Here is a 72,089-nt window from a genome sequence, read left to right as displayed (position 1 = left end):
TTGATCTCCTGACCTCGTGATCCGCCCGTATGGGCCTCCCAAAGTGCAGGGATTACAGGCTTGAGCCACTATGTACTACATTTTATTTATCCATGTGTCTGTTGATAAACACTTAGGTTGCTTCCACATCTTGGATATTGTGAATAGTGCTACAGTAAACATGAGAGTACAGATAACTCTTCAATATAAGAATTTCCTTTCTTTTGGTTAGATGGCTAACAGTGGATTTGCTGGATCATATAGTAGTTCTATTTTTAGTCTTCTGAGGATTCTGCAACCTGTCCTCTATAGTGGTTGTAATAATTTACATTTCCACCAAGTGTACAAGGTTTCTCTGTTCTCCACATCCTCTCTAGCATTTGTAATTGCCTATCTTTTGCATATAAGCCATTTTGACTGAGGCAAGAAGATAGCTCATTGTAGTTTTGATATGCATTTTTCTGATGATCAATGACATTGAATACCTTTTCATACATCTGTTTGCCAATTTGTATGTTTTCTGTTGAGAAATGTCTTTTCAGATCTTTTGCCCAATTTTATTTGGATTATTACATTTTTTTTCCTATAGAGTTGTTTCAGTTATTTACATATTCTGCTTGTTAATTCCCTGTCAGATGGATAGTTTGAGAATGTTTTCTCTCATTCTGTGGATTGCCTCTTCACTTTTAAGAGTGTGACCTTTGCAGTGCAGAAGCTTTCTAACTTGATGTGATCCCATTTGTCTATTTTTGCTTTGGTTGCCTGTGCTGTGGGGGCATTATTCAACAAATCTTTTACCAGACCAATGTGCTAGAGAATTTTCTCAATGTGTTCTTGTAGTAGTTTCATAGGTTGAGGTCTTAGATTTAAGTCTTTAATCCACTTTAATGTGATTTTTGTATATAGTGAGAGACAGGGTTGTAGTCTTATCCTTCTGAATTAGATATCCAGTTTTCCCAGCACCATTTATTGAAAACACTACCTTTCCCCAATGTGTGCTCTTGACAACTTTGTTGAAAATTAGTTCACTGTAGATGTATAAATTTATTTTGGGGTTTTCAGTTCTGTTCCATTGGTCTATGTGACTGTTTTTATGACAGTACCATGCTATTTTGGCATAGCTTTGTAGCATAATTGGAAGTCAGGTAATGTGGTTTCTCCAGTTTTCTTCTTTTTGGTCAGGATAGCTTTGGCTATTCTGGGTCTTTTGTAGTTCCATATACATTTTAGGTACATTTTTTCTATATATTGCGCTTAGCCCAGGGCCCATGATTTTTTATTTTATTTTTATATCATAAGTGAAAGGATTAATTATAAATTTTTGAAGGTAAGCTTTGTCATGTGCACCTTATTAGTGCATGACACAGCCAACAACAACAACAAAAAAGATTTCTTTAAGCTTATTGAAACAAATAAAAATTTTAAAGAATGTACTTATCATTAACAACAACTTTGGAAAGAACATTATATTCATATGGGTCCACAGAAAGAACAGCATAATGATAGCTAACATTTTCTAAATACCTAATATGAACCAGAATGTCCATGGATTGTCTCATGTAATTATTATAATAACTCTCAGAAGCCATTGCTACAATGATTCCCAATATCATAGTTGGTAAATTGCTTTTAGAGTTGTTAGGTATCTTCCTAGTTTAGAAAGCTTTCAGGTAGTAGAGGCAGGGATGAACCTAAACAGTGTATTGCCAGAGTTTGTGTTCTTCATTACTTACCATGAAACAATGCTGAGAAATGCCCTCCATCTCTTACGTTGAATAATTTATATTTTTCATGACCTATGATTTGTTTTCTATACTCTATGAATTAGATAAATTCTTATAGATCTGGTTCATAAAGGCAGGATTCTGGCCCTTCCTTGGCACTCAATGTGCACATTCTCTGTCAACCGCAAGAGGGCGACCGTCATATTTTTAGGGTAGACTAATTCCAACTAGAAAGGCTGATAGCAAAATAAAGTCAGGTAAACACTTTTAATTTTGAAAGAAAATATAAATTAGTTATGAATTCAACGTATATTTGTGTGCCACGTTGAGAACAAAGATAGAGAAACTTTACTTCAGAAGTTTATATTTGGGAAGAGCTATGAATGTGTAACAAATCTAAATAAGTAGTGTGGACAATAAGATTTATACATTTAGAAGAAAACCTTATAAGCTAAAAAAAAAAATATTGCATGATTACAGAGCACTTTAAAATTTTCAAATTCGTTATTTCTGCTTACAGAATTCTTATAACTTTATATGGGAGTGTGTAATTATCTCTATCTCATAGATTAGAAACTTGAGACTTGAAATTTAAGGACTTGCCTCAGTCATTGGTTTGCTATTAACATTGGTGAGACTTTCACGTGCACTGCCAAACCTATTTCTAAACAATTGTTTTTTTCACTCTCACAGGAACTTAATGTGTTACTAATAAAACTTGAGCATCTCCACCAACTTAGTGATTTGGTTAATTGTTATTTTCCCCAATTATTTTCATATGTCTACATATAGCTGGTGCATTTTTTTGTTGTTTGTAGAGTTAAAGTATAAAATGGCTGAACAGATCAAACATGTATGTGTATTTTTAATTTCAGTAAAATAATAAAAAAAAAAAAGCCCTACAACAACTCAGTTATATGCCTCAGACACTGTTTGCCAAGTTTCTACAAGGAGAGAATTTTTATGGTCAAATTATAAAACCCTGAAAATAGGACTTTATAATGGAAATGCTGATACAACCGTAACTATGGTATTGCAATTGCATCACTATAAGAAAATTGGTTTAGATAATATACCCTTCTGGAATGAATGCCATTCTAAATGATTGTGCATCTCCATAAATCTAAGCTAACTCAGTAATTCAAAATTACTAAGATTTAAGTTTAGTACCAATAAGCAATAAACTTATGGCTACTGCTATAATAACTGTTGGTCGCTACCCCCTTATTTCACAGCAGGTGGTCTGCTCCATGCTGGTAGCTGACTGAATGAAAGCAGACAACACTTTGAAACTAATTCTTGAAGTTGATGGAAGACTCCAGAGCCATTTCCACTGGTGAAATAGTGTTGTTGTGTTTTGTGGATTTTTTTTTCTTTTTAAATTAAATGCTCTGAGACACTTGACCTTTCTGACAAAGGGCGGGCATACACAGCTTTACTCTCATTTCGTGTAACAATTATGAGTCTCTAGATACTTAAACTTGTCTGGAACAGATTGTTTTTAGTTCATACGCCATTATTAGCATATTAACCCTATTAATAAGGGAAAATAACTCATTTGTCAGTGGATGGATTTCTTTGAGACTAAAATGTTAGAGAGAGCTTTATTTAGTCCATCTGTGTTTGACTTTAGATGAGCAGTCCAAGAAGTCTTTCCCTCTTATTTCTGATATCTTTATGAAACTGTATAATTTGTTTAAAATATATGATCAGGGTCTCACAAATTAAAATGTCAGGTTTTCAATGAGAAGTAACATTGGGAAAAGTCTTTCTTCACAGTTTTTTAAATATGGGAAATAAGAAGTAGTTCCATGCAACAACTGATAGGATTCAGCCCTACTGTTTTTAGAATCTGGGGCTTTTCCTTGAATATTAATTAAGTGTTATTCTCAATTATTTTAAAGTTCTTTGACATTTCATAAGATCAACAGATTAGACGTAGAGTTTGGTCTAGGTTTCTTTGATTTGAATTTCAACGTCCTTCCTCTTATTTTCTGTACTTCCTTACCTAGAATAGTCACTAAATATATCTTTTCCTCATTTCCTTACTTGGAAGAAAATGGGGGTATACTGAAAAGAGAAAGTTGCATTAAAGATAAAAGAGAGAAGACTGGTGAAACCAAAATATGATGGCAATTATTGGAAATAGCAAAGAACATAGGTTAAAACACTGAAAGAAAAAACAATATCGAGTATGAAATAAAAATAAATTATTTAAGCATCATGAATTCTCAAAAAATGGTATAATATGAAATAATTTTGCTGAAATTTCAATTGAAAATGGTATTCTCTTTAGGTAGAATTTTTCACTTTAACTACAAACAATTAAATATTTTAATTAATTTTAATATTAAAAATAAAATAAATTATATAATGCCTATATTCTTGGACAAAGAATCATATTTTTATTTTTGGAAATTTGTTACCAATATTTTGAATATAATAATCATAGTACGCTCTAACATGTGGAAACCCAAAGATTTTTAGGCGATTTTTGATAGCAAGGCACTTTTTCATAAGGTTTACAAGTTTCTGAGCTTTAACAGTTCACTGATATGCCTTTGTTATTGTCTTATAAAGTCAGGCATTAGCTCACATTGCACTAAGATGTACAAATAATTATATTTTCTTTGTATTTCATATAGCATATGTTAAAAGTCACATTCTACTTGATAAGGGGAACTCCATTCTCTATCAATCCTTTTGGGTAACTCAGCCCTAGATCATAATTTAGAATATCTCAGTAGGAAAATGCTTAGTCTTTCAGAGTGGGACTCTTTTCTTCTGCTCCACACAGAGACTGGAGAAAGAGGGCTCATCTGATCATACACTAGAAAAGGAGTGACCCTGAGATTCACAGTAGCATCTTCTTGTCCCTCTGGTCTCCATAGTGATGTTCTACACCTACCTGGTCTATTTTCCCTCCTGGACTTTGCGTCTTAATTCTATGACTGTTGTATTAGTGGTTTATTTTTCTCATTTGAAGCTGAGTGGTCCTTCCCACTCCCTAGGACCCACCTCAGGTCTCATTGGCACTATAGATCTTTGGAAATATAACTGCAACTCTCTTTAACCTCAGACACTGACAGTCTGTGAATTCAGGATCAATTTGTTCCTACAAGTGTCACATTTTTCTGGCAGCATCGCATTCAGACTGTTAGCTAACTTCTATGTCGCTCTCCACATTCCCAAGTGCATATGGAAAATTCTGGGTCTCATCCCAGCTGAGACTGGCATGGCAGCTGCAGTGCCTGGTAAAGCTGTGTCTGCATCCCCACTGCCTAACCAGCCTATGTGGCAGTTTTTTTTTTCCCCCTCTGTTTACAGTTGACCCCATGTTGGTACAAAGATATCCTGAGTGGGATCTCTTCCTTAAGTATTGAAGTGGGGGTAAAACTTCCAAGCTGTTGATCATCTATCTTATCATTCGGTCTTGCCCATGTTCTCTCTGATCATATTGGAGGCTCTGGAGGGAAGTTCATGATACAGGCATCTCTCTTCTACTGCCCCTTTTGTCGCTTTTCCACATTTTGGGGGGAAAGTAGCGGGAACTGGATTTCTGTTCTTCTTGCCAGGTTGAGATACTTCTGTATATCATATTTCCCCCCTCCTTTGGTGGAAAACACTGTACTTATTCCCAGGAGTTACAATAGTGAATTGCAAGGAAGGAGAATGTGAGTTACTCTTAAGGGAACAGAATAAAAATTATTTTCTTCCCTTCTTTATTTTCAGCTTCTTACCGGTAACTTCTTTTATTATCAAAATGCCTAGTGGTTATATTCCACAGGTACACATGCATGTAACCATTTCAGTTGTTAAAATATTGAAACCCTCTATTATTGTTGATAAATAACCACGGTGCTAATTCTCCAAATACACTTACTGTCACCCACAGGATTATCATCCTTCTCCTGAAATGTCCAGACTTTCCCAGGAACTAGTAACAAAAGGGGTTAACGCCTGGCATATCGGGAACCTCAAGTACCCTCCTTCAGCATCAGAGATAGAATTCATTCTGCCTGGTCACAGCTTGGCTGTGCCATCCGTGCAAATTATGGTGAATATCATCCTCAAATATTCCTGTAAATAATTATTCTACTGCCTCTGAAATACTCTGGGTTCAAGTGGCAATCGGTATGCCCCACAAATTCTTCAGAATTTACTTGTCCAGCCATGATCTGATTAAAATCAGCCTGAACTCTGCCTCCATAGTCTTGTGAGAGTCAAGAACCTTTCTACAACTGGCATCCCATTCATCTTTTTGTCTTTGTACTCACCCATCAACATCTCTGCATTTAACTGAGGTTTAAAATTCACTCCCTGCTCTGGTTACTCAAAATTTTCTACTTGCATTTAAACACTATTTAGACATAGTAAAGTTAATTACGATTCAGTGGTCATAGGGTAGTTTCACACTGTGGCACATGTAGACTGCTACTCACATTCTAGCTGTTTATACCTCAGCTCCTTGGAGCAATACATTTTTTTGTCTTTCTTGTGAAGACATTTCGATTTACATTTGTGCTAAGAGAATCAGTTTATACTCAGAATGAAATTTTCAGAGAAGGTAATCAGTAAAGACAGGATATTTCTTCTAGAGAGAAGTAATACCAGTTCCTGAGAAAGTATTATTGTATTCATATTGTTACAGAAATGTTCTAAAATTATATATAGTCACATGCATTATCTTTCTCTGATTTGTCTATATTTTTGGGTGTAGCTGGAGTTAATTCATTCTTATCATGAATTTACCATTATTTGAATGAACTACAATTTATTCATCCTCCTCTGTGAATTTTCGTTTTCAGTGATATGCTACTACAAACAATATTGTTATGATAATTCTTATACTTGTCTCCTGAAATATTACATGTTTTAATACATCACATCATGATGTGAGAGAAAGAACTGCACAAAACCAGAAGATCCTGGACTCTTAAATGTATGTTTCATTGAAATGAGTTTTTAGTTGTCTCCTTTGAGGAGGAAAGGAGGTTGTTCTACATGTGAGACAAAAATATAAATATATATTGATTGAATAGAAAAAATGTATTGTACTTCAGACTGGCTAGCTATTTAATGATGTATTTTTTCTCTTTTTCCTGAGAGCACGGAGTATAGAAACTAGACTACATTTTCCAGCCTACCTTATAGTTAAGAGTGGCCATATAACCGAATCCAGTTCACACTGGTGAATAAAATAAATCCTGGTAGAAATGATGTGCACCACTTTCAGACCCAGTTCATAAAATACTTCGATGCAAGATTTTGCTTTGCTTGCCCTTTCTTCAGTGACATTGAAAATTACATGTTGAAGATGATAGAATGCTAAGATGGAACAACACCTGGGGCCCTGAATAAATGCTTGAAAGAGAGATTCATAGAGATCAGTGTTACCCATTTTGACATATGAGCAATAAAGAAACCTATTACATGTTTGAGACATTATACATGCTTTGGTTGCTATATTATAGCATTTATTATCAAACAATATGACCTCTCTGAATCTAAATTATCCCTTCTTTAAAATAAATATAGCATCAACCACCCAGTAAGGTTATTGTGAGAAATAAATAGACCAAATGAAAAGTGTCTAGTATAATACTGAGGAAATCAGTATTCAATAAATGCTTTTAAAAAAATTTTTAGAAAGCTTTTGACCATAGAAGAGACATTAGAACTCTTTCTAGCCAACTTTCCCTCTTTCAATGAGAACATCAAGATGTATAAAGGATTACTACATTTTTTAACAGATTGTGTTCTGGGGGCCACAATTATTGAGTAGATTTGTGAACATTTATTGTGATATAACTAAGAAAAATATAATTGTAATCAAGGCTTTTCATTAACCTCCTGAGAGCAGTCTATATTAGGTGAAAAGAGAAAGGACTTTGTTGCACATCTTCTTACAAGGATGAAGAAGTAACCACTTCCCGAGCCGTAGTAATACAGTTTAAGTGAAAGAGAAAACTGTTGATCTTTGCTATGGTTCTTCTGCTTCTACCTTGACATTCTGGGGCTTCATACTGGTGAACAATTTTACTCCCACATGTGTTTGTGACTGTGAGCTAAGAGGAGTTGCAGTGGTGACTGAGGAGAGCAAAGAAGTTTCTCAGATAAATATTAGCTACACACAAAAACTTTCAACACTGTTCCCTACCTTACTCTAGAACCAAATTCCTTTGACTCCTCACATAAATAGTGGAATGTGTAAGTAGGAAAATGTTTCATGACCTTTTCATGTCAATTTTCACATTTTCTATTTTCCTCTATTCCTTTGTGAACTAGTGGCTTTTACTTTTTTTTTCCTTTTTGTCTCATAGACAGACAAAGCTTTCATCATTCCCATTATGTAATAAAATTTTATCACTAATCTAATGACTAACACTACTTAGAGTATCAGTGGAGCATAGATTTGGATCAAAGGGAGTGCAGCGTTTTAATGGACAATTTATTCTCTTTCAGAATAAATTGTTCTATTTCAACTTACTGAAATAGAACACGCTGTTGGGTTGAACTGTTAGGTTCTGTTCAGCAAGAACTTCCATCTTTAATTAATTTAATCATCTGTTCTTGATCTTACAGGATGTTCTTGGGTCCTCAACCTTACAAATTTCACTTTATACTCTGTGTGAGCAGTTTCCAGTTTGAGGATCACAAGAAAACATTATTAATTCAATGTTGCTTAAATTATACCTCTTTCTGCTGCATCAATTCTAGGCAAGGTTTCCTTCACCTTGAACTTAATTCTCATTTGGTTTCCTTTTCTCTGAATTATCTTACTATTTCAATCTTTTTCTTTTCTCCAAATGACATCATAACTATCCCAGCCTCTTCCTAAGTAAAGTTCCTTTTCCTACATTTGCAGATTTTGTGAAGTTACATGAAATGACAAGTATCTTCTTTTCATTTGAAATTTGTACTTGCCACCACCTTATACATACATCTTGTTCTTTGTTGTCTATTTCCTCGAAAATACTATCTTCTCTATTTGAATCACCAAATCTGGGTCATATTTATTTTTACACTTTCGCATGCCATTGGATTTAAAAGGCTAGCAAACTCTGGCTATCATCTGTTCCTGGAGAATATCCTTGAGAAAGACGTTCTTGGCTTGCAAAACTGACAGTTGCCTGGGAAAAGATTTACATCTCAAAGAGGTAGAGAGGAAATTTGTAATCACACAGTTTGAAAGAAAATGATCTAAGAATAGGGAAGTTGGGGGTCTAGAGTCAAAAAGAAACTTCTATAAAGTTTAGTCAAGATGAGAAGAAATGCTAAACCATCTTAATCAAGAGTCTTTATGCGGGAAAACATGACCTTTCTCTCTGCTAGGTCAAGTGCGAATAAGATATGCTTTTTTGTCTCTGAGGTGACCTTAGTCATGTCCTCAAATAAGGAGTCTTTATAGTCTCTGACCTGTGTAGTCAGTTACTAGGATAGAAATGACCCTTAGTCTCTACTTTCTCCCCAGCCACCCAATGGTATTTATAAAATTCTTCACTAGATTTACAAGTTTCTTTGATGAAAACAGGTTTTAAATGAGAAATGTCAAGAGATCTTGTAGGATGGGTATGGATAGGTCTCCCAAAAGATACTAGTATAGTAGTTCTCAAAATGAGTTTTCCAAAGGAGCTAAAATTATTACTAAATTGTTTTCGGTTTACTACAGGGATAAGGGGATTTAGAGACCTACAACTTCTTCTACTGCAGCTTTATTTTTATAATCAATTTCATTACAAAAAATAATCCATAAGTTACAAAGTTTGAAAATTGCCAAAAGTTTCCAATTCCATATCTTACAGATGAGAAAAGAGAAAAAAAGGAAATAATAAGACTTGAGGAAACTTTAGTGACTATGATTACATAGTTAAGATTACTCATGCGAGGGTAAGAATTCTAGATTTTTAATTGCTATGTGATATTGGGAAGTTATTTACTCTCTTTAAGAAGGAGAAAACAATATCCATCTTATAAAGTTGTTGTGGATAGTAGATAAAATAACATTTCTAAAGCAAAGTCTCTAATTCATACTTTGAAGAAATGAGAGAAATAATGATAATTTTACAGTAATTACTATTTTTGCATTAAAATGTGAATTAAAGGTTGTGTTTATCATCTTGAGAGAAAAAGAAAAGGCTGGTTATTGCAGAGTTAAAAATTACAACATCAAATTTTAATTATAGTCCTAGTTTTGTACTCACGTTCAGTTTGGAAAATAATTTCCATGTATTTTATGAATTTAGGCCTAGTTCACGAAACATCCTAGTGAATCAGCACTAACATGGTTTTTGTTTGTTTGTTTGTTTTGTTTTGTTTTTGCCATTTTCCCATTTCCAGTTTGAAAAATGTTGGTTCAAAGCACATATTCCAATGGCTGCAGCCCTCCAGTAAATGAATAATCTCATTTTTTTTAAATCTCTTTGAAAGGAATAGGGGGAAAAAATCAATGAATTTGTTTTCATTTCTGCTCTTCTTGTCCATAGGAGTTCTGGTGGCAAAAGTACATTTTAATGAATTTACCTGTGGGCTTGGTGATCCAAGTTGATAATCATTCTTATTCATAACAAAATTCAATTTTCTGTGTTGATTACTGTGAACACTGAACAGGCCCAGGTACATTAATTTTACCTAGAGACAGGCTGAAATTGTCTCCCTCATGTCAACTGATGAGAAAATTCTCAGTCCTTTCTTCCAGCAAGGGCACATGTCATAATCAAGCTGCTAGCCTCACTTTAAGTAGTATAATAGTATAATTTTCATCTTAGATTATACAGGGAAAAAAGATATAGAAGGAAAGCAATTCCCAGATAATTACTTAATCACTCTAGTTATCATGAGGTCTTCCTGGAATCTTTATACATTCTAAAATTATTATGATTGTGTGATTAATAATCTTGTTACTCTGCATGTAAACATGAGTTCAGATCTTACTTTTCCACACTTTCCAGGCATGCTTGAAGTGTTGTGAAAAAGAACTAATCAATTTCTGTCTTCACAACCAGTATCTGAGGAATAAAGATAAATATGCAATAGCTTATGCAAATTTTACACACTAAATTAGAAATAACAGTAATTTAGGAAAACAAAGTCATGGATTCTAGTTTTAAAAAAGTGAAATATTTCTGAATTGTGATAAGTCCTACTTTAGGAACTTTTATCAAAATATTCTAAGGTTAGCAAGGCAGAGTTATCACTGTTGGTGAGTCTATTTTTAATAAATTATAAATAATACATAATATAGAACCTAACCTCTTTGGATTTCAGTGTCTTCATCTATAAACCTTAGTATACTTTACAATACTTCAAATTAATTTGTTATGACGCAGATATCTCTGCACATCAAGATTCAGCATTGACAGGTTTATTTTAAAAAATCTCAAGGATCAAATTGCTGTAGCATAATTTTAAAACTAAGGTTTTAAGAATTTAAATATACATCCTTGTAACTGTAAAGTTTCTCCTCAAGAAGATTTCTTTGAGTTTATAAAAAATAGATGATATTATTCTACCCAATACAGACTCAATAATCAATACTACTAAGGAAATTCTATAAATGAGGGGGTTCTTTTGTTTCCTTGCTTAAACAACACCTCAACCACAGAAATCATCAATGGGCTCTTTACAACTGCTAAATAAATTATTTACAGTGAAAATTCTTTTCATTTTTTCTGTTTTATAGTTATTCAATGCAAATACTCTATCCCAAAAGTATATTTTTCATTTTATTCTTATTTCTCATGAAAATATTAAATCTTATGTAACAAAAAAATTAAATGTTATTTTTAAAAAATAATCTCCAAAAGTGAATGCCTTTGCAGTGATAAAGGTGCTATATATATTCATTACTAAAACATAAAATTAGAAAATGGGATAACAGATTTGATCGATCTCTAAATTATGAACCTACACAGTAACCAATTTATATTTAATATATACATAAAAATTAAGCTATACAGATGTCAGGGATGTCATTGATATCTGCATGTTGAGGCTTAATTAACATACAGGTTTACTAAATTTCACTCCAGTCCTGGTTTCAGTCAATGAATGAGCAAAACAAACAGAGAGAAAAGAGGACTTGGTGAGTCATGAATTTGTATTCTATGGAGCTGATGCTCCTCACAGTGACCACTAAAATTACATTAAAAATGAAAAAGGAGGCCGGGTGCGGTGGCTCACGCCTGTTAATGCCAGCACTTTGGGAGGCCGAGGCGGGCGGATCAGGAGGTCAGGAGATCGAGACCATCCTGGCTAACACGGTGAAACCCCGTCTCTACTAAAAAAATACAAAAAAACTAGCCGGGCGAGGTGGCAGGCGCCTGTAGTCCCAGCTACTCGGGAGGCTGAGGCAGGAGAAGGGCGTAAACCCGGGAGGCGGAGCTTACAGTGAGCTGAGATCCGGCGACTGCACTCCAGCCTGGGCGACAGAGCCAGACTCCGTCTCAAAAAAAAAAAAAAAAAAAAAAAAAAAAAAAAAAATACAAGAAAAGTAGCCGGGCGAGGTGGCGGGCGCCTGTAGTCCCAGCTACTCGGAAGCCTGAGGCAGGAGAATGGCGTAAACCCGGGAGGCGGAGCTTGCAGTGAGCCGAGATCCCGCCACTGCACTCCAGCCTGGGCGACAGAGCAAGACTCCATCTCAAAAAAAAATTTAAAAAAATTTTTAAAAAAAGGATGTTTGATGATTGTCTAGATACATCTTTTCAAGCAGAGTTATCTTACTGATATTTAGGTGATAAATGACAAGGAAGCAAAGTGGCTATGTAGTTAATGAAGAAGACATTTGAATATGAGCATAAGCATAAATGCACTCAACCTCTCTCTCTGTTTTCCTCCAAAATATTTAGGAAAATTGAAAGTTTTTTTCTTAGGCAGTGAAAAATAACAATTTCTTAGGGAAAAAAACAACTTAACTGGGGACATTTTGTTCATGCAGGGGCACCCTTAGTGGTCCAACGGGAGTTACTCTTATTGTTTGACCAGCAGAGGGTAAGTACATTTTGTATGTCTTTATCATCCAGGGTGATGAGGTTTTTGATAAACCTAAATACTGTAGAACCTAAGTCACTCACTAATTGTGTAACTAAATGTAGAATTAGAGAATAAAGGAACAATAAAGAAGGATAAAATATTTTCTTCAGCATACTAGTGTTAGCTTTAATTTCCTCAGGACAAGGTTTCTTATTAGATCCACAAAATTTCTGGTCCAGAAACCTTATAATATGCAAGCTTCAAATGAATTGAGATTTATCTGTGGTTCAGTTAAAAAAATACTATACTCAGAAAACACATGAGAACTATTTGTCATGAAACATTCATAGCATTTATTTTATTCATTTGGCATATATTTATTTGCATGTCTTTTCAAAAATAAGTTGAGTTTCTTAAGGCAGTGAAAATGTTTTATTTATCTGTTTTCTAGACATCTACAGTGACTAGGAGGTGGCCATGAGATCAGTGAATCCAAGTATTCCTGCATAATTCTATTGTTTATGATTTAAAATTCTTAATATATTCAAAAAAAGCAATTTAAATTGTATGTATTCTCACATCCAAATACAAAATGTTGAAAGGCATACTCTATTTCTGTTTTGTGGTGTAGATCCTGTAGAATGTGTTTAATATGTGGGACATTTATCATACAGGATTTATATTTACCTGTTCAAAAAAAGGAGCAGTTTCCACGTTCTCCATGGGATTAGACCTGGGTCACAAAGTCCCCTAAGTGAATCAGCTGTAATGCTGTCATGTTGCTGTTTGAATTTTCCACCCTTTGGATTTGACAAATAAGATATTCAAAATAAAATTTCTAAATGACTTTAGTCCTTGCAGCAATATTGCACTCTTGTCATGTCTTTGGAAACAGCTAAAATTAAAAATCAATGAGACATTTATCTTCTTTGTTCTTCTTTCTTTGTGTTTATTCACAGAAGTTCTGAAAACAGAGAAAGCATAATAATATATAAATTATTTTTAATGAAATTTGGGTTTTGGTTTCAGTGTCCAATTAGAACTTTGTCTCATCTACAACAATCAAATGCCCTATCCTCGTCACAGTTGTACCACAGCAACTAGAAAAGTAACAGGCACATGGTAGGTGTTTGAGTAATATCTGTTCAATTAATCTCACATAGGGATGGGTTTAAATAATCTTATACTATGTCAAATGATAGTTAAATCCTCTATTCATCGAACCCCAGTAAGTTCTTAGCTTGTAGTATAAATTCTTATCTTTTTATTTATTTTTTTTTCGAGACAGTGTTTCACTTTGTCACCCAGGCTGGAGTACAGTGGCATGATCATCTCTCACTGCAGCCTCCACCTCCCAGGGCTCAGGTGATCTTCCCACCGCAGCGTCCCAGTGTAACTGAGACTACAGGCATGTGTCACCACTCCTGGCTAATTTTTGTATTTCTGTAGAGATGGGGTTTCACCGTGTTGCCCAGGCTGGTCTTGAACTCTGGAGCTCAAGAGTTCTGTCTGTCTCGGTCCCCAAAAGCACTGAGACTACAGGCATGAGCCACTGCACCTAGTCGAGTCCTTCACTTTTAATTCATATTTTATCAGTGAAGAATTTGGTTGTAGAAGGGAAAAATTACTGATCATGTGTCCTTATTACTTTGTCCAGGAAGCTTTGCCACAATTCTGATTATTTGTACATGTTTCAGTTGCAACACCTTTGCAAATAACATTCTCATAAATGTAAAATAAGGATGACTAGTATTAACTGGGGCTTCTTTACACCCAGATTCTTAGTGCTTTTTATGAGTGTAGTAAGAGAGAGTCAATGGATCATTATTCCTTATTGGGTCTGGGGAACAATATCAGTTCTTTATCATATATCTGCTGTAGCAGACTTTGGAAAACTTACAGATTAACTCAGAAATACCTTCTCACTATGTAGACAATAACAACAAACAGAGAAATGCATTCTAATTTTATAACATTGAATGTTTTTGCACTGATATTCACAAATCCTACTTGAGGGGATGGACCTTTCTTCATGGTATAGCTAAGCTCGACAGGATAATATCCATAAACATCAGAATACTGTCATGATTTATGTTCATACATAGTTTAAATAAAGAAGGTGTGGATTATAAAATTACCTGACAAATCTGGATCTCAACATTTTATATGTAAAATTAAATATTCTGTATGATAATTTCAGCCTAAAGTTATATGGTTTGGATTTTTTGCTACATTGAGATTCATTGTTAATACTGGGACCATTAAAATAGTGAATGGAATTATATAAAACTAGTACTTCTGGGGTGTCAAGTGAATTGCTGCAGGACTATTTCTGATCTTGGTCACCTAGCAATTTATACCCATATTCTTGTAACTGTTAAAGTTTCTTAAAGAAACTGACTGCAAGAGAAATCAGCAGATGTAACTTTTGTGTGACAAAGCAGATTTTTCTAGTCACTATCTCTTTGAATATGGCACTATTCACCAAGCATGGAAATGTTCTTGCTCTTAATAAGCTTCAGTAGTCAAAACTATGCAGAAGAATTCTTTAAATGTAAGGGTTTTTTTTTCCTTGTTTCAACAACAGCTGAGTCAGACAGATGATCTGTACACTGTTTTAAAGCAAGAAATCATTTACAATGAAGATTCTTCTCTTTTTCTGTATTTTGCTTTTCTTTGCTGTCCTTATTCCACCAGGTAATATGAATGTTATTGCTAGAGGGATCAAGGGGCCAGCATTAAAGTGGGGGAACTGAGATATTTAAAGTAGAATTTACATTATAAAATCATTTTATTAATACCATCACCATGTTACATTACATTTATTCACAGTTCTCAGGTAAAAATATTTGAATAATTTTTCAAACACAACATCCTAGAAAAGGCTGTAATTCACCTTAATTACATAAAAATATATATTCATATATATGCATATATGTAAATGATTAGAAGAAAATAATGCTACATTGATTTCATAGATTCATGAAATGCGCATTTATTCAACACTCAAATTTAACTGAATTTGATCTATTAATAGAGTAGAAAAAACTGGGAAAGTTATGAATTATGCTGGGAAATCATTGATCCCCACATTGATATTATTTATAGCAGAGGTTAATCAGATAAAATGCCTTCCTAAAAGTTTCAAATTGTATTATGTTAACAATTGAGAAAAGCTGCACTTGTCTACTGCTCACTTCCAGTTAAATTCTCCTTTTTCTTTATCTTGCTGCTTTCTCTGATTACCAAGCTATCTGTCAGTATTGAGATCATAGGAGGTAACCTTAAAATAAATCTGTAGTAATTCATTCGTTTAGTACTACTCTGCCCTAACATTTAAACATAAATAGCTTTTTAGCTGATAATTTCTCACCAAAAGGCAACAAGTAGATGAACTTCAATTAATAATGTAAACCAACAAGGCAGTTTATTTATATTAGAGAATAATTTTTCTTCTTCATAAAAGTTAGTTAAAGCATGCTTATTAGAATTCCCTCTGTATTTAGAACTTTTCTGAGATACAAAGAATTATACAGATTTCAGTAAACACTGATAAGTTTTCTTCTAAATAATGATTTTAATAGCTAGCATTTGTTCTGCATTTTGCCTGTATTGATTTATTTTTCCTAACAATAGCCATGCAAGGTGAACTTATTAATAGTCATTTATTCATTTAACTGGATTTTTAAACATGTGTACCATATGTTTATCATTTTGTGAAACCTTTTATAATCTATAGGACCATTAAATAGAGGCAAATACATTTGTGTCTTTATTTCTGAAAATATTTTTTTTCTTCTACTTTTAAAGTAATTTTTTTTTTATTTTGCAGTGAGCTCTTACCAACCTGTTAGCACTCCTATGAAATTATTGACAACCATATGGAGACTGAAGCTTGAAAAAATGTACTCAAAGACAAATACATCTTCCACAATATTTGAAAAAGCATGACATGGGACAGAGAAAATCAGCACAGGTAAAATAAAATAAGTAGAATTGTGTCTTGCACATTTTAATCAATACTTTTCGACTGAAATGAAGTAAATATTCTGAGTATATTCTCTACCCCAGTCCCTGTTTACCTATATGTTCTTGTCTTTCACCTCATAGGTTTATGAAGGCTGAATTTCATGTTTAAAGCAAGAAAGAAATCTTATTTTAAGGTTGTAGAGGCTGAATTTTTTTTTGGATGAAGTGCTGGCTAGGCAAATGCCCTTATCATTTCCGTGAAGAAAGTTTCTCTAATCATTGTTTTCAGCAGCATTGTTACTTTTTTTAAATGTTTTAATGCAATTGTACTTAGGAGTTACACTGTTGTCTCAGTTTCCCTCCTACCCAAGCGCTGGCAATTTGTTCTTTTTTTTTTTTTTTTTTTTTTTTTTTTGAGACAGAGTTTCACTCTTGTTGCCCAGGCTGGAGTGCAATGGCACGATCTCGGCTCACTGCAACCTCTGTCTCCCAGGTTCAAGCAATCCTCCTGCCTCAGCCTCCAGAGTAGCTGGGATTAAAGGCTCCCGCCACCATGCCTGGCTAATTTTTTGTATTTTTAGTAGAGACAGAGTTTCACCATGTTGGCAAGGCTGGTTGCGAACTCCTGACCTCAGGTGATCTATCCGCCTCAGCCTCCCAAAACGCTGGGATTACAGGTGTGAGCCACTGCGCCCGGCCAAGGCAAAACTATTTTTTATCAATCACCACTGTTCAAAATACTGACATTTTTGGATATAAAAAGTATATTGTTATATGAAAAGAATGATGAAGGTGTTCTGTTTATCTTAAAGCACAGTTTAATTAAGACAACTCAAAAAGGCAATTGAGCCAACAAAAGTCTAGACAAGGGACTGGGAACTTAGTTTTAAAATAATTCTTTTTGACTAAATTTCACTGGATATCAGCATGATGTTGGAATCGGACTTTTAAGTGCTCCATCCTTTACAGAATCATTAATTTGAACAATTATCCAAGCACGAAAATGCCTTCACAAGAGCTAAGGAAACCACGTGAGAGATCACAGCGCTTAGGTAGATTACAGAAATAAGAAAAGATACATTAAAGAGGATAGGAAGGACAGTGTCACATTGCTCATGCCACCTCTCTCCCAAGCCTAGATAGCACAGCCTGGAGACAGATACCCTCCCTGTGGAGGCCAGAGAGGGAAATGACCATAGAACTTAGCCTTGGACCCCAACACTGGATGGCCTTTCTAAGTAGAACCCAGCACCCAGCAGGCCCCCATGGCCTCAGACTTCAGACCAGTACCTGAAGACTGAGCTTCCAAGTCTGCTGTGGCACAAGGCCAGATCTGACAGCCTCTGGCTCTAGGTCAGCCCATCAAGTCTCGGCTCACGGCCCCTCCAGGCCTGCCCAGTAGCCCTAGTGCTAGTTCAACACCCACAGATTCAGGCTAGGCCCAATAATCACACTCATTTTCCAGAGTTTCTCTAGAGCTAGGCTGGCCCCAGTGTTCCTGGGCTCTGGATTTCCCCCCCAGCACCACGCTGAACCCCAGGCTTCAGGCTTGTCCAAGAACAAGGTGAGCTCCACAGCCATAGTCGTCAGGTAAGGACCTGTGGACTCAGCCCCGAGGCCGGCCTCTGTGGATACAGGCTCCAGGTTCACTCAGTACCTGACCAGCTCATGTAACCGCAGGTTCATCTTTATCCCAAATCTATGTTTTAGGATCCACAACCTTTAAAGGTTCTTCCCTCTTGTCCATTACATCACTTCAATGGCAAAATTCCCCTCAGTTCTTGTATATCGATTTAGTAGAGTCATAGAGTAGAATAAAAAAATTGCTACATATATAACTAGCGAAGGGCTGAAATCTAGAATATATTTTAAAATTCTAATAAATAAATAAGAAAGTGATAGGTAATTCAGAAGAAATAGAAAAAAAGACCTAAGCCACTTGAAAGAGCGGATAAACAACATCCTTAAAATGCTCATCATCACTTGCAATCAAGAAAATGCTAATTTAAACCATGATAAACTACCACCATACATTCAACCGAATATTTAAAATTTGAAATCTACCCAACAGAAGATTATTAAATATGCTTCAAGAAATAGTACAAGAATGTTAAGAGCAGCCATATTCTCCCTGTATCAAATAATCTAAAGATGATCATATATTAGCTAAAGATATTAGATATTAGATAAAGAAAGTGAATGCTATATATTAATGAAAATCAGTGCTGCAAAACTACATCCAACCACAAAGCTGAATTATATGAATATAAATTTAAAAATCCAGAAACAAACAAACTGTATGATTCTCTGTCTCTCTAAGACACACACACACACACACACACACACACACACACACAGTGCTCCTCAATTTATAATGGGATTATGTCTTGTTAAAGACATTTTGAGTTGAAAATATCATCAGTTGAAAGTGAATTCGATACACCCTAACTGGCAGAACATCATAGCTTAGCTTACACTGGCTTAAACATGCTCAGAATACTTACATTAGCCTACAACTGGGCAAAATCATCTAACATAAAGAGAGTTTTATAATAAATTATTGAATATCTCATGGAATGTATTTGATAATGTACTGAAAGCAAAAAACATCATTGTTGTATGTGTACTTATACTTTGATCTCCACTGAATGTATATGTTTTTTGCCCCATTCTGAGGATGAAAAATTGAGTCAAATTATTGTAATTCTGGAACTATCAGTATAAACAGTCATGTGCTGCAAAACAGTATTTCAGTCAATGTCAGACTGCATATAGGACAGCGGTCCCATACTTATAATACCATACTTTTACTGTAGCTTTTCTATGTTTAGATTCATAAATACCATTATGTTACAGTTGCCTGAAGAATTCAGTCCAGTAACATGTACCGGTTTGTATTCCAGGAGCAATAGGCTATATCTTATATCCTAGGTATGTGATAGGCTGTACCATCTAGGTTTGTGTAAGTACAGTTTATGGTGTTTGCTCAAGGACAGAATCACCTAATGGCATATTTGTCAAAACCTATCCCTGTCCCTAAGTGACACCTGATTATATACATTTATTATGTATATTATGTACACATTTATTTGTGTGTGTACATATATATATATTTGTGTGTATATCTAGATTTATACATATTTTATGTGTATACACATTCAAAAGCAGGCATAAAGAATGCATACTTAAGGAACACAAATATTAATATAAGGCAAAGTAAGAAAGTTAGTGTTTAATTCAGGATAGTGATTATTCTTAGGGGAGAGGGAGGGGGTTATGATGTGGTGAGAGGGTATGAAGCTTCTAGTAATATCTTGTTTCTTGATGTAGGTAGTAACCTCATGGCTATTTCATCTCCAGTGCTACATTAAGCTCTGCATTTATATTTTGTGTTCCTTCTCTCAGAAGGAAATACCCCTTGTGATATGTTTCTTTGTGAACAGAACTATGCTGGGGTTATCTGATTATGAAATGTACCTTTCATATCTCAGGGTAAATATGGGCTTGAAAGATTATTATTACTATTATTCATATTACTATTACTATTTACAAATAAAATACAATTATTAGCAAAGATAACTGCATAAAGTGCTGGTTCCTAGGTGACTGAGTATACATCACTGCAAATCCAGAGTATGGTAAAAGGAATATCCTCTGATAGTGTAGTCTCAGAATCCTCAGTTATTTTAAATTATTGCTGCAAAATTTGTGGGTAATATTACTACTTTATATAAAATGATATATATGTATTTTATTTAAATACATGGACACAAAATTGGTTAATTATAGAATAAAAAGGTTTTTGAGATGAAAGCATACTTATAGACATCAGTGATAAGGACTTGCTCATTTTCATTCACCTTCTGAAATATGTCCAGCAATGCATGCTTGTATTGGTCCAGTAATGGTAGATATGTACTTTCTAAGACAGTCTCTTCCAGAATTTTTATTAAACTTTTTAATTAATTAAAAAAATTATTATATTGATTCAAAACCTGGCTCTCCAGTGATATGCACCATTTATTTTTAGTTTTATCCTGTGGAGATACAGAGAATAAATGAATACCTGCAACGACAGATCAGAACTTCTGTTAGTGACAGAGAGACCTTCTATCTAGATACATACATCATTCCTTATAATTGTGGAAGTTACAAAGTCGAAGAAATTATGGTGTAAAGTGAGATTAGAGACATTTTTTAAAATTTTCTATAGCACTGGAAACTTCAGGATGAAAGAGAAAAATGGCAAAGTAAAAAGAGAAAATTATGAGCCTTGCTGAAATGTTCACTATGTCCTCAGCTTGTGGTTATTTACTATTTCCTTATTCTAATCACCCCAAAGTGTCTATTTTTTAAGCAAAATTTCTCTTGTGCTTGGCTCTAGGGTGCAGATCCAAGAGGAGATGAGATATTTCAGGAAAATAAAATTGTATCTTTCAGTATTTTAGAACTGCTCAAGTCAGGTTAAAAAGAACGATAGAGAAACAAGAAATGGGGAAAGGATTCCCTATTTAATAAATGGTGCTGGGAAAATTGGCTAGCCATAAGTAGAAAGCTGAAACTGGATCCTTTCCTTACTCCTTATACGAAAATTAATTCAAGATGGATTAGAGACTTAAATGTTAGACCTAATACCATAAAAACCCTAGAAGAAAACCTAGGTAGTACCATTCAGGACATAGGCATGGGCAAGGACTTCATGTCTAAAACACCAAAAGCAACAGCAGCAAAAGCCAAAATTGACAAATGGGATCTAATTAAACTAAAGAGCTTCTGCACAGCAAAAGAAACTACCATGAGAGTGAACAGGTAACCTACAGAATGGGAGAAAATTTTTGCAATCTACTCATCAGACAAAGGGCTAATATCCAGAACCTACAAAGAACTCAAACAAATTTACAAGAAAAAAACAAACAACCCCATCAAAAAATGGGCAAAGGATATGAACAGACATTTCTCAAAAGAAGATATTCATACAGCCAACAGACACATGAAAAAATGCTCATTATCACTGGCCATCAGAGAAATGCAAATCAAAACCACAATGAGATACCATCTCACACCAGTTAGAATGGCAATCATTAAAAAGTCAGGAAACAACAGGTGCTGGAGAGGATGTGGAGAAATAGGAACACTTTTACACTGTTGGTGGGACTGTAAACTAGTTTAACCATTGTGGAAAGCAGTGTGGCGATTCCTCAAGGATCTAGAACTAGATGTACCATATGACCCAGCCATCCGATTACTGGGTATATACCCAAAGGATTATAAATCATGCTGCTATAAAGACACATGCACACGTATGTTTATTGTGGCACTATTCACAATAGCAAAGACTTGGAATCAACCCAAAAGTCCATCAGTGACAGACTGGATTAAGAAAATGTGGCACATATACACCATGGAATACTATGCAGCCATAAAAAAGGATGAGTTTGTGTCCTTTGTAGGGACATGGATGCAGCTGGAAACCATCATTCTTAGCAAACTATCACAAGAACAGAAAACCAAACACCGCATGTTCTCACTCACAGGTGGGAACTGAACAATGAGATCACTTGGACTCGGGAAGGGGGACATCACCCACCGGGGCCTATCATGGGGAGGGGGGATGGGGGAGGGATTGCATTGGGAGTTATACCTGATGTAAATGACAAGTTGATGGGTGCTGTCGAGTTGATGGGTGCAGCACACCAACATGGCACAAGTATACATATGTAACAAACCTGCACGTTATGCACATGTACCCTAGAACTTAAAGTATAATAATAAGAAAGAAAGAAAGAAAGAAAGAAAGAAAGAAAGAAAGAAAGAAAGAAAGAAAGAAAGAAAGAAAGAAATCTTAAAAAGGAAGAGAACATTTACCACAGAACAGTACTAAGAATGAATGATAAATGAGAGGATGGAGATCGTCCCACTCGTATTCAATGGTTCTAGTCAATGAGCAAGACAGACAGAGGAAGATTAATAAATTGCAAGCCCTTCAGAAATCCCTTATTGAGTCGCTACAAAATTATTTAAAATGCATAGGAATGGAACCTCTCGTTTAGGAACTGTATACTTGTTGATTTCCTTGATCTGCTCTGATATGGACAAAAAAAAATTAAAGCAAATATCTATTTCCTTTATTTTTCCTCTGTTGTCTGTGATTACTTCCGTGTCTTCTTTTAAATCTTGGGAGTTCCCACCTAGATTACTAATTCCAGCTGTTCTTGCGTTCTTTCACCCAGAAGTGAAGGGCACTATATCATCTTTAATAGGTGGAAGGCATGTATAGCGATTGGCGGTCGATGTAAAAATCAATGTGACGATAGTGAATTTAGGATTTCATACTGTGAAAGACCTACAACTCATTGCTCCGTGAGAGAATGTGACCCTATGGACCCAAATAATTGGATCCCAAAGGACTCAGTAGGGACTCAAGAATGGTACCCTAAAGACTCAAGTCATTGAAGAAATCTATCCACAAGAAGATGATACATCTTAACGAAGTCTTCTCATTATTTCATCACTTCATTAATGACCTATAATTTCTGTGCATGTATACCTATAATGAATATACAATTAAATAAAATATATTTCAGCCTGAAATATTTATAAACATTGTGCTTGCTTGGGAGAAAGAATCAGAATACAAAGCAGGGATTTGAACTCAGGAATAGAAGCAGCATGGAGAAGAAAATCCATGATGGGACCACTACGTTTAGTGAGATTCTGGGGCCAATTCCTTATTTAGTGTGAAAAGCATATTATGAGTCATTAGTGAAGTACCATCAAGAATTCTTTGAGGAGACTCAGGAGTGGGGACAGAGTTGATAAGAGCTGTGATCCCTGAACTAGTAAGAATTGTTGCAAGAAATTTGAAGGATTATGAAATCCTCATAACTTTCTCATATTGCTTATACTTCCGGTTATACTTTTTCTCTCTTTTTTGAAAGAATTATGAAAATAAAAATAACTGATTTTTTTCTCAAAAATAAGCTCAAAAGGTAGAATAGAGGGAGACTAGGTTGAGGAGGAAAAAGAAGTATGGTAAATCCCTATAGCTTGTGGCAATAATAATAATGTGAAATTATGATTAATTTTTGCTTTGTTTTGCTTTGTTTCATGTTTTTAATGTTTCCACACGTTATTAGATGATTCTTATCATGCTACTTATTGGTGTCTTAGTAAATTTTAAGTTATTTAAAAATAATGTAACAGAATTATATATGTGTGTATGCATGCACACACAGTTGGTCCTATTACCTCACCTAGATTAAAAATTTTCCCTATTCAAACATTTTGAAACATCAACTCTAAAAATAGGTGATGGTTTTGCAGGGCTTGGTATGTGCTAAGTATTAATTAAACAATGTTCTCTAGTCTGTGTCCTTGGCTGGCAGGCTTGGTTATTATGTGACTTACAATCTGTGGACTAAGGCCTCATGAAGAAAAGGGAGCTAGTCACTTAAATTTTTGTGGTAGCAAGGTATTTAAGTTGAGGCTACTTGTACCTGGTAGGTTTCTTATGCTGCTGCGACACATACACATGTCAGCTTTGGGTTAATCTTATAGCCAAAGTATATCCTGTACACAGTACCTGGGCGCATAGGAAAATGCATCTGGGTGTCCAAATTATACATGATGTTCCTGATATGTATAATAGTATGCTGTCTGACCAGTGTCAGTTTGGAGATAAATAACCCTATTTGCATCTTGTGATTTTGGTTTATGATTCAAACTCTGAACCCCACTTCAGGAGTCTCACAGTACACCGTACTACAATTTAATGTATCTGTGGTAGGATAGATGAAAATTATGAATACAGTTGCTATAATTTTATTAATGTGTGTATTCATTATTAATGGTTATATACCTAGAAGTAGAGAAGTTTCAACATAAACTATATTATTATCTTTTAAAGATATTGACAGCAAAAAAATGATTATGCCAATTTAAGTTCCCATAAGCAGTGTACTACAGTTCCAGCTGGTCCACCCTTTTTCCAATTTTAACCCTTCTGCAGTGTGTGTAAATGTGTATCATCTTGGTCTTTTGGTCTTAATTTCCTTTTTCCTCTCCATTAATGATGTTGATAACCTCTCCATAATTGATGTTGATACTGGCCATTAGATATGCTCTTTTGTGAATTTGTATTTGAGTCCTGGCGACTTTTTTTTTTTTTTTTTTTTTTTTTTTTTTTTTAGTGATTGTATCTCTTTCCTATTGATTTGTAGGAGTTATAAAACATTAACTCATGATTAAAAAAAAAATCGGTAAAATAAGGACCGAGGAATCACTTTAAACTGATAATGCTTACCTATACCAAAAGCCAAATCAAACACCGTATTTTACAGTGGATTATTGAACACTTTCACCAAAGTTCAGAAATAAACCAAGATTTATCAGTACTTCCGTACAACATTATACTAGAGGACTGCACCAGTGCTTTAAGTTAAGAATAGGACAAATAATATAATCAGTGGAAAGGAGGTAACAAAGCTGTCATTATTTATATGTAACACGATTAGATACCTAAATTGTTTTAATATCTAGAAACTAATAGAATTAATATATTAATTATTAATATATTCAGCAAACTCACTAAATAAAGTCAATACAAAAAGTAAATTATATTTCTAGGTACTAGAATCAAATTGAAAACAAAATTTTAAAACATGACACATTTTAGATTATTAGATTTAAAAAAAAATCCAACAAAAATGGCATCTCAAGCTACAAAATATCGTGGATATAAATTACAGATATAAATAATTAAAGAGATATTATCTAAAACAGCCCATATTCAAATTGTCCTAGTTTTTCACTAATGTCTTTTATAGTTGTGAGGCTTTTACTCTACAGAAAGTGAGGGCAGCGTGGGGGAAGCAAAGGGAAATAGAATAGTTGGCCACTTTCTATGTTTCCTGTAAACATTTTTTCCAAACTCTGAGTATCAGTTGCCTGAACTTCTGAAATGTGAATTTAAGATCAGCAGTGAGTACTAGAACTTTGGAATTAGAGAGAGACAGCACACAGCTGATGGCTCCAAGAAAAATAAAGTGATAGAGAACTTTGGTGAGAGTTTGTTACCTTATCCATGAACTGAGACCTATGTGGGCAGACAGGAGATTTGATGTCATGTGACTCTGCTTGATTTAAGGTAAAGGTAACAGATGATAAATTAGCTCTTTCTGCTTTAAGCCAGCTTTTTCCATCTCACAAGCCAGCTGAATCTTGTAAGCAAAAATAAGAGTTATTGCGGAAGTTCTTCATCTTTATAAAAATATATTTATCTACACTTTTTTTCCCGGTGATCTTTCTGTTATGGAATTGCTAGATTTATCTTGCTATTCTTTTCTAAAAAGTCTGCCATGCACTTTTACTGAAATAAAGAATAGAGATTTTTAATGGATAAAATAAAAAAATAATTTGTATGACAAATAAATAGAATTCCTTCATTGGTCTGAAGGGAACTCTGTTCTCTACTTGACCAGCAAAGATAATATACACATTATTTTTACCATTTTTATTATACAGGATAGTGAGGTTTTGATAGGTTCAAAATAATTAGATTCCATATTGTTAATTGACTAGATCATTTATTTATCCTATAACTAGTGAAGAGAATCCAGTTTGTTTGGTATCAAACATAGAGAAGCAAAAAATAGAATAAGAACTTTAAAAGTAAGAGAAAAAAGACCTGTTCAACCTAAAATTTGACGATAAAATAATTTCTAAACCTCCAGTTGTTTTAAATTTAATAACTATATTCTGCTTAAATTCAAGTGATATTACTTTGCATTGCTTTTTCTTATAATATGCTTTTCCAAGAAACCATTAGACTTGATCAAGAAGATAGCATTAGGAGAAATACTTAATGTAGATGATGATTTGATGGGTGCAGCAAACCACCATGGCATAGGTACACCTATGTAACAAACCTGCATGTTCTGCACATGTACCACAGAACTCAAAGTATAATAGAATAAAATAAAACAAAATGAAGTAAAATAAGATAAAATAATAAAACATAAAACATTCCAGTTAAGTGATCTGGCTTTGGACTTAAATGGACAGGAATTAAAATTCCAACACTGTCATGTTTCCTTCAAATCTACAGAAGTTACTTATTTTTATAAAACACTTATTTTTATTTTTATAAATAAAAACATTTTTAATGAGCTCTGAGGGCTAATTGAAATAATGTACAAAAACCTCAATTGTTACCCTGGAAGTTTTTTAACATTCACTAAAATTGTAAGTAATCTTTGCTGGACTTTACATTTTGGCCAATCAACAAGAGCCAGATCACTGTCACATAAACAGTATGAGGGAAACCTCCTAAATGATTCAATTATCTCCCACCAGGTCCCTCTCACAACACATAGGAATTATGGGAGCTACAATTCAAGGGGAGATTTGGGTGGGGACACAGCCAAGTCATACCATGTAGGTAGGACTTATCACCTATGTAATAATTCCTTAAACATTTTCCTGAACCCATCCATTAGGGAAAAAAATCAGACAAATACAAAATGAAAGATGTTCTGAAATACTGGCCTGGAATATTCAAAATTGTTAACACAATGAATGACAATGAAAGTCTGGGAAGAGGAACTATTCTAGATTAACGGAAACTAAGGAGACATGACAACTATATAACATATAATCCTTACTGAGTGCTCATTCAAATAAACTAGGACACTATAAATACCACTGTGAAAATTTTACACAGACTGCATGTTAAAAATATGTATCTTATAAAAATGAAATTACCTGAGTGGGATAATTTTATTGGAGTTATATGTGAGTATCTATGTTCTTAAGAGATACATGCTGAATTATTTACAATAGATGTGATAAGTGTTATGATGTCTGTGACTAACTCTTCAATTATTTAGCAAATAAAAATATAAATGTATTTTATAAGTGCATAAACATATACATGTATGTATATATAAATACATATATAGAGAGATGCATATAGATAGGAGTTAGTTAACTTAAAAAGTGCAAAATCTGAGCAATTGGTGAGTTTAGGTGAAGGGAATATAGGAGGTAATCATAATATTTGGTGACTTTTCTGTGAGTTATAATTTTAAAAATAAAATGTTAAAAATTGAGTAAGAAAATTAATTCAAAAATCTCCATATATTTGAAAAATAAAATTATAATAAAACTTAAAATTGCTTAAATATTTATTTGCTATATATCAATATTGTAGCAAAAAATTGTTTAGGGAAAAAGGCATGGCTTTAATTGAGTATGCAAGGAAGATAGAAAAGGTAAAAGATAATGAGCTAAATGTTTTAGTTAAGACCCTTGAAAAGCACTATAACACAGTCGAAGGAATGAGGAGGAATGAAATAGTAAAAATAAGAGGAAAAAAATATTAATGGAACAGAAACAAAGAACCAAACCAAGACAATACTAAGTAGAAAGAACAAAGCTGGAGGCATCATGCCACATGACTTTAAACTATACTACAAGGCTACAGTAAACAAAACAGCATTGCACTGGCACCAAAACAGATATATAGAACAATGGAACAGAACAGAGGCCTCAGAAATAATGCCACACATCTGCAACCATCTGATATTTGACAAACCTAACAAAAACAAGCAATGGGGAAAGGATTCCCTATTTAATAAATGGTGTTGGGAAAACTGACTAGCCATATGCAGAAAACTGAAACTGGATCCGTTCCTTACACCTTATACAAAAATTAACTCAAGATGGATTAGAGACTTAAACAAAGACCTAAAACCTTAAAAACCCTAGAAGAAAACCTAGGCAATACCATTCAGGACATAGGCAAGGGCAAAGACCTCATGGCTAAAATAGCAAAACCAATGACAACAAAAGCCAAAATTGACAAATGGTATCTAATTAAACTAAAGAGCTTATGCATAGCAAAAGAAACTATCATCAGGGTGAACAGGCAACCTACAGAATGGGAGAAAATTTTTGCAATCTATCCATCTGACAAAGGGCTAATATCCAGAATCTACAAGGAACTTAATCAAATTTACAAGAAAAAACCAACCTCATCAAAAAGTGGGCAAAGGATATAAACAGACACTTCTCAAAAGAAGACATTTGTGTGACCAATAAACATATGAAAAAAACCTCATTATCACTGGTCATTAGAGAAATGCAAATCAAAACCACAGTGAGATGCCATCTTTCACCAGTTACAATGGCGGTCATTAAAAAGTCAGAAAACAACAGATGCTGGAGAGGATGTGGAGAAATAGAAATGCTTTTACACTGTTGATGGGAGTGTAAATTAGTTCAACAATTGTGGAAGACAGTGTGGCAATTCCTCAAGGATCTAGAACCAGAAATACCATTTGACTTAGCAATCCCATTACTGGGCATATACCCAAAGTATTATAAATTATTCTACCTTAAAGACACATGCAAACATATGTTTATTGCAGCACTGTTCACAATAGCAAAGACTTGGAACCAACCCAGACGCCCATCAATGACAGACTGGATAAAGAAAATGTGGCACATATACACCATGGAATACTATGCAGCCATAAAAAAGGATGAGTTCATGTCCTTTGCAGGGACTTGGATGAAGCTGGTAACCATCATTCTCAGCAAACTAACACAGGAACAGAAAAGCAAACACTGCATGTTCTCACTCATAAGTGGGAGTTGAACAATGAGAACACATGGACACGGGGAAGGGAACATCACACATTGTGGCCTATCGGTGTGTGGGGGCCTAGGGGAGGGATAACATTAGGAGAAATACCTAATGCAGATGACAGGTCGATGGGTGCAGCAACCCACCATGGCAAGTGTATACCTATTGACAGACCTGCACATTCTGCACATGTATCCCAGAAATTAAAGTATAATAATAATAATATATAAAAACTACAAGGTTAAATGTTTGTTATTTGATGACAATAACAAAATGTATGACTCTGTTAAGACTAATCAAACAAAATGAATGCATAGATGAATAATGTTTTGAATAAAAATAATAATAACTACAGATGTAGCTGAGGCAGCCCTCTATTGGTTTTCTAATATCTATCTATTCCTGATACAGTTCTAACAAATTACCAAAAATGTTATCTTATAGTTCTGGAGGTCAGAAATCCAAAATATGTCTCAAGGGACTGTAATCAAGGTGTCAGCAGGGCTGTGCTCCTTCTGGAGGCTCTAGGGAAGAATCTATTTATTGACTTTTCCAGTTTCTAGAAGTCACCTGATTTTCTTGGCTCATGGTTTCTTCCATCTTCAAAGCCTCACACTCCTACCTTGATTTTATAAAGACTTTTGTGATTACCTTGTGCCTAACTGGTTAATTCACAATAATCTATCTCAATATCCTTAATTTATTTATATCAGCAATATATTCTTTGCCATGTGAATTAACACATTCACTGGTTCCAGGATTAGGATGTGGATATGTGAGAAGAAAAGAGATAAATTATTCTGGATGCTTCAAATTCAATGGCCATTAAAAAGAAATTTTAAATGAAATAGATATAATTCTGCAAGCCCAGCTTAAAAGAGTGATTCAAAAGACATCATTGCCTCTTTAAATGGCTATATTTGGTGTTTCCTGATACAGTGTCCAACATTAATTTATTCGATATGTATTAGTTTACCATTATTAGTTAATATATCTGTTTAGTATCTCCTATAAAAGCCTTCATATCTTTATGCCTAACTTTCAAAAAATTTCAACTTTTATTTTAGATACAGGGATTATATGTGCCGTTTTGTTATATGGAAATACTGTGCGATGCTAAAGTTTGAGAAATGGATCCCATTACCCAAGTAGTAAGCATAGTACCCAATAGATAGTTTTTCAGCTGCCTCCCTCCCTTTCCACTCTAGTAGTCCATAGTGTCTTTAGTTCACACATTTATATCCATTTGTGTGCAATGTTTACCTTCCACTTATAAGAGATAACATGCATTATTTGGTTGTCTGTTTCTGCCTTATTTTGCTTAAGATTATAGCCTCCAATTGCATCCATGTTGATGCAAAGGACATGATGTCATTCTTTCTTACGGCTGCATAATATTCATGGTGTATATGTACCATTTTTTTTTACCCAGTCTTTTGATTGGCACCTTGATTTATTCTAAGTTTTTCTACTGTGAATAGTGCTGTGGTGAACATACAAGTGTATGTGTCTTTTTGGTTTACTTACTTATTTTCATTAAGTTATATGCCCAGTATTGGGATTGCTGGGTCAAATGGTAGCTCTGTCTTAAGTTATTTTAGAAATCTCCAGACCACTTTCCATAGTGACTGAAGTAATTTTCATTTCCACCAACACTGTATAAGCATTCCTTTTTCTCTGCAGCCTTGCCACTGTTTGTCATTTTTTGACATTTTAATAATAGTTATTCTGAGTGGGTGAGATGGTATCTCATTGCGGTTTTCATTTGCATTTCTCATGATTAGTGATGCTCAGCATTTTTTTATATGTTTGTGGGCCACTTGTATGTCTTCTTTTGAGAAATGTCTGTTCATGTCCTTTGCCTGATATTTAATGGTGTTGTTTGTTTTCTGCTTGTTGAATTCTTTAAGTTCCTTATAGATTCTGGATATTAGGCCTTTGTCAGATGAATAGTTTGCAAACATCTTTTCCCATTCTGTACGTTGTCTCTGTTGATGGTTTCCTTTGCTGTGTAGAAGCTCTTTAGTTTAATTAGATTCCACTTGTCAATTTTTGGTTTTGTTGCAATTTCTTTTGAAGCCTTAGCCAAAAATTATTTGCTAAGGCCCATGTTTAGAAGAGTGTTTCCTAGATTGTCTTCTAGGACTTTTTTATATTTTGAGGTCTTACATTTAAATATTTAATCCACTTTGAGTTAATTTTTGTATATGGCTAAAGGTAAGGGTCCGGCTTTGATCTGCGCACGGCTAGTCAGTTATCCCAGCACCATTTATTGAATAAGGGATTACTTTCCCCATTGCTTATTTTTGTTGGCCTTGTCAAAGATCGGATGTTTATAGGTATGTAGCTTTATTTCTGAGTTTTTTACTGTTCCATTGTTCTATGTGTCTGTTTTTGTATCTGTACCATACTATTTTTGCTACTGTAGCCTTATAGTATAGTTTAAAATTGGATAGTGTGATACTTCCTGCTTTGTTCCTTTTGCTTAAAATTCCTTTGGCTATTAAGGCTCCTTTTTGATTCCATAAGAATTTTAGAATAGTTTTTCCTAATTCTGTGAAGAATTGATGTTGTTAGTTTTATAAGAATTGCACTGAATCTGTATATCTATAGTGTGGCCATTTTTATGATAATGATTCTTCCAATCCATGAGCATGGAATGCTATTCTATTTATTTGTGTTATCTCTGATTTCTTTCAGCAGTTTTTTGCACTTCCTTTTGTAGGGATCTTTCACCTCCTTGGTTAGATATATTCTTAGATATTTCATTTGCTATGTGGCTATTATAAGTGGGATTGTGTTATTGATTTCACTTTCAGCATGTATACTGTTCATGTGTAGAAATGCTACTGATTTCTTTGATTTTTTTATACTGAAACTTTACTAAAGTCATTTATTAATTCTATGTTCTAGGAGTCTTTTGGCATAGTCTTTAGGATTTTCAAGGAATAGAATCATATCGTCAGTGAAGAGAAATAGTTTCAGTTTTTATGTTCCTATTTGGATGCCTTTTATTTCTTTTCCTTGCCTGATTGTTCTTGTTAGGACTTCCAGTACTATGGTGAATAGGAGTGGTGAAAGTAGACATCCTTGTCTTGTTCCTATTCTCCAGAGGAATGATTTGAGCTTTTACTCATTCAGTATAATGTTGGTTGCGTGTTTGTCATATATAACTCTTACTATTTTCAGATATGTTCCTTCAATGTCTAATCTCTTTAGTGTTTTTATCATGAAGGTGTGTTAGATTTTACTGAAAGCTTTTTTCATGACTATTGAGATGATCATATGGCTTTTGCTTTTAACTCTGTTTATATGGTGAATCACATTTATTAATTTATGTAGGTTGAAACAGTCTTGCATCCCAGGAATAATACCTACTTGATTGTGGTGTATTAACTTTTTGATGTGCTGCTGGATTCGGTTTATTAATATTTTGTTGAGGAGTTTTGTGTCTGTGTTCATCAGGGATATTGGCCTGAAGTTTTCTTTTTTCACTCTATCTCTGCCAGATTTTGGTATCAGGTTGATGCTGGCTTCACAGAATGCGGTAGGGAGGATCCCCTACTCCTCAGTTTTTTGAAATAGTTTCAATATGATTGGCACCAATTCCTTTTTGTATGTCTGGTAGAATTCAGCTGTGAATCCATCTGACCCAAGGCTTTTATTAGTTGGTAGTTTCTTTGTTACTCATTCAGTTTCAGAAGTTGATATTGTTACATTAATGGTTTCAACCTCTTCCTGATTCAATCTTGGGAGATAGTGTCCATCCAGGATTTTATCTATTTCCTCCAGATTTTCTAATTTGTGTGCATTGAGTTCATAATAGTCTCTCAGGATCTTCTCTTTGCCAGTGGGATCAGTCGTAATATTGCCTTTGTCATTTCTGATTGTCTTATTTGGATCGTCTCTTCATTTTTCTTCGTTAATCTAGCTAGGGGGTCTATCAATTTTGTTTATTCTTTTGAAAAGCCAACTCTTGGTCTTTTGCGTGGATTTCTGTCTCAATTTCATTCAGTTTTTCTCTAGTTGTTTCTTTTATTCTGCTAGCTTATAAATTGGTTTCTTCTTTTTTTCTAGTTCCTTTAGGTGCAAATTTAATTGTTACTTTGAGATATTTATAGTTTCCTGATGAAGGCATTTAGTGCTATAAACTTTCCTCTTACTGTCCTTATTTTGATGTTCACCCAAGAGTTATTCAGGAGGAAGACTTTTAATTTTTAAATATTTGTGTAGTTTTGGGAGATCTTCTGGAAATTGGTTTCTGTCTTCATTGCACTGTGATCCAAGACTGTGTTTGGTATGATTTGATTTTTTTTTAATTATTGAGAATTGCTTTATGACTTAGCATGTAGTCAATCTCAGAATATGTTCTGTGTGCAGATGAAAAGAATGCATATTCTGTGGTTGCTAAGTAGGGTGTTCTGCAGATGTCTGTAGGTCCAATTAGGCAAGTGTTGCATTAGAATTCAGAGTGTCTTTGTTAGGTTTTCTGCCTCCATGATATATCTAACGCAGCCAGTGGGGTGTTAACACCTCCCACTATTACTGTGCAGCTGTCTAAATCTTTTCATAGGTCAAGAATAACTTGTTTTATGAGTGTGGGTGCTTCAGTGTTGTGTGCATACATATTCAGGATCATTCAGTCTTCTTTTTGAATTGTACCATTTATTATTATGTAAATATCTTGTTTTTCTTAATTGTAAAACATTTAAAGTCCATTTTATCTGATATAAGAATAGCAACTCCTCCCTTTTTTCTTTTTCCATTTGCATGATAAATCTTTCTTCAATCCTTTACTTTGAACTTCTGGGTATCATTACATGTGAGATTACTCTCTTGAAGATGGTAGATGGTTGGGTCTTGTCTTTTTATCCTGCTTACCACTCTATTTCTTTTAAGAGGGGTGTTTAGCGCATTTACATTCAGAGTTAGTATTGATATGTGAGATTTTAATCCTGTCATCCTGTTGTTAGTTATTTTTTATGCAGACTTGGTTGTATAGTTGCTTTAAAATGTCTGTAAACTATGTGTTTAAGTATTTATGTGAGCAGGTACCATTCTTTCGATTTCATGTTTAGCATTCCCTTAAGGACATCTTGAAAAGCTGTTCTAGTTGATATGAATTCCCTCAACATTTGCTTATCTGAGAAGAGTTTTATTTCTCCATTACTTATGAAGCTTAGTTTGGTGGGGCATGAAATTTTTAGTTGAAATTTCTTTTCTTTAAGGTTTCTGAAAATGGCCCACATCTCTTCTGGCTTCTAACAATTTTGCTGAGAGGTCTGCTGCCAGTCTGGTGGTGTCCTCTCTGTATGCCACTTCACTTCTCTCTGTAGCTGCCTTTAAGATTTTTTTCTTTTGCATTGACCTTGGTGAATTTGATGAATATGTTCCTTGGGGATGGTCATCTTGTATGCTATCTGGATGAGATTCTTGTATTCCTTGAATTTGCATGTCAACCTCCCTAGGAAGATTAGGGAAATTTTCATGGATTATATCGTCAAATATACTTTCCAAGTTGCTTATTCTCTCTCCTCATCTCTCAGGGATGCCAATAAGTCATAGATTTGTCTCTACATAATTCCATATTTCTTGAAGGTTTTGTTCATTTTTAAAAATTCTTTTTTTCTTTATTTTTGTCAGACAACTGATTTGAAGAACTGGTCTTTGAGCTTGAGATTCTTTCCTCAGTGTGGTCTGTTTTACTGTTAATATTGCCAATTGTGTTATGAAATTCTCGTAAATTTTTCAGCTCAAGAAGTTCAGTTTGGGTCTTAAAATGGCTACTTCATCTTTCAGCTCTTGAATTATTTTTCTCAATTGCTTGGCTTATTTGAATTGGGTTTCAACTTTTCTTCTGAATCTCCATGAGCTTCCTTTCCATCTATATTCTTAACTGTATGTCTGTTATTTCAGTCGTTTCAGCCTAGTTAAGAACCATTGCTGAGGAGCTGACGGGTTCTTTTGGAGTTAAGGGGACAGTGACTATTTGAATTGCCACAGTTCTTGTGCTGATTCTTTCTTATCTGGGAAGGTTGGTCTTCCTTCAACTGTTGTGTAAATTGAATATACATTGAGTTGGCTTTATTTCTGTAAGTTTTCAGAGGATTAAGGGTCTGTCTAGGATCTCTGTTGTTGATTACTTGCCCTTGGGTTTGCCAAGGAAGAATTCGGTTTTTGTTATTGTATTTTGCGCTGCGTCCTGTAGATGGTGCTTGACAACAATGGGCGGTAGACGGCTCCCACTCAGCTGCGCGGCTCCTTTGTGTATCCCTGCATTTGCAGCTGCACTTTGCGGTGCCAGTTGGAAAGAGATGACACGGTCACCAGGTCCACTCCTCGGCCTTGAGGAAGCCACCTCTGATCACTGGCACTATGCCTGCATTTTTGTTGTCCTTGATGTTGTTGTTAGGGTTTTCAGGCTGAGGGGCTGTCCCCAGAAGAGGTCCAGCAGGGAAATAGGCTACTCGCTTACCAGAGCAGCCCAGTGGAGGGAACCATGCCCAAGCATCACATCAGCCCGCGAACTTGCGTAACTCACCCCTCTTAGTTTTCTGTGCATGTGAACTTCTCCCTGGCTCCAGTGCTTGGCAGACATCCCCAGCACTCCTTAGCTGCAGGCCGCAGCCCTGAAATACCAGGACTTGCTTGTGGCTCCTCCCGTCTCTGGACCCTCAGGGCTGGGTTCTGGGTGTTTTGGGGGTTCCGAAAGGATTCCAGGCTGCCAGAATGCGTTCAGTTGGAACAAAGCACCCAGGCCGGGCAGCAGAGCAGGCGCCGTGTCTATATTTCTGTGAGGTGGACAGGCAGGAGCCCTGGGAGGGACTGGCAGGCAGGCGGGCCTCGCAGGACCTACGTGCCCCATTCCCGCGGGAAAGCTGTCTCTGCTGTCTCCCATTCTTGTGGTTAGTTGAGGACAGAGCCTCTCAGAGTGACAGAGAGCCCTGGAATGGGCATCCATAGCACAGCTCAACCAGAGCACTCCCGCACACAAAGGTCCCCCGGCTTGGTGTCTGCTGAAGCCCCATCTCTGTCTAATCTCTGGGAAGATGCCCCTGCCAGCTCAAACGTCCATGCAGGATGTCTAGCTCTGTGGCTCAGCCTGGAGTGCAGTGGCGCAATCTCGGCTCACTTCAACCTCCGCCTCCTTGGTGCAAGCTACTCTCCTGCCTCAGCCTCCTGAGTAACTGGAATTACAAGCATGCACCACCACACCCAGCTAATTTTTTGTATTTTTAGTAGAGATGGGGTTTCACCATGTTGGCCAAACTGCTCTTGAACTCCTGACCTCAAGTGATTCACCTACCTCAGCCTCCCAAAGTGCTAGGATTACAGGCGCAAGCCACAGTGCCTGGCCCCAGAATGTTTTATTAAAGGGACTGTCCTCTCCTCAATGTATGTTCTTGGCACCTTCTTCAAAAATGAGTTCACTGTAAATGTATGGATACATCATCTTTGGGTTTTCTATTCTGTACCACTGATCTACGTGCAGTTATGGCATTACAATGCTGTTTTGGTTACCATCACTCTAGTATAATTTGAAGTCAGGTAATATGATTCCTCCAGTTTTGTTGCTTTTGCTTAGGATAGTTTTGGCTATTCTGGGTCTGTTGTGGTTCTATATGGATTTTAGGATTTTTTTTTTCTATTTCTGTGAAGAATGTCATTGATATTTTGGTAGGGATTCTATTGAATCTGTAGATTTTGTTGGGTAACATGGTCATGTTAAAAATATTGATTCTTCCAAACAATGAACATGGAATATTTTTCCATGTTTTTATGTCTTTTTCAATTGCTTCCCTCCATGTTTTATAGTTTTCTTTGTAGAGATCTTTTACTGCTTTGGTCACATTAATTCTTAAGTATTTTATTTTACTTGTAGTTTGTGTAAATTGAATTACTTTCTTGATTTCTTTTTCAGATTGTTCACGGTTGGCGTATAGAAATGCTACTGATTTCTATACGCTGACTTTGTATCTTGCAATTTTACTGAATTTGTATATCAGTTTTTTTGGTGGAGTCTTTAGGACTTTCCAAATATGAGATCATATCATCTGCAAACAAGGAGAGGATAATTTGACTTCTTCCCTTCCAATTTAGATGGTCTTTATTTCTTTTTCTTGTCTCATTACTATTTGTATGACTTCAGTACTATGTTGAAAAACAGTGGGGAAAATGAGTCTCCTGGTTGTGTTCCCTATCTTAGAGAAAGAACTTTTCATTTTTCCCCATTCAGTATGACAGCTGTAGGTCTGCTGAATATAGCTTTTATTATGTTGAGGTATCTTCCTTGTATACCCAGTTTTTTGAAGGCTGTTATCATGAAAAGATGTTGAATTTTATCAAATGCTTTTTCCACATAAATTGAAATGATCACATGATTTTTGTCCTTTATTCTGTTGACATGAAGTATCATACTCATTGATTCAAGTATGTTAAACCATACTTGCATCCCAGGGATAAATCCCACTTGGTCATGATGAAAGATCTTTTTAATGCATTGTTGAACTCAGTTTGCTGGTATTTTGTTGAGGATTTCTGCATCAATATTCATCAATGATATTGGCCTATAGTTTTCTTTATTTGATGTGTTTTTTTTTAATTTTGGTATCGGGGCTCACAAAATGATTTGGAAGTATTCCCTCCTCCTCTATTTTTCGTAATGGTTTGAGTAGGATTGGTATTAATTCTTCTTTAAATGTGTTGTAATGTTCAGCAATGAAGCCATTGGGTCCTGGGCTTTTCTTTGCTGTGAGACTTTTTATTACAGCTTCGATCTCATTACTTGTCTGTGGTCTCTTCAGGTTTTGATTTCTTCCTAGGTCAATCTTGATAGGTTATATGTGTCTAGAAATTTATTCATTTCTTCTAGATTTTCCAATATAATGGCATATAGCTGCTTATAGTAACCACTAAAGATCCTTTGAATTTCTACAGTACCAACTGAAATGTCTCTATTTTCATCTTTGATTTTATTTGTTTGGGTGTTCTCTCTTTTTTTCTTAGTTTAGCTAGAGAGTTGTCAAATTTTTGTAAACTTTGAAGAAACCAACTTTTTGTTTCATTGATCTTTTGTATCTTCTTTATTTCATTTACTTTTCATCTGATCTTTATTGTATCTTCTACTAATTTGGGGTTTGGTTTACTCTTGCTTTTCTAGTTCTTTAAGATGCATTGTTAGATTGTTTATTTGAAGTTTCTCTACCTTTTTGATGTAGGCACTTATAGCAATAAACTTCTCTCTTAGTATTGCTTTTGCTGTATCTCATAGGTTTTGATATGTTGTGCTTTCATTATCATTTGTCTCAAGAAAAATTTCAGTTTTCTTCTTAATTTTTTCATTCATCGACTGGTCATTCAGGAGCATATTGTTTAATTTCCATGTGTTTGTATAGTTTCCAAAATTCCTCCTGTTGTTGATTTCTAGTTTTATTCTATAGTGGTCAGAGAAGATGCTTGATATAATTTTAATTTTTTGAATGTTTTAAGACTTCTTTTCTGACCCAACATATGGTCTATTCTTGAGAATGATCCATGTGCTTATGAAAAGAATTCTGCCTCAGTTGGAGAAAATGTTCTGTAAATGTCTATTAGATACATTTTGTCTATGGTGCAGATTATATCTGATGTTTATTTGTTGATATTCTGTCCAGGAGTTCTGTCCAATGTTGAATGTGTGGTGTTAAAGTCCCCAGCTATTATTTTATTGGGGCCCATCTCTCCCTTTAGCTCTAATAATATTTTCTTCATATGTGGGGTCACCAGTTTTGGGTTCATATTTACAATTATTATGTCTTCTTGCTGAATTGACCCCTTTATCCTTATATAATGACCTTCTTTGTCTCTTTCTACAGTTTTGGTCTTGAGATCTATTTTTTCTTATGTAAGTATAGCAATTCTCAGTCTTTTTTGGTTTTCTTTGGCATGGTATATATTTTCCCATCCCTTTATTTTTAGTCTATGTATGTCATTATAGATGAAGTGTGCTTCTTGTAGAAAAGAGATTATTGGATCTTTTTTTTTTTTTTTTTTTTTTTTTTTTTTTAGATGGAATTTCACTCTTGTTGCCCAGGCTGGAGTGAAGTGGCGTGGCGTGATCTCAGCTCACTGCAACCTCTGCCTCCTGGGTTCAAGCGATTCTTCTGCCTCAGCCTCCTGAGTAGCTGGGAATACGGGCACCTGCCACCATACCTGGCTACTTTTTTTCTGTTTTTAGTAGAGATGGGGTTTCATCATGTTGACCAGGCTGTTCTCAAACTCAGGCGATCCACTCACCTCGGTCTCCCAAAGTGCGAGGATTACATGCATGAACCCATGAGCCACCATGCGTGGCCTGGTTTTTGTTGTTGTTGTTGTTTGTTTTTTAATCCATTCAGCCGCTCTATGTCTTTTGATTGGAGACAAGTAAGTACTTATTCCTGCTATTTTGCTAGTTGTTTTCTGGTTGTTTTGTGGTCTTTCCTTTCTTCCTGTCTTCCTTTTAGTGGAGGTGATTTTTTCTGGTGGTGTGATTTAATTTATTGATTTTTATTTTTGCACATCTGTTATATGGTTTTTGATTTGAAGTTACCGTGAGGATTGCAAATACAATCTTATAACCCATTATTTTAAGCTGGTAACAACACTGTTTGCATAAAAAAAACAAACAAGCAAAAATAAAATGAATTAAAACTCTACACCCCAACTTCATCCTCCTGCTTTTAAATTTTTTGTTGTTTCTATTTTTATTTTATTGTACTATGTCTTTATGGTCTTAGAAAAGATTTGGAATAATTCTCTGGATTACCTAGTAGAGACTCTTCTATTCTCTTACCTTCTCCCAAACAAATGGAATCTCTCTCTTTTCTGAGCTAACTGTAGCTGGGGATGAGGTGACACAAACAACCCTGCCACCACCACCACTGGAACTTCACTGGATCAGACCTGAAGCTAGCATAGCACTGGATCTTACCCAAGGCTCTCTGTAACCACTAGCTGGCTATGACCTATAGTCACTCGAGGTCCTGGGTCTCCACAATCAGCAGGTGGTGAAGCCAGTTAGGCTTGTGTCCTTCCCTTCAGGGTGGCAAGTTCCCTAAAGCCCTGATGTGGGGAGGTATCCAGAGGCACCATCTGGGTGCCAGGGTCTGCAGTCAAAAACCTTAAAAGTCTACCTGATATTCTGTTATACTGCAGCTTAGCTGGCACTCAAACCCCAGTACACAGCTCTTCCCATTTTTCCCTCCCCTTTCAACAGGGAGAGGAACCTCATGCCATGGGCACTACTACCACAGGCCCACAGGGAGTACTAACAGGCTACCATGGATGTTCCTTTAAAGTTCATCCAGCGGCTGTTTAGTCAGGTTGTGGTAAATGCCGCCGGGCCTGAGACTCACCTTTCAGGACAGTGCTCTTCCCTCTTGCCAGCGGCTTGTCCAGAAATGCCACCCAGGAGCCAAGGTCTAGAATCTGGGACCCCAAGAGCCTACTTGGTTTTCTAGCCCTCTGCAGCTGAACTGGTACCTAAGGTGCAAGACAAAGCACCCTTTACCTTTCTCTCTGCTTTTCTTAAGCAGAAGGATTCTTTCTCCGTAGCCACCACTGCTGGGAACGTGCTAAATCTTACCTGAAGCCAGCATATCTCAGAGTCTCTCCCAAGGCCCTCAGGTAACTTCCCTTCAAGGCAGTGGGTTCACTTCTGGCTCAAGGTGTGTCTGGAAATGTCACTCAGGAGCTAGGGCCTGGAAAGGGGGCCTCATGACTCTGGTTCTCTAACCTACTGTGGTTGGGCTGGTATTTACTGTGCAAGACAATGTTCTCCTTACTCGTCTCTCTCCTACCCTCACATGGAAGGAAGTACCTATTGGATCCATGTGCTATGTAGCCTGGGGTTAGGGGAGAGGTGATGCCAGCATTCTCTTAGCCACCTCAACTGGTGTCTCAGTAGGTTTCATGTTCCCTACATTCACTGGCTCTGAGCCCAGTTGAGCACTAGGACTCACGTAGGAGTTGCAGTCTTTGTGGCCTAGACTGCCTTTCAAGTTTATTTAGGGTCCAGGACACTTTAGACTGCAGCGGCAAGGCTTGCCAAGAATCAAATCCTACCTTCTGGCTAGGGCTGGTTTCAATACTCCTTCCATGAGTGGGCATCAGCTGGGTTTAACCCGGTTTTGCTTTCTACTGTGCCAGAGCAGCACTGAGTTCAATGCAGTGTCTCACAATTGCTGTTCTCTCCCTCTCTCAAGCACACGATTCTTTCTCTGCACCACTCAGCTACTGTCAAGGGATGAAAAAGGGGGGTGGTATCTGTGATTTAAGACTGTTTCTCATACCCTCTTGCAGTGCCTCTTTCAGCGTGAAATTAAAACCAGGTGCTGTGAGTGCTCACCTGATTTATTTATGAAGGTGCTTTTTTTTGTTTAGATAGTTGTTAAATTGATGCCCTTGCAGTTGGGGGTGGTAAGGGGACTCGAAGTGAAGTCTTCTCTTCTACCATCTTGCTCCAACCTTCGTCAGTTTCTTGATAGTAAGTTTTGAAATTAGGAAGGGAAGTGTGAGTCCTCCAACTTTGTTCTTTTTCAAGATGATTTCTGCCATTTAGGTTTCTTGCATTTTCATATGCATTCACTGTATCTCATATGTTTTGGCACATTATGTTTTTGTTATTATTCATACTAAGCTTATTCTAGTTCATCTTTGGATTTACTTTTGAACCAGTGATTATTTTGGAGTGTATTACTTAATTTTTAGTTATCTGTAAATTTTTTATTTTTCTTCAGTTACAGATTTTAAATTTATTACATTGTAGTCTGTGAAGGTACCTTGTATAATTTCAATGTTTTAAATATATTGACACTTGTTTTGTCACCTAATATATGACTATCCTAGAGAACGTTCCATATTCATTTGAACAGAATCTGTATTTTGCTTTTGATGGATGGAATGTCCTACAGGTATCTGTTGGTTTAGTTAGTGTACAAGGTTGCTAAACATTTTTTGTTTCCTTACTGGTCTGTCTAGTTTTTGTATCCATTATTGAATGTGGGGTATTATTGACCTCAAGTATTATTTTTATTTTCTATCTATTTTTCCTTTCAATTCTGTCATGTTATTACTTCTTGCATTTCAGAGCTTTTATGTTAGGTACGTAAATGTTTGTAATTTCTCTACATTCTTGATGGATTGACCATTTTACTATTATACAATGTTATTCTTTGTCTCTAGTAACAATTTTTTTCTTAAAGTCTATTTTCTCTTAGGTCAGTTTAGTCTCTCCAGTTCTCTTTTGCATAGGATATCTTTTCCATTCTAATAGCAAAACCAATTGGAAAGGGATAAATGCTCTGTATTAGAGATATAGTTACCTTTTTTTTTTTCTTTTTAACCTATGTCAATAGAGTACTTTCTATTCATAGGAATCCTTTCTTAGTCTTCTTTATGTTTTCTGACTACAACAAGATGAAATCAATTCAAAATAGATTTGAAATCAATAACTGAACTCTGAATTAGTGCTCAATAGTATTTGTTGAGTAAGCGTTGCATAGTGATATACTGAAGTGGTCTTCCTCCTATCAGCTAATGCTGCACTCTCAATTTTTCTTTACTTTCCCAGAAAGGAAACAGATGAGTCAAGTTCCCCATATTTGATTTAATTCAAAAGTTGTTATTTTTATTTCATAATATGAAGCATCTGTTGCAAAGGATAACAATTACTAGGTAAATAAGTTCATCTATCTTGATTTTACTTTTCTCATCAGTAATATGAGTATATTTGATTAGAAACTCTAAGCAGCTTTAAATTCTTTATTAATGTATGCTGAAGATTCTATGACTCTGTGAAACATTTTTCTTAGATATTATGGAATTAATGAGTTAGGTTTCCAAGACTAATATATGGCCCCTTTCAGCAGCATTAGCATTCGATGATCTTGTTAGAAAAGCAAATTTTAGTCCCCATTCCAGATCTACTAAATCAGAAATACTGGGGGTGGGACCTTGCAATCTGATTTTAGCAAGCTTTCTAGAGGATTCTGGTGCAGCTAAAGTTTAGGAACCACTGTCCTAAAAATTATCTTAACTATGTGGTAGGAAATAATTGATTCATTGATTTCTTCCTGTTTTTTTTTTTTGTTTTTTTGTTTTTTTGTTTTATTTTTGATAGGAAGTCTCGCTCTTGTACCCCAGGCTGGAATGCAATGGCATGATCTCAGCTCACTGCAACCTCTGCCTCCCGGATTCAAGCGAGTCTCCTACCTTGGACCCCTGAGTAGCTGGGATTACAGGTGCCTGCCACAATGCCCGGCTAATTTTTGTATTTTTAGTAGAGACGGGTTTTCACCATGTTGGCCAGGCTGGTCCAGAACTCCTGACCTCAGGTGATCCACCCACCTCGGCCTCCCAAAGTGCTGGGATTATAGGCATGAGCCACCACACCTGGCCAATTGTTTTTTTTTATAGCATCAGCTTCTGAGTACCGGGCAAAACTTCCAGCTCTTGTAAGCATGCAATTTAGATCCGATATGAAACTTTCGGTTCCATTAACAGAATTAAAATGTTGAACCTGAAATTTTGAAATCAGATGACTATAGAAAATTTATAAATCATACAAAGACTTGGCCGGGCATAGTGGCTCATGCCTGTAATCCCAGCACTTTGGGAATCTGAGGCGGGTGGATCATGAGGTCAGGGGTTCGAGGCCAGCCTGACCAACATGGTGAAACTCCGTCTCTACTAAAAATACAAAAATTAGTCAGGCGTGGTAGCAGGCACCTATAATCCCAGCTACTCAGGAGGCTGAGGCAGGAGAATCACTTGAACCCGGGAGGCAGAGGTTGCAGTGAACTGAGATGGTGCCACTGCACTCCAGCCTCGGTGACAGAGCCAGACTCCATCTCAAAAAGTAAATATAAATAAATAAATAAATAAATAAATAAATAGACTTATATAGAATATTTCCCACATTTTTAGTGAATCCTGAATTTACTGATTATTTAAATAGTTGTGTCTTATATTAATTGAAATAAAGTCATTTAATCTCCCTGGTTCTCTTGTTTTATCAGTAAAACAAAACTGATCTCAGTGAAGACTTTTTCTGTAAAATCTTATGATTCAAGCATTCAACAGTTTTATACTAAGGCATTAGAATGTTTAATATTACATATAACACAGAATAGAGAAGCTGATTACTATAACATTTAGCAATCCAAACACATATCCCCTATAAATAAAAGTCTCTTAAAAACTGTGTTTTCATGAAAGTCTAGTTAAGGTTACACAGCAGGTTTTACTTTTATGAGAACAATTTAATAATACTTTTTGAGTTCATGTTCTTTGAGTGTGGCACTATTCAGCCAAGCATATAAATGTTCTTGCTCTTGATAAGCCTCAGTAGTTAAAAGTACTTCCCCGGAGAATCTATAAATAAAAGGAATCTCTGTTTCCTTATTTCAAAACAGCTGACTTGAAAAAGGTCTGTTGACACTTTTTTTTAAGAAGCTCTCTACCATGAAGATTCAACTTTTTTTCTTTATTCTGCTCTTTTGGGTCACAGTTTCACAAGGTAATATGCAAATATTTATGGGGATTTATACTAACAAGTTTGAGAAGACGTAAGTTGTTTTTTGATAAAAGTATGATAATAACATAGAGATTAAAACATCATTTCACAAAAATGTAATGTGGTATTTTAGATTGGACTCCAGAATGGATAATAAAGAGAATAGTGAAAAACAGACAAGAGCAACACGTATGAAAACTGGCAAAATTTGAATAGAGCATAACTTAGTAGATACTACTACATGAATATTAATTTCTTAATCTTAATTAACGTTACCAAGATTATGCAATATATAATATAAGGGGAAGCTGGCTTCTACCAACTTTGCAACTCTTCTGTAAATCTAAAATAATATTATAACAAAAAGTGGTGTGGGAGATAAATGGAGGGAGATTTTACTTTGCTGAAAGTGATGCTCAGAGATTTCAGACAGAAGATTGGACTTGAACAATGTATTTGAGGGCAGAAATAATAATTTTTGAAATATCACAGTATCACTAGATCAGTGGTTCTCAGAGAGGAGTGAGTTTGTGCTCAAGGGAACATCAGGCAATGTCTAGAGACCTTTTAGCTCATCACAACTTGTACTACTGGCATAGTACCAGTTGTAGATAGAGCCCAGGATGCTGCTAAATAGCCTACAATGCACAGAACAGCCCCTTAGAGCAAAGAATTGTCCTATCCAAAAGGTCAATATTGCTTAGAATAAGACGCCCTGCCCTTGAGCTTGGCATCCAGTTGACAGGGAGTATATTTAATTGATACTATAATGCTTGCAAAGGAGATTAGCAACCCAAGGACACAAGCTGGAGAACATATGTAGAGGTCAGAATGAGGAGAAAACAGACAATAATGTTTTAGAAAGGTGAAACAAGACAAAGAATGAATAAGAGAAGGGGTGGGGTCAGTCCAAGGTGGAATCATGGACAGCAGTGCCAAATGTGACAGAACTCTTGTCAAAAGTGAGTATAATCCAGGTGTATGTCACTGGCCATCACTTATAGGTTTGATAATCATAACTCCTCAGAAAATGTAGAATAAGTAATGATCTTTAGAAGTGAATATTTAAATTATGCAGATTAACTAGATGTTCTTCTATGTTTTTGTTTCTTTAAGTTGCTTCATACTCTGAATTGCTTCAGTTACATTGAGAAGAAAGCCAATATTCATAGCAGGACTTGGTTTTATAGCCACTATACCAATGACATAGATAATGTAGCTCTGAGTCTATGTATTAGCTGACAGATATTACTACTTACCATCACTTATCAGCTGTTGGAAATGGAGACAGACTGCCTAGGCAAAGAGCCCTGGCCTCTGAGAAGACCAAGCAATAATTAATAGCAGGAAACAGTGGCATAATTTATTTGTTTTCATATGTGAAAATATTAAATCTATCCTTTGGTCAAGAATTTGATGTGCCTCCAAAAAAAAAAGACTGAGAAACAAATGACTTCTGAAAATGCATCGGGCAGGGTACAATTTAAAATATAAAATAAATTTTTTGACTTGGTACAATTTAAAATATAAAATAAAAAATATTTGGATTGGAATAGATCATATAGCCGATCAAACCAATGTCCCCCAAACCCTCTAAATACAATCGATTCTAAATAAGAAACTTCTAGTGAGATTCCATCTTTAAGTTAACAAAACAAAACATATATCTTTTCTTACAGCTTTGACTATTACAAAGTTATTTTTGTATTGTGTCAAATTTTGTGTTTCTTATAATGTGCAAATTTTAGTTGCAGTTTTGCTCTCCTGGACATGTCTTCTTGTGACTCTAGCTACAAATCCCTCACTCATTCTTTCATGATTGATGAGCAAAGATAAAGCCAGAGTAGGAGTTAACAAACTTTTTCTAGAAATAAGTGAGACAACCAATACTTAAGGTTTTATGAACCCTAAGATCTCAACTGCATTATTTTAATGCAAAAACAGTTATAGACAATGTGTAAGTGGGTGCATCTGTGTGCCACTAAAATTATTTCCAAAAACAGGTGGCAGGCTGGATTTGGGCCCCTGACAATAGTTTATTGATTGCTAGTCAAAAGATTTAACAGCACAAACAGTAATTGTGATAACTTCTTGGTAAGTTATTATTTTAGAAACTTTGTGGTGAAAGAAGAGAAAGGTAACACTGGTAATTTCAGAAATCATGTAATGGTCAACAATGGCTCCACTTTTTTTTTTTCTTTATCAATGTTGTTATTAGACACACATCTGAGTTACATAATTTCTTCGGGGAAATAAACCCCAAATATTCAGGGGAGTTGCAGGAATTTAGACAAGTTATCCAGCGTTGCCTAGCTCTCGACATTTTAGAGAAGCAAAATCAAGCTACAGTGAAAATCACTTGAAGAGGAATTCATAAAGCACAACATTCAGTCTAAATAATGTTAGTGAGAGCAGAAAACAGGCTGCTCAAATGTAATTAGATGATCATAGAGACAGAGTCTGACCAAAAGATAAATTATGGTCACTTTTCTTCCATTGATTTTGGGAACCATCCTGGGTCACTGCCCAGTTTCTTGTAAGACAGAAAGTGGAAACACCTAACTTAGGTCCAAGACCCTTTTTATTTCTAGAATGTAGCTTGCACCAAGGGACAGTAAATTGACTTAATCTTTCCTCCATAGGTAGGTGGACGTGTTCACTCTATAATCTTTTGCTTCATGGACCTTCTCCTTTTAAAGCATGTATGTGTCATAGCTAGATGGCTAATTTCAGTCATTCTTCCCTTCTTACAGCCAAAAAGAAATATCCTGAGTATGGTAGCTTGGACTTGAGGAGAGAGTGCAGAATGGGTAATGGTCGATGTAAAAATCAGTGTCATGAAAATGAAATTAGGATTGCTTACTGCATAAGACCTGGAACTCATTGCTGCTTGCAGCAGTAACGATGACAGAAGAAAAGAGTCACAAGCTCGAAGAAGAGAAGACCAGTGTTATTAAGTTTTCCCAGCACATCCTTCAAGGCCTGTGTGTCTCTATAATACACGAGAACTAAATAAAACTTAATGTTGAACCATTCAGAAGTGATCATATGTCACGCTCATATCTGGTGCCTTTACATTACACTTTTCTCCTGATTTGTTGGTACCAGAAGTAGTGGGACTTATTTTATGCAAGTTCCTCAAGTTTTCTGTGCTTCATGTTCCACAAGTTCCACAAGTTTTATGTGCCTTGTGTTAGTTGCCATAAGTAAGGTTGTGGGAAACCCTAAGTCAAAGAATTGGGTAAGCTTATGTCTAAGATACAAGCTTCCAGTAGAAATGCACTGTTATTTTATTAGATACTATTCCACAGACCACCCCCATGTAAATACATAAATCCACCGGGCTTGGGAGACTGGACATTGAGAGGGCAGATCTTTATTGTGAGAGAGACAGAGCTGAAGTGAAAGAATCACGAGTGTAAGAATGGAAGACAAAAATCACAACCAGCTTCAATTTCTACTCTTATTTATTATTTAGTAAAGACAAATGTGTATCAAGAAATAAGAGAGGTAGTAAAAAGAAAGGAGAAGAATTTCAGAAAGAAGAGGAGAAAATAACTGAAAATTTAGATCAAAAAAGTCAAAAACTATGACTAATAGTTTAATGCAGCTATTCAGTCCTGAGAAATGACTATTTCTGAGGAGATACATGACAAAAGGAAGCAGCAATAACCTTCACTTTTCAATTTCACTCTGCCTCAGTTCCTCTACTACTGCCTCTGAGGATCCACAGTATTCCTCCCTAAAACAGCTCAGTGATGCATCTGTACCATTTGTTTTCCTTTCAGAAGAGCTAATTCTGGAATACAATTTAAACATATTAATTCAAAACTCTTAAGAAACATCGTCAATACCACAACATAATAATAAAACAGAATCCTCTCTTCCTACCCCTCAAAATAAAATTAAATAATCTTTTGGCAAATTAAAGAAAAATGAAAGGTATTAAATCATACATATAGGTCAGACTTAGACTCAAAAGGAGATGGTAAATCAAGAAATTCCAGGGACTTGCTGCTCTCTTGATATTTTTGTTATGGTCTCTCTGTGGATCCAGTCTATTCTTCAAACGTAGATGTGAGATCTAAGTATGCTCATTCTAAGCGTTATCTACAACAAGCCATGAACGGGGAAATTTTTTTTCTCTATTCAGATAAAATTTACATAGTCTTTGATTGTTTTGTGTTTTCTTGTGTAAATATCTTCAAAAGTATCTTTACAATATTTATTTATAACAGGGTTTCTCAACCTCGGCACTGTTGATATTTTGGTCCAGGTAATCTTTATTGTGGGAGCTATTCTGCTCATTATATGTTTTTCAGCATTCTTACCTCCTACCCTCTAGATGCGAATAGCACACTTTCTCCCAATTGTGATAATCAAAACTGTCTACCTGTATTGCCAAACATCCTCTTTGGGGGAGGGGACAAATTTACACTTGGCTGAGAACTACTGATTTATGAAGTCAAGTACCCACTGTCACAAAAATTTAAAAATGACAATGGAAACAATAAAAAAAAAGTGAGATTTTCAGGTGGCCAATTACATTTTCTGTGTTTTATGAGAAATAGTTATCTATTTAAATTTTTTATATATTATGTATGGACTAGAGGTGATATATTGGTGGCTCCAGAAAGAAAAATTGGCCTAACTAGTGGATAATGAATGTATTAGCTATGTCAAGAAAGAGATTAGTAAAAATAAATGCTTAAAATGAAAGTTATGGAAGTTTGATTTTTATTTATTTTACCTAAGTAGAGACTGAGCCATCACTGCACCAAGACCTCTAAAGCAGAACTGAGAGGCCTAATACTATTAATATGGGGAAAATAAGAGTTGAGTTTGTTAGGAGCCAGCAAGAAGATGAGAGATTTTCTAAAAAACGCATGAGGCATATCTGCACATAAATTAGGCTGTGCTAAAACTACTGGTGTACTCTCTTTCAGTGCTTGACAGAGAGCATGAAAACCATCTAAATTTCTAAGATAGCCTTTACTTGTGTTCAATACATTTAAGCCATCAGCCTCTGCCTTCAGCTCAAGGAACAAATGAAAGAAACTTAAAGGAGAATGTGAACCTACGTGCATCAACCTCAAAATTTTTTTTTTCCTAAGGAAATCTTTTAAGTGTTTTCCGTGTCAAAAAAAAAAAGTCTGAAAACTCTAGAAACCCCTTTGATGAAGTTCTTCAGCCTGCTTCCTTAAAAAGATAAAGGTGTTACTAATTATTCTGCCCCCAGAATTTACATGTGTCTAAGTTTGTAATTTATTAACAAAAGGAAGGCAAAAAAATGCTTAAAAATGGAAAGATTTCTGGTGATTTTCTTGCTGATACATTGTAATTTTTATTGTGTGAACTTACAAAAGAACTAGATAATGTTAAACTAATTCGTTCTAAAACCTGAGAGTTTTGTATTTTTCCCTCCTATGGCCCACAATATAAATTTTCATGACACTCTGTATTTTCCTTCACATTTAGTTTTTTGTGAGTCTTGAGCAGTGACTCTGATAAAAGAGTTGCCACCAAGTGTTGGAATTTTTGCTGTTATTTGGTAGTTCAATACCCATATGAATCAATTAAAAGCAGTATATTGAAATTAGAGTTATCACCATCAAATTCTCACACGAACTAGGAAGAGAGAAATTAGACTCCTACCTGATATAATGTATTCAAACCCAACCTATTTCAGTATTTACTTTACCTCAATGTCCTTGGGCAAGAACAAAATCTAATTCCAATTAGCAATGTACTTATTCAGGCAACTTTTCATAAGTGGATTACTTCTTCCCAGGTTTAATGTCATGGGTTTTGGATTTAGAGATTGAAAAATTATAGCTCCTGGCTTAAGGAACTGATATTGATTGACTACAAACTGATTTTTAAGTAATATCCAACTTGATAGGGTTCACAAATGAATAAGGCATGGAATATTCTTCCAAAAGATCAATGTCAATTTGTAATACGGAAAATACATAGGTTAGACTACATTCAATATATTCTCCCTCATTTATTTACCAATTCAATAAACATCTATTGAACACCTACTATGTGTCAGAGTACAATATGACTGGGACACATAAAAAAAACGAAACTAACAATGTTCTTTGTTTTCATGGAGCTCATAGTATAGTGAGTGGATACAAATATAAACAGTAAATACAAGAAATAAGCAGATTATCTATTATATTACAAGGCGACAAGTGTTAGAGAAAAGGAAACAAAGTAGAATGTAGTGACCCACAATCCTGGCCTATAGTAATTTTAAATATGATTTGTCATGGAGCCCTATTGTAAAGGCTGAAAGAAGTGTTCATAAAAGCACATCTGGAATGTGTGGGGGAACACCTGGGAGAAAAGAATTGCTGAGAAGAGTAATTCAGGAGGTGAGTCCTGGGAGAGGAAGTTGGAGAGAAAATATCTTGACAAATTGATTACCCAGGGATTTTAAGGAGTTAGAAAAGATCTTGACTTTTATTCTGAGAGCAATTCAAAGGGGAGAGACATAATTTGAATTTTTTAAAGGTCTTTCTGAAGTTATTAAAATAATATAAGTAGTAAATAATATAGGTGGTAAATTATATTAACTAAGTCCATAATAATACAAGCAATGAGGAATGGATGTAGAATTCTGGATCTGTTAAAGGTAGAGTTAGCTAGATTTCATGAGGGAGTAAATTTTGCCTGTGGCAGACAGAGGGGTAAAGAATGACTCCAAGATTTCTTGTCTGAGCAATTGGAAAGATTGAGCTGTGCCATTGACTAAAATGAGAAGGATACTAGGTGTAACAAATTTTGGTTAGACAATTGATCCAATTTTGGACGTGTAAAGTTTGTCATATCAAATAGATTTAGCAAGTGGTTAAGAGAAGAGAAAGAAAATGAGAGTGGAGACAGTAATCTTTTGCGTTGGCAAGACAGGATGACATCTAATAAAGAGATTAAGGGATTAGCTCTTCATTAGTGCATGGGGATGCTTTATTCATTCATAAACAGGAAGGGCAGAATACACAGAGTTAGATGCTGATTGGTAGATTAATTTGGTATTGAAAGTCTGTGGAGAGTCTCAGGAATCTTCAATTGGATCATTGAATTGAAGGGAGCAAGATCATTAGCTGAGAGTGAAGACAGGAAGTATGTTTTGAAATTGCAAGGAGAGCTGAGAATTTGTAAAGGCGTTTTCAAGGAGTGTGTAAGTTGAGTAGGCTGTAGGTATTCTTCACAACTGTCCTGTTTCTGGCATCTTTTCTCCGTTATTTGTTGAAGATTTCATTTATTCTCATATATTTGAACACATATGACTTTGCCATTCTGTGAATCAAATATTCTTAAAAATTTTTCCAATGTTATATGGTTCTAATTAGTAAACACAGATATTCTCAAGTCTCTTTCATCTTACAAAAATCCTCCCATATTTTTTTCTTAATTTTTCTTCAAGCCACTTTCTAATCTGCCTTATTCTCTTCTTCATCAAATTTCTTGAAAAGAATCTTAGACCCATAGTCTTCACTTAAGTAACTCATTTACACTCTTCCCACCAATAATTCACTCACATCAATTAACTGAAACTTCTCTTGCTCATGTTATAAATGTTTCATAAAGCAAACTCAAAGGTTTACTTTAATCATTTATCTTGCTGGACTTATGAACACATGCTAGAATTGACTGCTATTTTGACAATTATCAATTGAATTATCTATTTTTGATAGCCTTCAAAATGTCAATGGCCTTCAATGTCTTGTCCCTGAATCCCCTTTCCTCTTATTTTTATGTGCTTTCTCTGTATTGTCTTGTTAACGCCAATGACTTCTCCTATCAAATCTTTTTCTCAACCTCCGTCTTAAACCACAAAACTGTATTTATTACTACTTCGTGAACCTACTGGATAGCCTCCAAATTCTTTATCATAATGCGTTCAAAATGAACTCATGTTACTCACAAGGGCTAAAATCTGTTCCATGTCTTTTATTCTGTTTCAGTATCAAACATACATCCTAAAGGCCAAAACATTGTCATTTCATAATCAGTCATGCAGTCTTACAAGCTAAAAGACTTCTGGTTATTGCTTCTCTATGTTCCAGTTTCCTTTCCCCGCAAATCCAAAACTTATCTATTGGGCTACTTCTCATTCAGAAATATCTTCTAGTTTAACTTTCTCCTCTTTATTTTCATTAACTTAATTATCTTATTCATCGTTTCTCATTTAGACTGTTTTAATAAACTTCAACATAGATTTCCTACTACAAAAATTTCTCTACTTCCTCCCTTAAGAGAAAAAAAAGTTGGACAGGTGCTTAAAATCTCATCAGTTTTACCACTCCATTCATGATAATATTCAACTCCTTAGCTTGGTAGGGCCTTTTGCCACCTTTGCCCTGCTTGACTTTCTAAAGTTCACATCCATATGATTTCTATTGTGCTAAAAGGTCATACCATTCTGCATAGATCACACATTCTTTAAAACACAGTATCTATGTTGAGGATACATCTTTTTGCTTGTAAGACCTTCTCCACAATTTCAGGAAAATATGCTTTTATATTTTGAAGATTCAGCCACCTGTCAGCTCCTTAGTGAAGCAATGAAACATATATTGCTTTTGAGTCCAACAAACCTAGCTTTGTTTGCTACTTGCTCTCCTACTCCCTCTGAATCCTTACGCAGAGCTGAATTGAACTATCCTTATATATGAAATGGGAAATGTTATTGGAGGAGTAAATCAAAAAATAAATATAACTGGCTTAGAAAAGAATCTGAAAGCTAGGGAACACTTAATAAAACCTAGCTATTAGTAGTGGCTGTGGTAGTAGCAGTTAAAGTAGTAATAGTCAAAATAGACTACTCCAGGAAGAGTTTACAACTCTTTCTTTTATGATGCAAGGACATTTTGCTTATATCTCAGAATTGCCTTTAAAAGTGATGCATTTTTTTTTCTCATCTATGTCATCATCTCCCAACAAATAGTAGTTGTCTTTTGAGGAAGAAGAGCTTAAATGTTTTATCTATTTTTGTCCCCACCTAGCACAGGACCAACACAACATATTTGCTGACTAAATGTGTGTATGAATCACAAAGAAAGCATTCTCTTCATTTAGCAGTAAAAGTAGAGAAAAATATGTAAATTAAGAAAAGTTTATTTTAATCTGCTATAAATCTATAAATTATTCATTTACAATGACAATGAAAACTTGCTTCATAAAATTATGGGCCAAACAATATTTCCTTATCTATTTTCTCATTTGATTGCCACACAACCCTCTGAAGTATTATTAAATGCATTTTTTCAGTTAAGGAAACTGCAAATATAGGGCTTAAGTCATTTGCTAAGCTGATAGGAAATAACTGATGAATAATTTGTAATAAAGCATAGAAAGTTTTTTATTATATAATATGAATTAGGTCCCTATCTATAATAACGTATGTATTCACTCACTCTTTTTTTCCAGTTATTTATTGTATTTATTGAGTATTTTGCTTCAAGCATTTTGCTATGTGCTGAAATAAATCAGTGAATGAGGTATACAGTGGCCCTGGCCTACTGTAACTTTCAGACCAGAAGTTTGTGGTTAAACTATAGCAAAAAGTCATAGCAGGAATTAAACACTAGTAACAATGTGATAGCAGGGCATAAACAGTGAGTAACAGTGCTCCACTTAGGGTAAGGCTTTATAAGGTTTTAGCATGAAATCCAAAAGACAAATAAAGACAAAGGGAATGAGAATGACCTGATTTTGAAGGCTTATTAATTTTTTAACACCTTAAGAGCAGCCTGCATGTTTTATCTCATTATATCTTTTGAAATTTCAATAAAACCTCAATGTAATGAGGAAACTGAAATCCAGTGATCTAAATCATTTGTCCTGTATAGCAAAATGACAAATAAAATATCCAAGCATGAAACTTAATTCTATCTGATTTTGAAAGATCATACCTTTTCAAACTTTCTACTGATCCCATAGCCTTGCTTCTGCCTTGACTTCAGCTTCTATCCAGCAAGACCAAACATCCTCCAAAACATAACTCTTTTTACTTTCAACACTGCCTCCCTCTACTTTCAACTCTGCACTTATGGATGACATTTCCAGGAGCATCATGAGGTAGGTGAAGCAGTCACCCTCAGAGACGTTATTTGCGAGGAGATGGAGAGATATATGCCAGACACTTCACTTGGGAGAGTGAAAAACTCTACATACCGCTTGGAAAAACTAACATTGAGTCATGGATACCACTGAGCTTTCAACCTCTAGTTTTCTAACAGATTTGTTCCCATCTGCGTGCATGCAGGATTGTGTTGATGTCCACAGCACATCTCCACTCTATTTGTGGTACCTCACTCTTGATAAGACTCCCAGAAACCTTTTGGAATATATTCTCCTGACTGAGGCCCCAAACTAGCATTTGAATTTCTCTCTTTTTTATGAAAAATAGTTATCATGGGCTCAATTTCTCTAGTGATGTACAAAATGTGCAGAAGTATAAGTGAATGAAAGAGATACTACCCATCTTTCCTCCAAACAATTTGTTTTTACATGGTGTGTATCACCCAGTTTCATCTTGCATAGATACTCATGCACTTATGGATGACAATTGTATAGCATTCAACACCTTAAAATTGTTTTTATATATACTTCATAATCAATTTTCATAACAATACAAAGAGATGTTATTCTCATTCATAATTTACACATGGCAAACCTTTGATTCTACAGTGAGCCATAATTTGCAAATAAATACTAAGCAATAGAACCAATCTTACAATGCATGCTTTTTGTTTTTATATGGTTCTATAGATTTCCTCATAACTCAAAACTTTCTTGTTCTTTAAAAAATAAAAAAGAACAAAATTAGTACATTTTAAATATTACTATTATTTCTGTAAGTCTATGCATTTTTCTAATTTGAATGTATCTTAAAAACCACCATAGATTTTGGTGATTTTAGAGTTGACAAAATATAATGACTCAGGAATGTTGATTGGCTTAAAAAGTTTCTATCCTAGCAACAGTTACAAAAAGTAAAAGCAATTAGGCATCATTGTCTTTCTGACTTCAAGTGATATCAAATATGTCTCTGAAATAACTTCAGATTTCACCAAAATTCACCAGTGGTAGGGATTCTGTCATTATAAATTAGTTTACCATTCACTAAAACATATATATATATTTATATATCAAAAATATATAATTTACATGTCATATATAGATTTACATGTCATATATATGTCTATATGTATGTGTGTGTGTGTATATATATAAATACTTTTTTACATGTCAAAATCCACCTGACAGTCTCTTCCACCTTACATTTAATTATTTTCTACCAGCTTCATTAAGGGCAATAAGTAAGTGCTTTCGAGATCTTCTCTAGTTTTTCTCTATTTCGGAACCTAATGCTTGGTGAATACTAGGTACTAAAATAAATGCCTACCATTTTGAGTTGAAATGAAACATTTTTCCAAATTTCAATTAGATTCTATATAGACAATTAAGTTCTATTAATAATATTACGTAATTTAAATCTGAATTCAATTCAGTTCATTCTCCAAATTTTAACAAAATTATTTTGCCTCATTTTTCCTGACACATATATGCACACATAACAAAATTTAATACTCAAGATATATTTCTGATAATTATGTTTATTATATTATATCATCCAGATAGGTAGAATGACTGACCACAGATAGGTAAGTACATTGATAAAATTGAAGAATAAAAATATGCCTGACTCCAAAGTCTCTTTTCTACTCCAAAGGCATTTTCAGAGAACAGTTGAATCATTAAGAACAATAAAACTTTAAAGTAGCAAAATAATTTGCCTCTATTTACTACAGTTTAATGTATGAATAGAAAACTGTGATTGTGGAATCTCAGAACATCTTTCTTTTCATTGTCTTAGATGGTTCACAAGAAACTATAAGAGAATACTAATGTGAGGCTCCTCTTTTTACTAGATAGGCAGTGTGCAACAAAATTATGTTTCTCTATGTATATCTAAAATACTTTAGTTTTTAGTTTTCTCAATCAATTGCCCTATCAGTGAAGTCAGTACATTAGAAGTCTTCTCTAGTTTCTCTATGATTACTATTTGTGTGACCACTATGTTCAAATAGAAAAGAGATAAAGAATCAAAATAAATTATAACGATTATAGAAGGGCTTATAAATTGGCTGCAATAACAAAGTATCACAACAAATGTTTGACAAAAATACATACAATTAAGTACCAAATTGTGTGTCACTTGCTCATTATTACTGTAGATTGAGCCAGCTGAAGTTTAGTATGGATGTGAGTTGCAAGATAAGGGCATAAACATTTTGTGCCAGTGTAATGTTAGTAGCTCAGTCATTTTCTAAAGTGATTCATAAATTCTGCTACAAAACAACTTGATATTCCATTCTCTCCAACTTGCACGCACATGATCTCATAACTGTAACAGTTTTTGTCTTTCTTTAGCAAGAAAACCCCAAATCAATAATAGACTAATAACTTCAGATATTTTTCTTGATTGCAGCCAGAAACTATTTTGAACCAAAGTATAGATTTGAGAGATGCGAAAAAGTGAGAGGAATATGTAAAACGTTTTGTGATGATGTTGAATATGATTATGGATACTGCATTAAATGGAGAAGTCAGTGCTGCGTATAAACTCGGAAAAGAAGTACTATTGAGGATCAAGTCTGGAACAGAGATGCATGTTTTTCACTCAAGAGTAGGTAAAAAAAAAATGTTTGCAACATTTAATGAAAATACACACTTTTAAATTCTAAATATATCTATTTACATACAAAGAATTTAGTCTCTGCTTATTCATTGGGGATTTTTGTATTTCAAACTGATGAACACATTAGCAAAACAAGGAAACAGACTCTAATTATGCTTATAATCTCATTATTTCCGCTTTGACTCTCAGACATTCATATTACTTATCTGAGTTACTCTGCTCCCTCTCTAAATATGTGTATGTGACCTTATTGCCAGCTTTGCTATGAGGATTATGGTTATCTTCATATATCCTGGTTTCCACACCAAAATCCCTCTAAGCCATCTACTCTTCTTTAACAGAAAATGTGTTTCTTCCCTTACAAATATGACAGCTACCAATTTTGACCTGTCTGATGTGTTTTTGCATACATTTAACAATACTATGCTTTTGAAATGATACAATTTAACACTGCTCTCTCTGTAGGGTAATTAAGCACTATTCATAGCACGGCAAAAGGATAAATAACAAGATCTGAGATACAGAGTCCCTTTTAGCCGCGTGATTCTTTTTTCAAAGAAAATCTCATAAAGAATCTCAGGAATAGGTACCTTTGTTTCAGCAGGGTAGGGCTGGTGTCTGGCTAACTCAATTTTATACCCTCAGAGAATGTGTCTAATGAAGGAAATTTCAATTTGGTTGAGGCAAGAGTTAGAATCCCATAACTACGGACAGTTTCGTGTAACAAAGCTCAGTTAGCTGATGAGTAAAGCTGACTCATAACTCAGAATAACTCCTGTTTCTAAGATCCATCATGAAATCTAGCTGAGTTAGTTTTGCCTAAGAGGATAATGGTAGACATATTTGTAGGAGGGCTGTGCAGCTGATGTTCATATGGAAAACTTGGGAAATGTTACAGTAATCCTAGGAACGATGAAGATACAGGAAAAGCAGAGATTGTGTAGTAGCAAAAATGAGGACTTTCTTGGACACCATAGGAACAATATTATTTACCCCAAAAATCTTCTCTAAGGAAGGATGGCTTTTTTGTTTCCAGCAGTAGTGCTGCAGAGGTCAGAGATGGGGTGATGTTATTTAGTTTAACAGATATGACATGTACCATGTGCTTATAATTGACTAGGTTACTGTAACTGAAATATTTAAGTTTTTTTTTACATAGATTTAGAGATATAAGGTTCCATCTAATCAAGGCAAGCAATAAATGTCTGGATAGACAGCTCTACAGAAAAATCTTAGTTTTTGTGAAAGTACAATAATCTTTCTTACTACTTGCCCTTTGATGATAACACTATTTAACCAAGCATAGAACTCTTTTTATTCTTAATAAGCCCCAAAGAGGCAAAACTTTTCAGTTCCCTCATTTCAACACCTTACATGTGAAGAAAAGTCTTTTAATGCCTTTCTACTAATAAATTTTCTATCATGAAGATTCTTCTTTTTATTTTCTTTTTTCAAAAAAATTATGTTCTGGCCAGGCGCGATGGCTCACGCCTGTAATCCCAGCACTTTGGGAGGCCGAGGCAGTGGATCACGAGGTTAGGAGATCGAGACCATCCTGGCTAAACGGTGAAACCCCGTCTCTACTAAAAATAAAAACAAAATATATCCCGGAGTGGTGGCAGGCGCCTGTAGTGCCAGCTACTCGGGGGACTGAGGCAGGAGAATGGCATGAACCCGAGAGGCGGAGTTTCAGTGAGCCAATATCGCTCCACTGCACCCCAGCCTCCGTGGCAGAGGGAGACTCTGTCTCAAAAAAAAAAAAAAGCAACAACAAAAAAACATATATATATATATATATATATATATAAAAAATGTTCTCTTTTAAGATCAGAATTTCACCAGGTAGTAGAAACTTTTATGCAGGGATATTTGTATTGCTGAATTAGAGAAGGAATCACTGGTTTATTTCTTGGCAAAATAATGATAATGCTCTAGGTATTAAAAAATCATTGCATTAATTACATCACTATTATTTAGTTACAGTTATTTAGATTCTAATCTTGTTGACACTGTAAAGTGTTGGAGAAAATATTTGAATATAGTTTTCAGCACCAAAAACTTATCTGTGGTAATAGTGTGTAGCTAGAGTAAGGACTGTTTACGTTTTCCTTATCTTTAGCCTATTGTCAGTGAACTAATTCCCATTAAGAAAAATACTACCTTATTATTCTCTTTTGGGTACTACCAGAATATCACATCCATTGACCTTTCTTTGAGTACAACTTGTACTACCCTTCCAACTATAAGGGAACCTGAATATAGAATGTAATAGCTAATAGCTTACAAGCTTACATAAGAGCTATCTTTTAGTGGGATTTCTTTTCTTCTTCCTTCTTTTTTTTATTTTTATTTTTATTTTTATTTTTTTATTTTTGAGATGGAGTCTTGCTCTGTCACCCAGGCTGGAGTACAATGGTGCAATCTTGGTTCACTGCAACCTCTACCTCCTGGGTTCAAGCAATTCTCTTGCCTCAGCCTCCCAAGTATTTAGGATTACAGGCACCCGCCACCGTGCCTAGCTAATTTTTGTGTTTTTAGTAGAGATGGGGTTTCACCATATCGGCCAGGATGGTCTCGATCTCTTGACCTCGTGATCTGCCCGCCTTGGCCTCCCAAAGTGCTGGGATTACAGGAGTGTTCCCGGCTCCTGGCTGAGATTTCTTTACCTAAGAAATATGTCATCAAATCAATTATGTTGCCAGATATCCTGAATTAATGCCCAAGTACTGATTATCTGAAAATAAATAGAAGTGTTGAAGTAATTTTTATTTCAATTTTTGCTGGAATTGATGACTCATACTTTCTCATGTGTTCCCTGATATACCACCAGCTCCTTGAAAAATCCCTGGCACATGGTATACACTCAACAGATAACTGTTAAATAAATGTTGCCCAAAGTTGTATTGATTTTCCTTTTCCAGCTGTTCCTGAATTCTCTTTTTCTTTATCAGCAAAAATGTGATTTAAAATTGATTCAATTTCCTGACCTTTGCCTAAATCTTTCCTTTTTTCATTTTATTATCTTTCATTTTATTTTATTTTCATTTCTCTTGTCTCTTAAAATCTCATTTTTTTCATTTTTATTCTTTCATATCAAGTTGAAGATTCGTGGTTAAAAAAATAGGCAAGTTATTTCATCACTTGGGACCTCATTTTTTAACCTGTAACATGAAAGAATTGGATTAGATTTTCTATACATCTTCTTATATTTATCTTGACTCTATATAGTAGGCATCAAAAAAAACTATAGCTCATGGACAGAATTTGGCCCTTCTTTCATATTTCCTGTGAATTAAGAATTATATTTACAGATTAACATTTATAACTGATTGGATAAGACAAACATCATCTTATCATCAATCTTTGCTTGATGAACCTCAATCAAAATGTTGAATAAGAATTCTCATTAGTTGATCTGTATTCAAAAAGATAATGTGCACCATCATTATTAAAATATATTGTTTTTTGTCAATTGAAAATTTATGGAAATTTGTTTTCTCTCATTTATTTAAGTCTCTAAATAATATCCTCAGTTTTTCTTTTTTTACTTTTTTTAAACTTTTTTATTTTTCCGTAAGTTATTGGGGTACAGGTGGTATTTGGTTATATGAGTAAATTCTTTAGTGGTGATTTGTGAGATTTTGGTGCACCCTTCACCCGAGCAGTATACACTGCACCATATTTGTTGTGTTTTATCCCTTGGTCCCTTCCCATTCTTCCCCCAAATCACCAAAGTCCATTGCACCATTCTTATGCCTTTACTTCCTCATAACTTAGCTCCCACATATCAGTGAGAACACAGGAGTTTGGTTTTCCATTCCTGAGTTACTTCACTTAGAGTAATAGTCTCCAGTCTCATCCAGGTCACTGCAAATGCTGTTAATTAATTCCTGTTTATGGCTGCATAGTATTCCATCATATGTATATGTGTATATATATTTATATATATATATGTATGTGTGTATATATATAAATATATATGCACATATATGAAACTGGTGTATATATGTATATGTGTATATATATACACATATACACACATATATACACACACATATAGACATATATACACACACACACACACACACACCATAGTTTCTTTATCCACTCGTTGATTGATGGGCATCTGGGTTGGTTCCACAATTTTGCAATTGTGAATTTTGCTGCTATAAACATGCATGTGCAAGTATCTTTTTCGAATAATGACCTCTTTTCCTCGGGGTAGATACCCAGTAGTGGGATTGCTGAATCAAATGGTAGTTCTACTTTTAGTTCTTTAAGGAAATCTCTACACTGTTTTCCACAGTGATTATATTAGTTTACATTCCCACCAGCAGTGTAGAAGTGTTCCCTGTTCACTACATCCACACCTACATCTACTGTTTTTTGATTTTTTGATTATGGCCATTTTTGCAAGAGTAAGGTGGTATCACATTGTGGCTTTGATTTGCATTCCCCTGATAATTAGTGATGTTGAGCATTTTTCCAAATGTTTGTTGGCCATTTGTTTATCTTCTTTTGAGAACTGTCTATTCATGTCCTTAGCCCAGTTTTTGATTTGATTGTTTTATTCTTACCAATGTGTTTGAGTTAGTTGTAGATTCTGGATATTAGTTCTTTGTCAGATGTATAGATTGTGAAGATTTTCTCTTTACTCTGCTGAAGGTTCCTTTTGCTGTGCAAAAGCTCTTTGGTTTAATTAGGTCCCAGCTAATTACCTTTGTTTTTGTTGCATTTGCTTTTGGGTTCTTGGTAATGAAATCCTTGCCTAAGCAAATGTCTAGAAGGATTTTTCCAATGTTATCTTCTACATATTTTTTTTTTTTTTTTTTTGAGACAGAGTCTTGCCCTGTCTTTCAGGCTGGAGTGCAGTATTGTGATCTCAGCATACTGCAACCTCCGCCTCCTGGGTTCAAGAAATTCACCTGCCTAAACCTCCTGAGTAGCTGGGATTACAGGTGCATGCCACCATGCCTGACTAATTTTTGTATTTTTAGTAGAGATGGGGTTTCACCATGTTGGCCAGTTGGTCTCGAACTCCCGACCTCAGATGGTCTACCCACCTTGGCCTCCCAAAGTGCTGGGATTACAGGCATGAGCCACTGCACCTGGCCATCTTCTAGAATTTTTATAATTTCAGGTCCTAGGTTTAAGTCTTTCATCCATCTTTAGTTGATTTTTGTATAAGGTAAGAGATGAGAGTCCAGTTTCATTCTCCTACATGAGGCTAGCCAATTATCCCAGCACCATTTGTTGAAAAGGGTGTGCTTTCCCCACTTTATGTTTTTGTTTACTTTGTCGAAGATCAGTTGTCTGTAAATATTTGAGTTTATTTCTGATTCTCTATTCTGTTCCATTGGTCTATGTGTCTATTTTCAGTTTTTCATCTTGGGCAGCAAACCTGAAACAATTGCCCTTTAGAGAAAATGTTTGCTAACCCCTATGTAGATAGAGTCAGTCAAAGAGCAAAGTGTAATTCATGAAGCAGCAGTCTTAGCATTACCTGAGAACTTGGTAGAAATGCACATGGTAGGGCTCAGATTCATAGAGTCAAAAACTCTGGAAATGAGTCCCAACAATCTATGTTTAGCCTATTCTTGAATTTACAAAAATGCACAGAAGAGTTTGCTAACCATTGCCTAAAAATGCTTTTAACCTTTGAAATTTTTGATGTTTATGGTTGTTTAATTTTTTACCGAACTTGGGCCAAACTGTTAGCACCTCCTTGACATTGCTGACAAAATATACTCAAACAGTAGAAGAAAGATGCCAAGTCACATGACCCTTTCTTTGGAAAGGATACGTACAAAAGAAAAAAATGTTAAAAGATACTTTTAGATACAGCAATTAGAACTCTTCCTGCATATTATATTTCATCAGTTGGTGTTCTTTGGTCTAAATTAATAAAAATTAACTCAACCATATGTGTCTTTTTGTCTACTTCCTCAGTGGTTCTTTCTCAGCTTCTAATATTCTGAAATACAAAAATTCAAGTTCAAAATTCAGAAATAAAAGTTTATTTTTATCTTACATGTTTATAATTTGTGTATGGAAATGTCCACAAAAACAGTAACAGCGTTTCTGTTCTCCCTCCCTTTCTCTGGAATTTTAACTGTTCGAAAGGACGTGTTCTAATAACCACTTTTCTTAAAGCCTAACACATTCTTTGGACAGGATATTGTCGTGTTGTATTGACAACACAGTCCTAATTTTTAGCAGCCTCCAAGATTGATATAATGCTCCACTGAAGGATATGACCAAGACAACCTAATGCTCCTTCAGCTTTCACTAAATTTTAAACAGGTTTCTTCCTGACTGTAGATTCTCTGACCTCACTTTTCTTAATTGCATTTACTTTAGAAAACTATCTATTGTAAATTTTTTCCCTACCTTTGAAATACATGTAGAACTTCTCCCAGCCTCTTGCCAGTTTTACAAGCAAAGAAATTTCTTTCTCAAAGACCTGGGTACCATTATTTTGACATGTACACATTGAAGGCTATAACACTACTATCTCCCAGTCTCTGTGGGAGGCTGAGTCTAACTTCAAAGGGCACAAACTTTAATTACCAATTAGATGGCCTAATCACAGAGAAAAGCATTTGAGAATTCAGAAATAACTCAATGTGTTCAATGTAGCCCATTGATTAATCTCTTCTCAATGTCTTCTGCTACTTTTCCACTAGCTGACCCTAGCCCTGAAAAACCTGCCTGCCTTTTATTTCAGTAAAGTTCAGTCTGTCTCCTCTATTGCAACAGTCATAAAGTCTTGCTTGACTGTTTGCCTTTGTCCAGTGAAATTTTCACTTGGATGAATAAAAGAACAAAAATTGGGATTGTGGGCTTGAAAGGTTTATATAGGAAATAAGATCCCCAGTGTGGTTCTGACATCAACCAGAACTAACAGTACATTTGGAGAAATACACTTTATGGTAGAATGTTGTAAATACAGATGAGTTATACATATAAATGCCGTGAGAAGACAATGAAGATTATTATCACTTTTCTTAGAATGATCAAGGAAGATTTCAGAGAAGAGATGGTCTTTCAGGGTAGGGACTACAATGTATGTTTGGCTTATTAGAAAGCCTGGCACAACGTTTAACCGAGAGTAAATACTTGATATATTTTTATTTAATGAGTGAATGGATAGATGGATGCATACATAAATAATAATGTATCAAAGACCTCAGTTTGAAGACTATTCATTTTTAAGCATATAACATAGAAAAAAAGAAAAGTAGGTTTTCAAAGAGCTATATTTGAAATAAGGTTAGAATTAAGAAAGGCATTTTTAGGAGGAATGGTCATATATAATGTTAAAATAGAGTATCTTGAAATAGACAGTGATTTGAATAAATTGTGCATTATTCAATTTTTCTCTGGGAGAACGTTCCATGTGGGATTGATTACACTGCCTTCTGGAACTAAGTTGTAGTATGAATAAAGATATTTAATATTTAAAGTTTAAGCTGTGCTACAATTTACTATTTTGTTCTATTTTCATATACTCCATCTCTTCAGTTATCATTAGACGAAACCCAGTATATGCAAAAGAAGTGTGTTCATCTGTTATCTGTGCCAAGTGATAGACTGGAGTTTTATTTATTTATCTTTTATTTATTCACAACACATAAAATTGTACCTTTTTATGGCGTACAATGTGATTTTTCAGTGCATGTGTGCATAGAATAATGTTCAAATTGGGGTCATTACTATATCCATCACTTTAAACATTTATCATTTATTTGTGGTGACAACAGTCACAATATTATTTTCTAGCTATCTTGATATATAACACTACATTGCTATTTGCTATATTTGCCCTACTGAGTTACATAACACCAAAATTTATTCCTTCTGTATAACTTTGTAGTCATTGACTAACCTTCTCTGATTCTCCTCTTCCTACTCTCCTTCCCAGTCTCTGGTAAACAACTATTCTACTCTCGACTTCTATGAAATTAACTTTTCTAGATTTCGCATATGAGTGAAGTCATGTGGTGCTTGCCTTTCTGTGTCTGCCTTATTTCATTTAACATAATGTCCCCCTAGTGCATTCATGTTGCAGCAAATGAAAGAATTTTATTCTGTTTTATGGATGAATATTGTTCCATTTTTGTATATATGCCACATTTTCTTTATTCATTGATCCGTGATAGACACTAGGTTGATTCTATATCTTGACTATATTGATTTTATTTCCTTTGGATATATGCCAAGTAATGAAAGTGCTGAAATATATGGTGGATCTAGTTTTGTTTTTTGTGAAACTTCCATGCTGTTTTCCATAATTCCTGTGCTAATTTACATTCCCACCAACAGCTATCTGCATCCTTATGTATTCATTAACAGACTATACTGTTCTCTGTTGGAAATATTGACAAAGTGTTAAAAGGGAAAGGACTGAGTTACGTGAGGATAAATTGGAAAATACAAATTTAGGTAAGGAGAGAAAATAAAGGAAACATTCACTACTTTATCATCATGGGTGTAAAAAAATGTAGGTCTGGTTTTTTGTCAGCAGCCTGAAAATCTTTAATTCTTCCATATCCATCCTCTTTTATGTAAATATTTAAACATTATTAAAATGGAACAACTATAGCAATAATCTCAGAGTCTTTTGATGTGATATTTGAACCTAGAAAACATTATTTTGCTTAGATAATTTAATAGTATATAAGTATGTAGTGATATATAATTGTTGTTTTAATTTGGTAGCACCAAATGAATAATTATATTGAGCATTTTTATGTGTTTATTTGCTACCACATAACTTTTGTCAAGTGCCTGTTTAAATTTCTTGCACATTATTATATTGGATTGTTATTTTTATTATTGTGTAAAATTTTATGTATTCTAAATAAACCTTTTATAAAGAATATAATTTTAAATATTTTCTCCTCATCTGTAATCTACTTTTCATTCTCATAACAATCAATAGAGAACAAAAGTACTTCATTTTGAAGAAGTACAAATATTCTTTTATTTTTCTTTCATGAGTTCGGCTTTTAGTATTTAAATGTCTCCTAAGCCAAGGTTATGAATTCTTTTTCTATGTTTTCTTCTAGACATTTTATATAATTGTAGGTTTTACATTTAGAACTATTGCAATTTTTGAATCAGTTTTGTGCATCATGTGAGATCTAAAGTATATATCCAATAGTTTCACTACCATTTGTTGAAGACCTTCATTCTCCCTTGAATTGCCCTAGCACTTTTGCCAAAAGTAAATTGAGCATGTATATAGAGACTTATTCATCTATTTTTCTGTATTTGTGTCAATGACACACTATCTTGATTATGAAAGGCCTACAATAAATCCTAAGCAGATAATGTAAATCTTTCAACTTTTTTCTTTTTCAAAGTTGCTGTAACTATCTTGGTCCTCTATATTTTCCTATAAATGTAATAATCATCTGGTCAATTTCTCCAAATATTTTGTAGGGATTTTTATTGGGATTTGTATTGATTCTATAAATCAATTTGTAGAGAATTGCTATCTTAAGGAAGATGAGACTTTCAATCCATGAAGCTGGTGTAATTTCCCATTTATTTAGGTCTTTCAAAATTTCTCTCAGCAATGTTCTATACTTTTCAGTGTACAAGTCATCATTTATTATATTTGTCCCTATTTTATATTTTAGTGCTACTGTAATGCTGTTCTTTTCAAGGTATTTCTGATTATTTCTAACAAGTAGAGATACATTTTTTGAACACTAATCTTGTTTCCTACAACCTTGCTAAATTCAATTATTTGTTTTAGTAACTTTCTCATAAACATCATAGGATTTGCTACGTATTTGATCATGTAATGTGCAAATGAAAACAATATTACTTTTTCTGTTTCAATCTGGATATATTTTATGCATTTTTTTGTGTTTATTACCCTGAGTAAAAATCTTCAGTACTATGTTGAATAGGAGTGATGAAAGAGGACATCCTTACCTGGTTCCTCATCTTAGGAAGAATGCATTCCATTTTTTAGCCATTGAGTAGGATGTTTAACTGTTGTTTTATTATAAATGCTGATTATCAGGTTAAGGAAATGTTTTCTATTTTATATTTCCTGAGCGACTTTGTCAGGAACAGCTTTAGATTTTTTCAAAACTTTTTTTCATGCATCTATCAAGATTACTTTATATATATATATATTTTATTCAGTTAATGTGGTAAAATATATTGAATGATTTTCAAATAGTAGACAAATCTGTATTCCTGACAAACTCCACTTGGTTATGATATACTAATATTTTCATATTAAACGTTTGGTAGAACTTCTTATTGACACCACCTGGAGTTCTATTTATGAGAAGGTTTTAACTTCAAATTTAATTTATTTAATAGACTTTGGGTTGTTGGAGTTTACCTGTTTTTTTTGTTGTTGTTTTTTGTTTTGAATGAGCTTCGGTAGTTTATATTTTTTTCAAAAAATAAGTCCGTTTCTTTTAAATATTTAAATTTATTATAAAGATATTCATAATATTTCTCATTATTTTTTCACTATTTGTAGAATCTGTAATGATGAAGCCTCTTATATTCTTAATATCGAGAATTTGGAATAGTTTTCTCTTTTGTGCCTGACTATTCTGGATAGAGGTTTATTGGATTTGTTAATCTTCTTAATGACTCTGTTTTATTTATTTTTCTCTATTTTGATTTTGTTTTATTGATTTCACCCATGTTATGTATAATTTCCTTTCTTCTGCTAAATTTGGTTTTTATTTGCTTTTCTTTCACTAATTTCTTGAAATGGAAGCTGACATTTATTTATGACTTTTTTTTCTACTTAAGGCATTTAATGGTATATAATTTTCTCTAAGTACTGTTTAGCTGCATTACACATTTTTATATGCTGTATTTCATTTTTATTCGTTTTCAAATGTTTTCTAATTTCCTTTTCATCTTTATTGACTCATGAGTTATTTATCAATGCACCATTTAGCTTTCAAGTATTTGAATTTTTCCACCCAGGTATGCACATTTTAAATATTTCTTTTGTTGATATTTATTGAATTCCATTATTATCAGAGAACATACTGACAGTTTTTTAAATTTATTAAGATATATTTTATTGTCCAAAATATGGTTTATCTAGGTAAATATTTTCTGTTCTCTTGTGAATGTACTCTGCCTCTATTGGTTGGGACTATTTCAAAATTCAACGTAGGTTAACTTGTTGAGGGTTTTTAAGGTAAAACTGCTATGCGTTTCATTAATTATTGATAATGCTATATTGAAATCACTAATTATAACTGAAATTTTTTATTTCTCTCTTTAGTTCTATTATTATTTGCTTCATGTATTTTGAGTCTCTGTGATAAGATGCATAAGTGTCTTGGACTTTTATTTCTTGTTAATGAATTGACTTCTTTGTCATTATGAAATGACTTTTTTTATTCCCAGTGATATTCTTTGCTTGAAAATATACTTTGTCTCACATTAACATAGAGATTCTAACTTTAAAGCTGTTTTTCTCTATTTATTTTCTTTTTTTAGAGACAGGGTCTCGCTATATTGCCCAGGTTGGCCTCAAGCTCCTGGTCTCAAATGATTGTCTTGCTTCAGCCTCCAAAGTAGCTGGGACTACAGGAGCATGCCATTATGTCCAGGTTTTTCTAACTTTCTTTTGATTACTGTTAGTATAGTATGACTTTTTCCATCATTTTGCTTATATTCTATTTTTATTTTGGTATCTAGTATTTATTTCTCACAGGTAGCATGTAGTTGGGAGTTTAGACAATGAACATTTAAAGTGATTTTTGACATTTTTTAAATATCCGTTATTCTAGCAACTGGTTTTCTATTTACGCCTCCTGTTATTTGTTTCTATTGATCTGTTTTACTATGTTTTAATTATTTGTACACTTTTAGGTGAAATCATTAATGCTTTATGAAAGTTTATGGGGACAATATCCCAAAGAAATCAGCAGTTTACAAATGGATAAATCAGTGGTTATAAGAAGGGATGAGACAAAGTTAAGGATGAAATCTTCAGTAGGAGACTATCCATGTTAATTTACAAGGAAAAAAATGTATTACGTCTGTGCCCTTATTGAAGAGGACCAATGATTAATAGCACAAATAGTAGTCAACACCGTAAACATCTCAATTGTTTTAATATACACAATTCTGACTAAAAAATTACTGTTGAGTGAACTTTCCTCTCAATTTGTGTCAAAGCTGTTGCATCCAGCCAGGCGGGGTGGCTCATGTCTGTCATCCCAGCACTTTGGGAGGCTGAGGCAGATGAATCACTTGAGGCTAGAAATTTGAGACCAGTCAGGCCAACATGGCAATATCCTGTCTCTACTGAAAATACAAAAATTAGCTGGGTGTGATGGCTTGCACATATAATCTCAGCTACTTGGAAGGCCGAGGCACAAGAATTACTTGAACCTGGGAGACAGAGGTTGCAGTGAGTCGACATTGCACCTCTGCACTCCAGCCTGGGTGACATAGTGAGACTCTGTCTCCAAACAAAAACAAAACAACAACAACAAAAATGATGTTTCATCAGAGCAGCTGCAGTCAAGAGCAGAATTTTCAATAGAAATTTTAAGAAAGTAGGATCAAGATTCCAGTAAATTTTTTGACAAGTTATAACATGAGGTTATTTTTACCTGTTTTACCAGTACAAGCAAAGAAATGACTGCCCAGAGGTGGAAATGGCCTAGTCAATGCAAAAGTGAACTGGTCAGAAGCAAAGGTCATGGCAACAGTTCTTTGGGGTGCTCAAGGCATTTTGGTTATTGCCTTTCTGGAGAATCAATGACAATAACATGCTTATTATATGAGTGTTTTGAGAAACTTAGCCAAAGAAAAATGCCTGGGAAAACTTCACCAGAGAGTTCTTCTGCACCATGGCAATGCTGCTCCTGCTCATTCCTCTCGTTAAGAAAGAGCAACTTAGAGAGAGTTTTAATGAGGAATGAGTAGGGATCCACCTATTGTACTGATTTTCATCCTTCCCCTTTTGGGGGGTTTGTTTGTTTCCAAATCATAGAAAATCCTTAAAGGCACACATTTTTCTTCAGTCAACAATATGAAAAAGACTGCTTTGATTAATTTCCCAGAATTCTTAGTTCTTTAGGGATGGACTAAATGGCTAGTACCAGTGCTTACAAAAGTGGCTTACACTTGATGGAGCTTATCAACAAAATAAATAAAGTTAATATTTTGTATTTTTATCTTTTAATTTCATTGTTCCATACAGTTTTTTACTCCTAATATTACTCATTCATAGTTAAGAAATGGCATGACTTATTTTGCAACACATATCTGTTGACCTAGAGTACATGCCCTTTGTACAATGGCTTGCTTTGTAATGGAAAACTTGTTCACTCTTTCAAAAAATAACTTAAATAATTAATTACAAATTAAGCATAAAATACATTCATTCATTTTCCATTTCCATTTCCACTTTTGTAAAGTAATATATCATCGATATTTTTCTTTTTTGAATCTGAGTTATCTAAAGCAAAGTTTTGGCATATTGAGGAAAATTACACAATCCTTTTTGTCTTTTAAAGAACCTCACCACATAAAATAACACTAAATTTTAAATACACAAATTGAATTTATCTACGTTTTGCACTTTAACCAAATGTATCACCTAGGCATTATCTTATTTGTAACGAAAATAAATACACTAGCTCAATTACCTAAAACAATAGATTTAGAGAATGTTAAAAACAAACCTTGGTAGCATTGTGTAAACTTCTTTTACAAATGAGGAACCTTAGGCTCAGAAAATGTAATGAAATTTTCTAATGTTAAAAAATTTCTGAGCCTTGGTTAGGACAGGAACACATTCACTTAGTGGTTCCCAAATTATTATCCATTGACCAGCAACATCAGCATCCCCTGAGAACTTAAAAATGTACAGTCTCAGACTTCACCCCAGATATATGGAATAAGAAACTGTACATGTAGGACACAGCACTCTGTGATTTAATAAATCCTTCAAGTGTTTCTGATGTATGCTGATATATGGGAACGACTGCTGAAACTCAAATATGCTTTCCTTACATCATGTTGCCTCATGCAGCCTGAGAGCTCACAAGTAATGTGAAGGCCTTGGGCCTACAGTTAGTAATTTTAAAAAGCAGTAAGAAACATACGTCCCCTCATAGAAGTGCTTGGACAACTTCTAAGTAGTTTAAGAAGTTTAGTTCATAAAATCATGAAATGAGATTGAATGACATTTCTATCATTTTTCATCTCAATTGCTAAATTTACTACATCCTATGGAAAAAAAAAAACAATTTACTCATTTAGAGATTTTCAATTTAGAATATTTCTTTTTTGATGAAAAATTCTGCAACACTGAGTAAAGGAGCTCAGTGAAGTTTGCAGCAAGGGAATCACAGGCATTTTGGCATTTTATTTAACCTTAGATTTTGAAGTCCATGATTCCTGTATTAAAGCTTCCTTCATGCCCGTCATTTAAGATACCCAAAACTAAGTGTTGAATCCTTTGCAAGATATAAAAATAAATTAAAAACAGTCCCTAATTTTATGCATTCCTTCCATTGTAAAAATTTG

The 72,089-nt window shown here is 34.7% G+C and overlaps 2 protein-coding genes across 3 annotated transcripts; both read left to right on the top strand.

Annotated features, from left to right (window-relative positions):
- Positions 1 to 15,313: 15,313 nt before the first annotated feature.
- DEFB112 (defensin beta 112) lies at positions 15,314 to 23,096 on the top strand. The gene is made up of 2 exons (XM_050786363.1): positions 15,314 to 15,371; positions 22,870 to 23,096. The coding sequence occupies exons 1-2, from the start codon at positions 15,314 to 15,316 to the stop codon at positions 23,094 to 23,096; spliced, it is 285 nt and encodes a 94-aa protein (XP_050642320.1).
- Positions 23,097 to 44,716: 21,620 nt separating this feature from the next.
- DEFB110 (defensin beta 110) lies at positions 44,717 to 57,466 on the top strand. Of its 2 annotated transcripts, none has more exons than XM_050787446.1 (2): positions 44,717 to 44,827; positions 47,578 to 47,861. In XM_050787446.1, exons 1-2 carry the CDS (start codon positions 44,773 to 44,775, stop codon positions 47,724 to 47,726), a joined length of 204 nt encoding a protein of 67 aa, XP_050643403.1. In that variant the 5' UTR covers positions 44,717 to 44,772; the 3' UTR covers positions 47,727 to 47,861. The 2 variants fall into 2 exon arrangements, with proteins under 2 accessions (XP_050643403.1, XP_050643404.1); XM_050787447.1 differs by lacking the exon at positions 47,578 to 47,861 and adding an exon at positions 57,333 to 57,466 and having other exon boundaries at positions 44,730 to 44,827.
- The last annotated feature ends 14,623 nt before the right edge of the window (positions 57,467 to 72,089 follow it).

This window comes from Macaca thibetana, chromosome 4, assembly GCF_024542745.1.
Source record: "Macaca thibetana thibetana isolate TM-01 chromosome 4, ASM2454274v1, whole genome shotgun sequence".
Lineage (NCBI taxonomy): Eukaryota > Metazoa > Chordata > Mammalia > Primates > Cercopithecidae > Macaca > Macaca thibetana.
This window is presented reverse-complemented; position numbering and strand designations above follow the sequence as displayed.

Bases quoted from the DNA above. Each gene is read 5' to 3' on its own strand.
- DEFB112 (XM_050786363.1), top strand. From the start codon at position 15,314: ATGAAGATTCTTCTCTTTTTCTGTATTTTGCTTTTCTTTGCTGTCCTT. The intron at 15,372-22,869 runs GTAATATGAATG...GCGTTCTTTCAC, and splicing joins TGCTGTCCTTATTCCACCAG to CCAGAAGTGAAGGGCACTAT.
- DEFB110 (XM_050787446.1), top strand. From the start codon at position 44,773: ATGAAGATTCAACTTTTTTTCTTTATTCTGCTCTTTTGGGTCACAGTT. The intron at 44,828-47,577 runs GTAATATGCAAA...CCCTTCTTACAG, and splicing joins TTGGGTCACAGTTTCACAAG to CCAAAAAGAAATATCCTGAG.